General features: G+C 44.8%; 1 protein-coding gene across 1 annotated transcript; it reads left to right on the top strand.

The window, feature by feature from the left end:
• The first annotated feature begins 38,518 nt into the window (after positions 1–38,518).
• Positions 38,519–59,961, top strand: LOC137362346 (probable G-protein coupled receptor 139). Its single transcript, XM_068026756.1, has 2 exons — positions 38,519–38,699; positions 59,042–59,961. Exons 1-2 carry the CDS (start codon positions 38,519–38,521, stop codon positions 59,959–59,961), a joined length of 1,101 nt encoding a protein of 366 aa, XP_067882857.1.
• The last annotated feature ends 12,128 nt before the right edge of the window (positions 59,962–72,089 follow it).

Genomic DNA, 72,089 nt, shown 5'->3' with positions numbered 1-72,089 from the left:
AAAATTAGATTTATAAAGTACGACTACCGAACAGGCTAGTTCCACAGGGTGAAAATGTTCTTGGAACGTTGGTGGCGAGACACCTTGAGTACTGTTTCCAATTGTAGTCCTCTTACTTCAGGAGCAATATACACGCATTGAAGGCAGTTAGGAGAAGGTTTATTGGGCAGATTTCCAGGGTAAAGGGGCAGCTTTGTATGGACTGGTTGAGCTAGGATACTTTAAAGGTAAGATGTATTGAAACATATCACATTATGACTACTCCAGTTCAGTTCCTGGTCAATGGTAACCACCAGGATGTTGATCATGGGGGATTCAGCACTGGTAATGCCATTGAACGTCAAGCGTAGATTGCTAGATTCTCTCTTGTTGGAGATGGTCATTGCCTCCATCCAGTATTATTCTTGTTAACTTCTTAGCGGTTTTATACTACTTAGTGACTTGCCAGGCTATTTCAGAGTCAACTATACTGCCGTGTGTCTGGAGTCACATGTCAGCAGATTTCAATCCCTGAAGGCAACAAATGAACCAAATGGGCATTTATAGCAATCGATGATGGTTTCATGGCCATTATTAAATCAGCTTTCCATTCCAAATTTACTCTGTGAAATCAAATTCCACTTCCTCCTGAGGGGAGATTTGAACCTACGTCCCCAAAGCAGCAGCTCCTGGGTGCGTGGGTTACTAGTTTATCGACAAAAGCACTCCACCATCGCCTGCCCTACGCTGTGGTGCTGTCTCTATATTGGGTGACCGATTGGTTGATTGCTTTATGGAGCACTTCCGCTCATTCCAAAAACATGATGCTGAGGTTCTGGTCGCTTGCCATTTCAGCACCCCACACCGGCTCTCATACCCACATTTAGGTCCTTGGCCTGCTGCAGTGTTCCAGTTAACATCAATGCAAGCTCGAGGAGCAGCAACTGATCTTTTAGTTAGGCACTCTACAGCTTTGCGGGCTGAACACTGAGTTAAATAATTTTAGAGCATGTCTGGCCTTTGTTGCCTTTATATTTTTTAAATATTTTTTTATTGTATTGTATTTTTTAACCATGTGCCTGTTCGTCGTGCGGACAGAGTTGCTCATAACTTTGCTATCAACACTGTCTCTGGACGAATGCTTTGTCTTTCAATGGAAGCATTAACACCCTCTTCACTGTTGCCTCAGGACGACTTCTTATTTTATCTCTCCTGACCTCTGCCGTATCACACACATTCCCTTTTTATCGCTTCCGCACCAAGCCACCCCTGCTCCTTCTCTTGCTATAAAACCTAATTCCTTTCCAAGGCTTGCCAGTTCTCATGAAGGGTCACAGACCTGAAACGTTAATTCTGCTTCGATGTCTGCAGATGCTGCCTGACCTGTTGAGTATTTCCCAGCACTTCTGTTTTTATTTCATAGTAATTGAAATGCTTTCTGTTGTAACTTTGAAGTTCAGAGTTAGTCTGTGGGCTGGGTCAACAAAGAAACGCAACAACGCTGCGTTTCATAATCTGCAAATAACGAGAGGGGCTCTGGATCCCAACAAATACAATGCACAACAGAAAATGAACATTTTTACTATTAAATTGAAGTCAGGTGAAGTACATAAATTCATCCGCAGTGAATCAGAGAAGGAGATGATAAAGTGTCAGCAGCAAACTCTGTTCACCTGCCAGAACTTTGCAGCAGCATTCGGTTCACACAAAGAAATAATACAACAACAGTGATGACCAATAGAAATACTGAAATCCAAGTGAGACATGATGTTGGGGAAGGCAGAAACTACTGCCTCCTTGTAACACTGAGACTGCGAACTGTGTTATTATAAATCACCAAAATTATGTTTATGAAGTAATATTCCAAGACAGGTTTGTTCCACAAAGTGAAACTTTTAACAACTCCTGATAGTCTGGTAATTGTTCTTAAACATTGTTTGGACTACATCTATATTACTGTGTCTAGTTTTGGTCTCCTTAAGGAGAGTACGCATGCATTGAGGGCAGTTCAGAGAAGGATCACGATTCGACTCCTGGGGTTAAGGGGCTCTCTTGTTGGGAAAGGTTGAACAGGTTAGGCCGATGCTCTTTTGAGTTTAGAAGTATGAGAGAAGTATTGAAACATGCTAAAGTGTGAGGGAATTTGACTGGGGGATGGTAAGAGGAACATTTCCCTCGAGGGGGAATCCAGAACTAGGCGAAATAAGTCGAGCATTTCAGAAGGAGATGAGGAGGAATTTGTTTTCTAAAAGGGTGATGAATCGTTGGAATTCTCGAGCCCAGAGAGCGGTGGAGGCTGAGCCATTGATTCCATTCAGGCTATGATGGAGAGAATTTGAACTCTCGTGGATTCTGTGGTGATGACGAAGAAACAGGAAATAGAATTTGAGGCCAAGATCAGATCAGGAATGATCCTATAGAAAGGCGAAGAAACTCGAGGGGCCGAATGGCCTACGCCTTCTCCTATTGCTTATATTCTTGCATACATAATCCTTGCATCTGATTCCAGTACAATTAGTTTTGACATTAACCAAATAAAACTCTCGGGTTTGATTAACAAAATCATGACAGACATAAAGAAACTCATACAAGCCCGAACATCTAAAATCTGAGGATATTCCATCATCCAACAACACATCCAGTAAAGAGAATAAACCAGTAATAATGCAAGGAATTGACTAACAGTGATCAAAGTTATTATGCAGCTGCTACAGGACCAAATGAACAGAGACTTATGACAATCCGTCATTCAAATGATCAAAGTGAAAAGACGGCTGTGTCAAACATACAGCGAGAAAAGCACTTTCAGATACAGCAATCAAATAATGCTAATTTACGCCATTAACAACTGGAGAAAAAGTGGCTTACCGGAAACTCCAAAGGCTGAAAGAATGGGATAGTAAATATGTCTTATCTTATGCATTACTGGATATTTAGCTTATTTGCGAAGCATTGACCTGTGTTGGTCTGAGAATCAGAGCTCTGGCAGTCACTATGAACTGGTCCTTTCGAACAGACAGTGATTTATACAGGGGATAAGTCTCCAATGACATGGGCTAGACCCCTGATCATTGCTATTAGTGGCAGTCAATTGAACAAACATATTGCATCAGCAACTTTGACAGCATTGTAAATAAAATGGTGCATACAAACAAACATCTCAAAATCCAGCAAATTATCCTCACCAGACGTCTTCCGGGGATAAGACTGAAAACGGTAATCATACAAGATTGATTCCACAATAATGCACAGCAGAGTTTGCTGGTTTACAATAATTGCAATGATAATATTCATTTGTAACGATTCATTTATAAATGTCACCGATTTCTCCTCAGTACACACTGAATCCAAGGACATAAGCAGATAAAATGAGAAACTTTACAAGAAAACAGTTTAATCCATGTGTGAGATTGCAGCTGATAACTTAGTGCAGATGTCATTGGGAGAATAATACTCCTCTCTCTGTTATTTGTATTGCACATATTTAGCGGTTTGTTCTACTGTGGCTTCTGTAAAAATAGAACTGTGCCACTGCCGGACAATATCCCTCTGGTTCACTCCTGACTGGCAACAGGATCTAAAACTTCCTTCCTTCCAACACTGTGCTGTACAACTCCATCCCTCAACAAGTCCAGCTCGCCCAACACTGTCGCATTCACTGACCCTGATTAGATCTCAATCCGCCCAACAACTTACATTTGAAATTATTATTCCCAATTAAGATCCCGTCATGACCTAAGCCATCATCATCTCTACTCCTGTAAAACTGCATCAAAACTCACCCGTGATCGCTCCATACCTCCGACGTTGGCCGCTTATGGAAGGACTGCCCTTGCTTGGTTCGTAACTCACTGGCCTGATCATAGCCAGAGAATCTCCAGCAATGGCTATTCCTCCCACGACCAAAACTGTTCAATCACCAGCCCCTGAACTTACGGTTTTTGCATCCTCCTCTTCCACTTCTGCACTCTTTCCAACGGCAACAACAACGACAGACATGGGGACGGCAAAAACAACGACAGACATGGGGTCATCTTTTGCATGTGTGCTGACAACACACAGCTCCAGCTCTCCACCATCATTCTCGACCCTCCACTCCCTTTGTGTGATCAGACAACAACTGTCAGTTTTGTGTGAGCTGCAATTTTCTCCAGTTTGGTTTAGTTTAGTTTACAGATACAGAACTGAAACAGGCCCTTCAGCCCACCGAGTCTGTGCCGACCATCAACCACCCATTAAGACTAATCCTACACTAATTCCATATTCCTACCACATCCCTACCTGTCCCTATATTCCCCTACCACCTACCTATACTAGGGGCATTTTCTAATGGCCAATTTACCTGCAAGTCTTTAGCATGTGGGACGAAACCGAAGCACCCGGAGGAAACCCACGCAGACACAGGGAGAACTTGCAAACTCCACACAGGCATTATCCGGAATTGAACCCGGGTCGCTGGAGTTCTGAGGCTGCGGTGCTAACCACTGCGCCACTGCACCGCCCAACGTACATAACACCAAATCAATCATCTTTTGCCCTCCCACAAACTCCACCGACCTCATCCCCTTCGTAGTTGTTGTATCAGGCAGCAAATGATGTTTTGTAACATTTACCCTATTCGTCCTTCCGAGCTGAGCTTCCGATCTCAGATCTCTTCAAAAATAAAGGATGCCTACATCTGCCTCCCTAAAATGACGGTCTCGAGCCCTGTCTGAGCCCATCAGCCACTGATAAAACATATATTGGTCAACTCTACCTCCTCTCAGACAATCTGCCAGCTCCTCATTCCTCTGAAACTCGCCTCTCTGTGGGACTTCTTTCCTTATTTTCACAGTTATCTATCTGATCAGATACAGAATCTCCAGTAGTGGAACCTCCCCTCATCCCACATCAGCATTACCTTTGATGTTTCAATTCATCCTCAATGATAAATTTCCAGTGAGCATTTACCAGCAGGTGTGGGCCATGATATTACTTCTGCACTGATGACATCCATCTCTCTCGCTCAAAGCTGCCCCTACTGTCTCTGTGTTATCAGACTATTTATGCGACATACTGTTTTGGATGATCACAATTTTCTTCTATCAAACATCGACAGGACTAAATCCATCACCTTTCATCCCAGTCACAAACTGTCCATCCCAGTCACAAATTTCAATATACATGATGGCTTCTGGCTCCGAGTTCCACTCAGTGCACGAATTGTCCCCAAATTATGCTCCATACACATGTGTCCCTCCGTTAAAGAGATCACTTCCTTCCAACTCAGCAGCACCTGCGGCTCCACTTTTGTCTCAGCCCGACAGATATTGAAACACTCGTCTATGTCTTTGTCACATTCAGACTCGACTGTGCGAATGGACACCAGACTGACCTCCCATGCTCCACCTTCCTTTCACTTATTGATCCAAAACATTGTTGCCTTTTTCCTATGCCATACTAAGTTTCAGATCACTGGGAGACAACAATAATAATATCCTGACAATTTCAGCACATAGCCTTTGACACTAATCTGTTGCCTTACTCCAAGCCAATTTCCCAGCCCAGCCAACAGGTTGCCTCACCAATCATTGCTCTCTTTACTGATCTACATTTGATGGAGGACCCCGAAGCCTCGAGTTTATTTTTCTTCACAATGCATTTCAAAACGCGCACGACCTCCTCTAACCCTACTAATACAATTGGATACTGAGCCTCCGATAATGTGAATCTCAACGTTGTCAACCAGCCTTTTCAGAGAACAACAAAGAACAATGAATAATACAGCACAGCAACAGGCCATTCGGACTCCCAAGCCTGCGCCGATATTGATGTTTGCCTAAACTAAAACTTTCTGAACTTCCGGGGACCATATCTCTCTACTCCCATCCTATTCATGTATTTGTCAAGATGCCTCTTAAACGTCGCTATCGTAGCTGCCTCCACCACCTCCCCTGGCAGCAAGTTCCAGGCACTCACCACCCTCTGTGTAAAGAACTTGCCTCGCACATCCCCTCTAAACTTTGCCCCTCTCACGTTAAGAATATGTCCTCTAATAACTGACTCTTCCACCCTGGGAAAAAGCTTCTGACTATCCACTCTGTCCATGCCGCTCATAACTTTGTAAACCTCAATCATGTCGCCCCTCCACCCCCGTCGTTCCACTGAAAACAATCCGAGTTTATCCAACCTCTGCTCATAGCTAATGCCCTCCAGACCAGGCTACATCCTGGTAAACCTCTTCTGTACCCTCTGCAAAGCCTCCACGTCCTTCTGGTAGTGTGGCGACCAGAATTGCACGCAATATTCTAAGTGTAGCCTAAAAAAAGTTATGTACAGCCGCAGCATGCCTTGCCAATTTTTATACTCTATGCCCCGACCGATGAAGGCAAGCTTGCCATGTGCCTTCTTGACTACCTTATCCATCTGCGTTGCCACACCTGTGGACCTGTACGCCCAGATCTCTCTGCTTGTCAATACTCCTAAGGATACTGCCATTTACTGTATACTTCCCACCTGAATTAGACCGTCCAAAATGCATTACCTCACATTTGTCCGGATTATGCTTCATCTGCCAATGCTCCGCCCAAGTCTCCAACCGATCTATATCCTGCTGTATCCTCTGAGAATCCTCATCACCGTCTACAACTCCACCAACCTTTGTGGCGTCCGCAATCTTACTAATCAGTCCTGCTACATTGTCCTCCAAATCATTTCTACATACTACAAAGAGCAAAGGTCCCAGCACGGATTCCTGACCCTACTAGTCACATCCCTCCATTCAGAAAAGCACCCTTCCACTGCGACCCTCTGTCTTCTATGACCGAGCCAGTTCTGTATCCATCTTGCCAGCTCACCTCTGATCCCGTGTGACTTCACGTTTTGTATCAGTCTGCCACGAGGGACCTTGTCAAAGGCTTTACTGAAGTCCATATAGGTAACATCTACTGCCCTTTCTTCATCAACCATCTTTGTCACTTCCTCATAAAACGCAATCAAATTAGTGAGATACGACCTCCCCTTCACAAAACCATGCTGTCTCTCGCTAATAAGTTCGTTTGTTTCCAAATGGGAGTAAATCCTGTCCCGAAGAATCCTCTCTAATAATTTCCCTACCACTGACGTAAGGCTCACCGGCCTATAATTTCCTGGATTATCCTTGCTACCCTTCTTAAACAAAGGAATAACATTGGCTATTCTCCAGTCCTCTGGGACCTCACCTGTCGCCAATGAGGATGCAAAGACTTCTGTCAAGGCCCTAGCAATTTCTTCCCTTGCCTCCCTCAGTATTCTGGGGTAAATCCCATCAGGCTCTGGGGAGTTATCAACCTTAATGCTTTTCAATACACCCAACACCTCCTCCTTTTCGATAATGAGATGACTGAGACTATCTACACTCCCCTCCCCACGCTCATCATTCACCAAGTCCTTCTCTTTGGTGAATACTGATGCAAAGTACTCATTTAGTACTTCACCCATTACCTCTGGCTCCTCACTTAGATTCCCTTCTCTGTCCTTGAGTGTGCCAACCCTTTTCCTAGTTACCCTCTTGCTCTTTATATCCGAATAAAAATCCTTGGGATTTTCCTTAATCCTGTTTGCCAATGAATTTTCATGACCTCTATTAGCCCATCTCACTCTTTGCTTAAGCTCCTTCCTACTGTCTTTATATTTCTCAAGGGATTCTTCTGTTTCTAGCCTTCCAGCCCTTATGAATGCTTCCTTTTTCTTTTTGACCAGGCTCACAATATCCCGCGTTATCCAAGGTTCCCGAAACTTGCCAAACTTATCCTTCTTCCTCACTGGAACATGCTGGTCCTGAATTCTAATCAACTGACATTTGAAAGACTCCCACATGTCAGATGTTGGTTTACCCTCAAACAGCCGTGGGCACCCTGTTAAACGAGGGCTGCTGTGACACGGATTCCCTCGGATCCATGGTGTGCAGCAGAAATCTCAAAACCCTGGAGAGGTCGGCTGCGTTTGCTGAAAACGTAAAGACTAGGTGACGCAGTACTTGCACATGGGCAAATTCTGTCTCTTCAGCTGGAACGTCTGCTTCTGAGACGTTCAGGCAGTTGCCCGGATGAAAGATGGTGCTGCTCAATTTATCACAGAAAATGCTTATAGCTAGATAGTTCTAACAAACTAACCTTACATTAAGTTGGATGGAAGCCCAGTAATATGTTACTATGTAGTTATAGGATACTAAGTATAAACCTCAGATACATATAATATTCCAGTAACCCTATTAAGCAAAAAATATCATGATTGAATTTACATGTTCTGATACTTTAGGGAGATAGTGAATTGGCACCCCGATCGATGGAGAAGAAAATCGGACCGAGTATAAACTCTGCTGCCAATTCGTTATTGTGATTCGATTTTATGACTGACCAGGATTTGATTTCACCCAATTGCAGCGAATAGTTAGCCGCTCTCCTCCTCTGCAACTCGCTTTCTCCCCTCCTGCATACAAGCCTCTTCCATCCCCCACGCCCTCAGCCGTTCGCTCCTTCACTCCCCTGCCCGATTGCTCCTCGCTTCTCGCCACCCCGCTTCCCATGACCCCCGTTACTGCCGCTAGCTGTAGGCCACACAGCTTCTTTCTTCTCGGCCACTAGGCCTCAGGTTTGCTGGTTCACCACACGCCACCCGAAGAAGAAAAGCAGGCCGTGAAGTGATACGGGGCGAATTAGGAGCGAGCGGCCGAGAGGAGGAAGTGTTGAGGCCAGAAGGGACTTGCCAGGGAGGGAGGAGAGCGGCTAGTGGGGATGGAACGAGTGACGGGGATCGAAGTCCAGCCTCAAAGTCTCCAATTCAGCCGCTCCCTCCAGCCGAATTGGGGGACTGGAGAACCAATGACACGTTACTACGCATGCGCGACGGCCAGGCGCATGCTCGAGAATAGCCCAGGTGCCGATATCTGATTATAATAAATTAAATAATAGAAAAATACTGCAGATACTTGAAATATGATATAAACCAATAAATGCTGGAAGTGCTCAGTCGGTCTGGCAGTATCTCTGGAGCAAGCAGCACAGTTAACGTCTCAGGTAAGTGACCCTTCATCAGTGGATCCGAAATGACATCATTTGCACCACTTGGTCCTGGCCCTTGCAAGACGTTTGTTGTGCATTTGCGAGGCTTGGAGCATCTGATGACCTTTGCAGATTTCTGCGTTGTCAGGAGTCAGCTTGGGAGAGATATCACCAGTGTGCTGGCACAAGCTCCTGCAAATTCAGTGACAGGACAGCCGCTCCAATATCAGTGCCCTCTCTCAGGCCAACGTCCCCAGTGTCCAGACACTGTTCATAGTCACTCAGTTATGTTGGGCGGGCCACAAATATAACAGGCCTGACACAGGACTCCCAAAACAAGCTTTCTACTCTGCGCTTTGGCACAGCAAGAGGCTATCAGGAGAGCAGAGGAAATGCAACAATGACTTTAAAGCCTCCGTGACAAAATATTAACTCTGCACTGTTACGTGGAAATATCTTGCCCCAGCCTGCCCAAAATGGAGAGGAAGCATCCGTGAAGGTGCCAGCCAGTTCGAAAAACGTTGACATACTCAGACAGTGACCAGGTGCAAACAGCGGAAGGAACATTTGGAAATTCGAGCATCTCATTCACTCACCTCACCAAACACAACCTGTCCCAGCTGGAGTGGAAGAAAGTCATCCTCATTCCCGAGAGACTGCCTAAGTCTTTGCTAAACACTTTCTTGAAATCCACAGCAGCAACCTCCATTGCATTCTCATCATCAACATTCCCTTTTACCTCATCTAGCAATTTAATTAAATACTTAATTGAGGTGGGCATGTTTGAATGAGTTTAAAGTTGGGTATTTAAAGCCGAGATTATTCTTTCATGGGATTTGGGCATCACTGGTAGGGCCAGCATTTGTTGCCCAAGCATAATTTCCCTGAACAACCAAGGGTTTACTAGGCCGTTCCACAGGGAAGATAAGAGTCAACCACGTTTCTGTGGGTCTGGAGTGACATGCATGCCAGACCTTGTAAGGACGGCAGATTTCCTTCCCTAAAGGACATTAGATGGGTTATTACTACAGTTAATGATAGTTTCATGGCACCATTACTGACACCAGCTTTCAATTCCAGATTTTACTTTTAGTTTGGATTTTTGTATTGATTAATTGAATGTAAATTCCACCAGCTGTCGTGGTGGATTTTGAACTTGTGTCCCCAAGGTATTATCCTGGAAATCTCGATTACTAGCTCAGTGCCATCACTACTCCGCCACCAAGCAGTGAGAAAAATTAGCTATGCATGAACTAGTCAAAAACGATGGGAGGGACTCAAAGAAGTATTGAGCACAATACGTATTGAATACTTGGATCCTGTTCCGACTCTTTGGAAAATGAACTCAATTAATATCCATGCTCCGTTCCTTACTGTTACCCTGAAATTTATTTCCCTTACGGTATTTATGCAATTCTCTTTTGAATGTTAATATTCAATCTGAAATTAACAGCCTTTATCTGGTGCCATCAACCCACAACAACACGCTGATAAAAATTGTTTCCCCATGAAGCTCCTCAATGCGCATTTTGGATTCGGAAAGGAACATGTGTGACTTTAAAAGAGAGAACTTCTGAGATGAATGGGTAGCCTTAACGTTTCAGGCAGCGTACACTGCCCGTCGTCAAGAGAAATGACTCGTCCAGAAAGAAGAAATAGCTTTATATCTGAAGGAGCATGGAAATGTGCGCAGGACGATATTGCTAATCGGATATTACGTGTTCTCGTTCTTGCTGCTATTGGTAGGCGTATTGTGTTTCGTGGTATGTCGGTTTTGCTCTTCCTTCCACAATCAATGTTCACCTTTTGCATTCCTCATTCCATTTCTTGCCTGCAACATTGCCTTATCTTATATTCATTTGCAACACATACTCCATTAAATTTACTCTGCTTGCCCGCTGTTCCGGGGGGGGGTGATGGAGCATACCTCCCATTCACACCAATACACATTTTTGCTGTGATTTCAGTTGAGAAATTTAAATCTGCCAGACGGTTTACATAAGAACATAAGAAATAGGAGCAGTATCAGGCCATTCATCACCTAAAGCCTGCACGCCATTCAATAAGATCATGGATGAGCTTCCCCAGGTCCCAACTCTTCTTTTCAGTCAGCTCCGCATACCCCTCCACTCCACGAGATTTCAAAAATCTATCTACGTCCTCCTTAAATATATTTAGTGGCCTAGCCTCCACAACTCTCTGAGGTGCAGAATCCCAGAAAATCACAACCCTCTAAGAGAAGAAATTCCTTTGCATCTCTGTTTTTAATTTGTGCCCCCTTATTCTGTAATTATGACCCCGAGTTCGAGATTCCCCCACAAGTGGAGATATAGTCTGAACATCTATCCTGTAAAGCCCCCTCAAAATCTTATATGTTTCAAAAAGGTCACCTTTTATTCTTCTAAACTCCAATAAATGAAGCCCGAACATGTTTAGCCGTTCATGATAAGACAATCACTTCATCCCAGGAATGAGCCTGGTGAACCTTTTCTGAACAGTCTCCAATGCTAGTATATCCTTCATTAAATATGGGGACCAAAATAGTACACAGTACTCCAGATGTGGCCACACCAATACCCTGGAACAAGACTTCCCTATTTTAAACTCTAAGCCCCTGGCAATAAAGGCCAACATTCCATTTGCCTTTCGAATTACTTGCTGCAGCTGCATGCAAACATTTTGTGTTTAATGTACAAGAGGACCCAGATCCCTCTGTACTGCAGTATTTTGTAGCCTTCACCATCTAAATAATAATCTGTCTTATTTTCATCCCACCAAAGTGGAACACCTCACACTTTCCCACATTGAATTCCATCTGCCAAGTTTTCTTTTCTCCCCCCACTCACTTGACCTATCTATATCCCTTTGCAGATTCTGTGTCCTCATCACAACATGCCTTCCCACCTATTTTTGAATCATCAGCAAATTTAGATACACAACACTCTGTCCCTTCCTCCAAGTCATTGATATAGGTAGTAAATAGTTGATGCCCTCGGACCGCTCCTTGTGGCACCCGATTAGTTACGGCTTTCCAATCTGAAAAAGACCCATTGATCACAATGCACTGCCTTCTGTGCTGTGTGACACACAAGCAAAGCTAGGCCTACGTGCGAAATGACAGCGAATGGATTGTTCACGAAATGTTCCTGAGGAACCTTCTGCCACAGATGAATTGCTGATAATTGGCGCTTCTGTATAATATTTTGATGTGTATGAGTGACGGACGACAGAGTTGCGAATGAAGATTGAAATGTACCGTTTTGGCAAGTTGGTTCAGCGCAACAAGATCCAAACTGTTCCTCCTTTATCATAAAAACTCATTTATAACGTGGCCTTGAATCAATTGGAAGGCAAATGAACAGAACCCTGGAGGTGAAGAATTATTCTAATTCCAATGAAAAAAGGGCTAATCTATTTAGCTGTTCTTGATAAAGACAAGGCTTCATCCCAGGAAACAGCCTAGTAATTATTTTATGAGCTGCCTCTAATGCTGGCATATCATTCCTGAAATATGAGAACCAACACTGTGTGCAGTACTCCAGGTGTGGCATTACCAACCTCCTGCACAGTTGTGACAAGACTTCCATACTTTTAAACTCTGACCCCCTAGCACTAAAGGCCAAAATTCCACTTACCTTCCTAATTACACGCTGATAACCTGCATGATAACAGTTTTGTGTTTAATGTACAAGATCACCCAGATCCCTCTGTACTGCAGTATTTTGTAGTCTTTCTCCATCTAAATAATAATCTGCCTTTTTACTGTTCCTACCAAATTGGATGACCTCACACTTTCCCACAATGAACACCATCTGCCAATTTTTTGTCCACTAACTGAACATATCTATATCCCTTTGCAGCTTATTTCTGTCATCATCACAGCATGCCTTCTCACCTAAATTTGTATCGTCAGCAAATTTGGCTGCACTACACTCTGTCCCTTCCTCCAAGTTATTAATATAGATAGTAAATAGTTGAGGCCCCAGGACCGATGCTTGGGGCATCCCACTAGTTATGGCTTTCCAACCAGAAGAAGACACATTAATCCTGACTCTCTGCATTCCATGTGCTAGACAATCCTCGATCCATGCTAACACATTACCCCCAATACCCTCAGCAATAACCTTTTATGCGGCACCTTTTTGAAAGCCTTCTGAAAATCCAAATACACAACATCTACCGGTTCCCCTTTATCCACTCTGCTGGTTATATCCTCAAAGAACTTTAACAAATTAGTCGAACATGATTTGCCTTTCATAAAACTATTTTGACTATGTGTGTTTGCATTATGTATTTCTAAATGACCTGCTATTTCTTCCTTAATAATGGACTCGAATATTTTCCCATGTTAAGCTAACTGGTCGATATATTTGTGCTTTCTGTGTCCCTCCTTTATTGAATCGGGGCGTCACATTAGCGGTTTTCCAAATCGCTGGTACCTTACACAATCCAGTGAGTTTTGGTATGTTATGACCAATGCATTTACTATCTCTGCAGCCACTTCTTTAAAAACCTTTGGATGCAGTCCATCAAGTGCTGGCGACGTGACTGCCTTTATTCCCATAAGTTTGTCAAGAACCTTTTCCCTCGTGATAGAGATTGTTACAAGTTCCTCCCTCCCATTTACACGTTGCTCATCTATTATTGTTGGGATGTTCACAGTGTCCTCCACCGTAAAGGCCAATACAAAATATTGATTTAACTTAGCTGCCATTTCCCTGTTCCCTGTTATTAATTCCCCAGTTTCATCCACAAAGGGTCCCACACTTACTTTAGCTACTCTCTTTCCTTTTTAGACAACCGGAGAAGCTCTTTGTGCTTGTTTTCATATTTCTTGCCAATTTACTCTTACTCAATGTTCCCCCTCTTCATTAGTCTTTAAGTCATCTGCTGATTTATAAAAAAAAAATCCCAATCCTCTGCCCTGCCACTAACTTTCGCCACTTTGTACGCCTTTGTTTTTGAATTGATACTCTCCTTAACGTCCTTTTAGTTATCCACGGGTGGTCCATCGTTTTCATTGTGTCCTTCCTCCTGACCAGAATAAATGTTTGCTGCGTGTTATGAAATATCTGCTTAAAAGTCTGCCACTGTTCATCTGCTGTCTTTCCTTTTAGTCTATGTTACCAGTCCGCATTAGACAACTCTTTCTTCATACCTCTGTAAATGTCCTTGCTTAAGTTGAAGACACTGGTTTGAGACCCGAGTTGCTCACCCTCCAACTGCATTTGAAATTGTACCATGTTATGAACACATCCCCCGAGACGAATTTTAGCTACGAGATATCTTCTTTATCCTACCTCATTGCACATTACTAATCTAAAATAGTCTGTTCCCTGGTAGATTCTGCAATGTGTAGTTCTCAGAAACAATCCCTGATGCATTCTACAAATTCGTCTTCCTTGCCAATTTGATTTGTCCAGTCGAAATGCAGATTAAAATCACCCATGATAATTGGAGTGCTTTTCCCACACGCCTCCATCATTTCCTGATTAATACTTTGTCCGACAGAGAGGCAAATCATTGGAGACCTACAAACGACTGCCACCCGTGATTTCTTTCCTTGCTGTTCCTTATTTCTACCCAAACTGTTTCTACATCACGATCTACTGCACCTATATCCTTACTCAAAACTGCACTGATCACTTCCTTTAATAGCAAAGCTACCCCACCTACTTTTACTTTCTACGTATTCTTCCAGACTGCCGAATATCCTTCAACATTGAGGTTTCGGTCTTGGTTATCCTGCCACCACATCTCTGTGATAGCTATCAAATCATATTCATTTAATTTCTATTTGTGCCATCAGCTCATCCATCTTGTCACAAATGTTACATGCATTCAGATAAAGAGCCTGAAGCTTTGAATTTTTTAAAAAACCATTTTTACGTACTCTGGTTCTAATTTCTGCTGTACTCTTATGCTTGTATTCTGTGTCCCTTCCTGTCACATTCCGATTAATGTATGCCCTTTCACTACCCTGCACCTCTGCTGTCTCGTTACGTTTCGACGTTTTAAATTTCCCTTCTATTGGACCCTCCCCCCACTATTTACTTTGAAGTCTTTTCTAGAAACCTACTTGTACGATTCTCCAGGATACTGGTCCCAGCATGGTTCAAGTGAAGCCCATCCCAATGGAACAGCTCTCTCTTTCCCCAGTAATGGTGCCAGTGTCCCATAATCGGGGCCCATTTCTCCCACACCATTCTTTGAGCCATACATCTACCTCTCTAATCTTATTTCCCCAATGCCAACTTGCACGTGGCTCAAGTAGCAATCTGGAACCTTTGTGGTTCTGCTTTCTAATTTAGCCCTGAGCTGCTCATAGTCCCTCAGGAGAACCTCCTTCCTATGTTGTTGATAGCTATGTGGACCATGACACCTGGATCCTTCACTTGCACTCCACGTTCTTCTCTAGCCCAGAAGAGATGTCCTTAACCTTGGCACCAGGCAGGTAACACAGCCTTTGGAATTTTCTATTTTGCTGCAGAGAATTGCAACTATTCCCCTAACTATGCTATCCCCTATTACAGCTACATTTCTTTGTTCTCCTCCTGCTTGAATGGCGCACTGAACCAGAGGTGGCGGACAGTGGTACACAGTAGGGAGGGAGTTTCCCTGGGAGTCCTCAACATCGACTGCGGACCCCATGAATTCTCATGGCATCAGATCAAACATGGGCAAGGTAACCTCCAACTGATTACCACCTACTGCCCTCCCTCAGCTGATGGCTCAGCACTCCACCATGTTGGACACCAGTTGGAGGTAGCACTTAAGGTGGCAAGGGCGAAAAATGTACTCTGGGTGGGGGATTTCAATGTCCATCACCAAGCGTGGCTCGGCAGCACCACTGCTGACAGATCTGGATGAGTCGTTAAGGACATAACTGCTAGACTGGATCTGCGGCAGGTGGTGGGGGAACCAACACGAGGGAAACACATGCTTGACCTTGTCCTCACCAATCTGCCTGCGGCAGATGCTTCTGTCCATGTTTGTATTGGTCGGAGTGACCACAGCACAGTCCTGATGGAGACGAAGTCACGCCTTCACATTGAGGAGACCGTCCATCGTGTTGTGTGGCACTATCACCGTGCTAAATGGGATAGATTTCCAATAGATCTAACAATGCAAAACTGGGCATCAATGAGGCGCTGTGGGCCATCAGCAGCAGCACAATCTGTAACCTCATGGCCCGGCATAGCCCCCACTCTACCATTACCATCAAGCCAGGAGACCAACCCTGAATCAATGAAGCGTGCAGGAGGGCATGGCAGGAGCAGCACCAGGCATACTTCAAAATGAGGTGTCAAACTGGTGAAGTTACAACACAGGAATATCTGCATGTCAAACTGCATACGCAGCATGTGATAGACAGAGCTAAGCGATCCCATAACCAACGGATTAGATCTAAGCTCTGCAGTCCTGTCACATCCAGCCGTGAATGGAGTTGGACAATTAAACAACTAACTTGAGGAGGTGGCTCCACAAATATCCCCATCCTCAATGATGGGGGAGCCCAGTACATCAGTGTGGAAGATAAGGCTGAAGCATTTGCAACAATCTTCAGCCAGAAGTGCCGAGCTGATGATCGATTTCGGCCTCCTCCTGAAGTCCCCAACATCACAGATTCCATACTTCAGCCTATTCGATTCACTCTTCGTGATATCAAGAAATGACTGAAGGCACTGGATATTGCAAAAGCTATGGGCCCTGAGAATATTCCGGCAACAGGACGGAAAACCTGTGCTTCAGAACTTGCTGCACACCTAGCCAAGCTGTTCCAGTGCAGCTACAACACAGGCATCGACCCTGCAATGTGGAAAACTGCCCTGGTCTGCCCTGTACACAAACAGCATGACAAGTCCAACCCGGCCAATTACCGCCCCATCAGCCTACTCTCAATCATCAGTAAAGTGATGGAAGGTGTCATCAACAGCACGTGCTAGGCAATAACCTGCTCAGTGACGCTCAGTTTGGGTTCCGCCAAGGTCACTCAGCTCCTTACCTCATTACAGCCTTTGTTCAGACATAGACAAAAGAGCTGAACTCAAGAGGTGAGGTGGGAGTGACTGCCATTGACATCAAGACAGCATTTGAGCGAGTATGGCATCAAGGATCCCTGGCAAAACTGCGGTCAATTGGGAATCAGGGGGAAATCCCTCCGGTGGCTGGAGTCATACCGAGTGCAAAGGAAGATGGTTGTGATTGTTGGAGGTCAATCATCTCAGCTCCCTCTGCTCAGCTCACTGCAAAGTTCCTCAGGGTAGTGGCCTCGGCCCAACCATCTTCAGCTGCTTCATCAATGACCTTCCTTCAATCATAAGATCAGAAGTGGGGATGTTCGCTGATGATTGCACAATGTTCAGCACCATTCGTGACTCCTCAGATACTGAAGCAGTCCGTGTAGAAATGCAGCAAGACCGGGACAATATCCAGTCTTGGGCTGATAAGTAGCAAGTAACATTCGCGCCACACAAGTGCCAGACAAGGACCATCTCCAACAAGAGAGAATATAACCATCTCCCCTTGACATTCAATGGCATTACCATCGCTGAATCCCCCACTATCAACATCCAAGGGGCTATCATTGACCAGAAACTGAACTGGACTAGCCATACTCCGTGGCTACAAGAGCAGGTCAGAGGCTTGGAATCATCATGCGAGTAACTCACCTCCTGACTCCCCAAAGCCTTTCCACCATCGACAATGCACAAGTCAGGAGTGTGATGGAATACTCTCCACTTGCCTGGATGGGTGCAGCTCCAACAACACTCAAGAAGCTCAACACCATCCAGGACGAAGCAGTCCGCTTGATAGGCACCCCATCGACAAACATTCACTCCCTCCACTACCGACGCAAACTGGCAGCAGTGCGTACCATCTTCAAAATGCACTGCAGCAATGCACCAAGGCTCCTTCGACAGCACCTTCCAAGCACACGACCTCTACCAACTAGAAGGACAAGGGCAGCAAATACATGGGAACACCACCACCTGCAAGTCCCCCTCCAAGTCACACACTATCTTGATTGGAACTATATCGCCGTTCCTTCATTCACGCAGTCAAAATCCTGGAACTCCATTCCTAACAGCACTGTGGGTCTACCTGCACCAAATGGACTGCAGCGGTTCAAGAAGGCAGCTCACCACCACCTTCTCAAGGGAAATTGGGGATGGGCAATAAATGCTGGCGTGACCAGCGTCGCCCACATCCCATGAATGAATAAAAAAAAGACTGGCTGAGGCTCCTCCAAAGATAAGTTGTGGATCTCCATACCTGCGTCACTCGCAGTCACACACTCCTGTCCCTGCCGACGGTCTAATTTTGATGTAATTAATCTAATTGGTGTGACTGTCTCCTGAAAACAGTGTCCAGGTAACTCCCCCCCATTTCTGATGTGTCGCAGTGTCCGCAGCTGGGACTCCAGCTTATCAGCTCTGAGCCGAAGGCCCTCGAGCGGCCAACACTTGCTGCAGATGTGATCACCGTGGATCGCACCGGCGTCCACCAGATCCCACATACTGCAGCTGCAACACATAATCTGCCCAGCCATCTCTATTCTATTTAATTAATTTATTTGGATCATAGTATTTAAAAAAATAATTATTTAAGTGAACACTCAACGTGTAATGATTTAAAACAAAAATAGAGACACGGAGGAAATACCCACCCGTCAATTACCAGCTCTCCTGTGGCGTCCCATTCGATTCTTTTGGTCAAGCAGGTCCACAGTACAGAGCCACTGTTTCTTTTTTTTTATCCCCGTGTCCTCGCCCCTGTTGCCGCTCTCGCTGACGCCGCTCTGGTCTTGCTTATCGGGTCTCTGAATTTAAACATTAGCCTGTAATCATTGGAAAAGAAAAACTTCCTTCTCATTTACCACTTTAATGTTACAAGGGTTTATCAAGCTGGAAAATGGACATTTAACACAAATTTTATTCACAATCTTCCACTTTTCTCCTCACTTTTTAAGCTCAGCGATAACGACCTTCACATTGGGGCAAAGAGTTTTTACTGCTGCAAGAAAGTGTCACTAGTTTCCATTTGCTTCCTGACTGTTTCTTTCCTCAGCTCTCCTGGGGGATTCAGAGGGATTTTTGTTCATCGCTTGTCCAAATTCAGGAGGTTCCAGCTCCTCTGCAGCTGCTGTCCTGGAGAAATCAACTGTATTTAAAATGTTTCACTCTGTTTGGAGAGATGAGGAAAAACTGTTTACACAACAGAGGGGAGAAACTAATAGGCAGGGCGTTGTTATGTTCTGGAATTCACTATCTGATGGGTTTCTCAAAGCAGATTCAATATTAATTTTCAAAAGCCAACAGGATAAAAACTTCAATTACTTTTAGATATAGTAGAAAAGATACCAGCATGGAAAGATAGGTGAGAGAGATCGATGGCATAACTTTAGCGATGAAGAACTCAACACAACCTATTTAGAGAGTGTTTATGTGTGAATGATTGCATGAGTTTTATTTAATGATGTTGCTTTATTTATACATTACCTTTAATCAATCAAAATAATTTTACAAACATCAGCCAGTTTAATGTTACAAGTGTTTACATAGTGGGAAAATAGCCATTTAACGTAAATTGTATTGCAATTCTTTTATTCAGCATCTCAGGTTTAAATGAAGTAAATACCTCAAACAAGTGGAAACTTCCAAACTCATGAACACAGAATTTCCCATCAGCAATTGCTCAGCATCTCCATCCGCTGGCGACCCTGCCTCAGTGCACTTACTGTCTTTCTCACCATCCACGTCTGCTGGAGTACCTGCCTCACTGCAGTTTCTGTCCCACTCTCACCATCTCCATCTACTGGTGTCCCTGTCTCACTGCAACTTCTGTTCCTTTCATCATCTCACAATCACTGTGATTTGTCGCTATGTCCATTTTGCTCTTCGTCCAGGCTGGCTTTGGTTGAATCCAGCTGAGATTTTCAGTGATGCCTTTGTGTGAAGTCCCACCTAAATATGTCAGTTTATTGATAAAATATAATCTCAGAATCATATTTAAATCATTTCAGGGCTCATTGCTGTGAATATAAAATATGCTTTTGGTCATGTGTGGAGGGTAGGGAATGGAATATGAATGGGATTTAGTTCCAATCTTCGAAACCTTCAGCTCTTTCTATGATTTCACTAATTTAACAATGAGATTGAGAATGTAATTCACTGCGTTCTTCAGCCCCTGTCTGAATTTAATCTGGGTTGCTGCGTAAATACATGTGTTGGTTCAGGAACTGACAATCTGCAGCATCATTGATGTTTTATTTGTGATAAAGTGAGGGTCAATATTGGAGAAAAAGTACTGAATATCTGCAATTCGGCTGTAAATGATAAACACAACCAGTGTGATTCAAAGCATTATAAAACTGCCAGGTCTACTGAAGAGTAAAATAATTGTTTTTCTGCGATTCTCCATTTCTGGGCCCTTGTGATTCTTTCTTCCCATTAGCTCCTTGCTTATCCGATATCTGTGGGATTCTTATAGTGTCCTCCAACGTGAAGACCGATGCAAAATATTGGTTTAAATTATCTGCCATTTCCCTGTTCTCTGTTATCAACTCTCCAGTCGCATCCTCCAAGTGTCCCACACACACTTTAGCTACTCTCTTTCTTTTTATATAACCGTGGAAGCTCTTGCTGTTTGTTTTTATATTTCCTGCCAATTTGTTTTCATAATGGATTTTCTGCTTCTTTATCAGATTCTTAGTCATCCACTGCTTGTTGCTAAAATATTCCAAATCCTCCGGCCTATCATTAGTTTTTGCTGCTTTGTATGCCTTCGTTTTTGATTGGCTGCTCTCCTTGACCACCTTTGTTGACCACCGGCCGTTCATCCTTCTCATCAAGTCCTTCTTTTTGACCTGGATATTTTTTTATGCTGAGCATTATGAAATATCTGTTTAAATGTCTGCCACTGCACATCCACTGACCTTCCCCTTAGTCTTTTTTGTTCCAGCCCTCTTTAGACAACTCTTTCTTCATACCTCCATAATTGTCTTTGTTTAAGTTGAGGTCACTAGTTTGAAACCCGAGTTGCTCTCTCTCAAACTGATTTTGAGATTCTTCCATGTTGTGCTCATTCCCCCCGGATGATCCTTAACTATGATATCTCTTATTAATGCTACCTCATTACACATTATTAGATTTAAATAGCCTATTCCCAGGTAAGTTCTGCAACGTATTGCTCTCAGTAGCAATCCCTGATGCACTCTATAAATTCGTCCTCCATCTTACCTCTGCCAATCTGATTTGTCCAGTCAGTCTGCAGATTAAAATCACCCATGACAATTGTAGCGCCCTTCTTACACGCCTCCATTGTGTCCGATTTAAAATTTATCCTCCAGTGAGGCATCTCTTCAGGGGCCTACAGACGACCCCCCACGCGTGACGTCTTACCCTTGCTAGTCCTTATTTCCACCCAAAATTGCATCTATATCACTGCTCACCACCGTACTATTAGCTTCTTTTTTTAACAAAGCTACTCCACCTCCTTTTCCATTTTGCCGATTTTTCCAGAACGTCAAATACTCTTGAATATTGAGCTCCTAGTCTTGGTCACCCTACAACCACGTCTCTATAATAGCTATCAAGTAATATTCATTTATTTCTATATGTGCCATAAAATCGTCTATCTTTATATAAATGCTGTTTGCATTGAGATAAAAAGCCTTAAGCTTTGACTTTTTACCATTATTATTCATCCTGGTTCTAATTTTAGCTTAACGCTTCAGCTTATATTTTCTGTCCCTTCCTGTCACACTTTGATTACTTATCGCTTCCTCATGACCCTGCAGCTCTTCTCTCTCGCTTCTTCCTTGACTTATTTAAACTTCCCTTCAATTGAACCCGACCACTACCCTCCCCGCCCTACACCTCCACCCCCACTCCGCCCCCCAACTAATAATTTTAAAGTCCGATCTACAATCCGAGTTATACGATTCGCCAGGACACTGGTCCCAGATTGGTTCAAATTAAGCCTATCCTAACGGAACACGTCTCACCTTACCAGTACTGGTGCCATTGTCACATGAATCAGAACCTATTTCTCCCACAGCAATCTTGGAGCCACGTGTTTACCTCTTTAATCTTATTTTCAAAATACCAATGTGCATGTGGCTCAGGTAGTAATCCGGGTACCTTTGTGGTTCTGTTTCTTAATTTAGCCCCGAGCTGCACATAGTTCATTAGCAGAACCTCTTTCCTCGGCCTACATATGTCGGCGGTACCTAAATGGATTACAACAACTGGATCCTTCCCCTCCCACTCTAAGTTCCTCTCTAGCCCAGAAGAGATGTCCTTAACATTGGAACCAGGTAGACAACACCGCCTTCAGGACTCATTGTCTTTGCTGCAGAGAACCATATCTATTACCCTAACAATGCTACCCCCTATTACTACTATATTTCTCTTCTCACCCCTCACTTGAATGGCGCTCTGAACAACTGTGATGTGCTCAGTTCATTCATCCTCCCTGCAGTCTGTGCCCTCGTCCACACTGGGAACAAGAACCTCGTACCTATTGACTCAGCGGACTGGCGAAGTCTCCTCCAAAGCTAAACTCGGGATCACCATACCTTCCTCATTCGCAGTCACACCCTCATGTCCCTGACCACGGTCCAAGTTTGATTTAATTAATCTAAGAGTGTGACTGTCTCCTGAAATACTGTGTCCAGGTAACTCTGTCCCTCCCTGATGGGTCGCACTGTCCGCAGCTCGGACTCCAGCTCATCAGATCTGAGTCGGAAGTACCTCGAGCAGCCAACACTTGCTGCAGATATGGTCACCGTGGATCGCACCAGCGTCCACCAACTCCCACATACTACAGCTGCAACAGCAACACATTGCCTTCCCAGCCTTTTCTATTCTATTTAATTAATTAACTTGGATGTTAAATATTATAAAAGTGAATTTCTTACCTGTACTCTTCAGCTGTAATAATTTCTTGATTTAAACCACTTGACTAATCAAAAGAGACACCGTCAAGATACCCACCAATCACCTACCTGTTTTCCTGAGATGTCACACCTCGGCTCTGACAGGTGGAGAGAGGCAGAAGGGATTCTCTGCCGCCGCTTTTTATCTCCCACCGCCGCTGCCCTTCTCACACAGGTCCGCTCTCCATGTCGTTCTCCCGACTGAGTAATGATTATGCTGTGCTGATGAATAACTGAAATATTTAGAATTAAAGTGCAAAAACACTTTAATTTCTGATCAGATTCTCCTGCTCTCCCAACATACTCCGGAATCCACAGGGATAGTGTGGCACAGTAAAACAACAATATATTGTATCGAGGAATTGGTGCACATTTAGTACTTGAAATACAATATAGGCATTAATATTGACAAAGGCACAAATTCCAGCTAAAACATTGAATAAATGTGTTATTATTATTTTACGTTATTTCCATTGTACATCAACACATACTTTATATACTGCAGCAATTTGTCCACATTAACTATATGGCAGTGGCGGAAGCAGTTACAAGAAATGTAAAGAGACAGATTTGTTATTGGTCACCCGATGTATTCTAAACCTTCTTTAATAGGAGATGAAAATGTGAGGCGGTTACAAAAGGACCTTTGCATAAACTCTTCATTAATAAACAATGGTTTTAATCTCTGTAACAGTGTTGGTAATTGCATGTGGAGTAATATATCTCAGTATTTGTATCGACAGAGAAATGGTCCGAAATCAATTCTGTTTGGAATTTTAATTAAACAGAAAACACACATTGTCAGACAAAATATAGAGAAAAAACAAATCTAATTATTTCAAAGCAAAGTAAAATGACGGTTGATTAAAACAAAGTGATGTTTATATAGTAAAGCAAATCACATTCATCATGTTCACACTGTTGGGAAAGTTCATGCCATTCTCTCAGGTTTAACACGGAATATTTTCCACCAGTCTGTGATCCACCGCCTGAAAACATCATATGCAGGATTTGAGACTGAATTTTAACTTAAAAGAAAAAGAAAATTACTTGAAAGTTTTACAGCAATGCTAACCATCAAACAAACACATCAAATGCAGTGTATGATTTCCTCAGAATATTCCTGCTTCAATCAGCCTCCTATTTCCTCAATAAATACAGCAAATGTTCTCTCTGATATTTTGGAATCAATGACCGTTGAAAACACCATTAATTATCATACTAATATCGGTCACAGCCGGGACTGCACATTGTCAGCACAAATACATGTAACAAATAATGAAGCATTGGTCTTACCTGGCTGATGGAGATGTAAGATATTGACCGATACAGTCACTGTCCATCGTTGGTGGAATGTCTGCTGTTGTGAACGTGTCACAGTGAACTTCCTCATTGTTTTCAGGAATGGAGGGAACCAGTGTTTACCGGGATCAGTGCGGGTCTGAGAGCTGTATACTGTGGAGAGAAAGTTTATGGATTAATGATTGGACTGAAAGTGGGTTCAGTGCGGGTCTGAGAGCTGTGTATTGTGGAGAGAGAAAAAATAAGAATTAATGATTGGACTGAAAGCGGATTAGTTGCGTGTCTGAGAGCTGTGCACTGTGGAGAGAACAAAATATGGATTAATGATTGGACTGAAAGCGGGTTCAGCGCGGGTCTTCGATATATGTGTCAGTCACATAAAGGGGACTGGAATTTGTTGGCCTTTGAATGTTTTCAAGCTTCATTCACCGTGTTGTTATATTTCCACTGGGTGATAGCAGATGAAGTGGATCTGCTTTGATTGAATCAGGGTGTTCAGTGTGAGCACTTGAAGGATTTGCAGTGGGAGTGTTAAGAAGAGAGATATCACACACAGAATAGCATCAGAATGTATTTTCTAAAATAAGTCAAGCTTTGTTTATTCTAATTTCCTTTAATCACAACATGAATTTAAATCAAGCAGCGGTCAGTGAGATCGCCGATTGGAATGAAATTCAAAGTAGTGACAGAGAGCTGGTGACTGTGGGAGTTTAACTCACCGAGCGTGGAGAGATCACTGCCGGCACTTGTCAGTGTGAAGAGATCATCAGGACCACTGTCCAGCAACAAGTGACCATCCGGAGTGTCAGTGGCTCCAGTCTCAATATCATCATAATCACCCGGAACCAGACCTGAGAGGAAATAATGATTTTCACAGAAATCAAATGGTAACACTGAATACTTAGAATGCTATTATTAAATGTTAATCTATTTGGGCCGGCCTGGGTAGATTGTGATCTTCAGCTGCAGCAAGATTAGATGAGAGCGAATGGTAGGACCATGTCATGTGGCGGTAGTTGAGTCTTCCTAGGCCATTGACGTGTTTAAAAGACAGCCAGCAATCGATTGAACGGCAGGAGCTCTGAAGGACATTGTGTGGGAGGACTGACAACTGGTGTGCTTGGCAGATGGCAGCAGCCAGATCAAGGGTGGCGCCCAGGTTTTCTCCTGCCACGCTGCAACTGCTCATCCAGGCAGGAAAGGCAAGGAGGGAAGCGCTTTGCGCTTGGGACAGGTGGAGGAGACCAGCTAGGCAGGCAGGGAGGGCATGGCAGGAGATTGAGCAGGAGGTGAGCAGCCGTGAGGTGGTCCCATGTAAGAGGCTTCAGTGCAGGAACAGGATCAATGCCATGATGTACTCAGGCAAGGTGAGTGAGGTATTGAACAAATTACTGGCAGCCTTAAATGCCAGAGAAAAATGAAAATGAAACTGGAGAAGGGGTCTCCCCACTGAGTCTGCAACAATAACCAGGCAGCAGCATTGGCTGCCAGAGGTATATTAACCTCTATGTGCAGGACACTGGACAGTCACAGCTGAGCCCTGCACCTCCAACACTGAATGGCTGCATGCAGCAGGCATCGTTGTTGTGCCATGATGGACAGTGAGGCTTCCACTAACAAAGGTATGGTGCGTGTCTATGACGAGTAAATGCCAATGTTAATCTGTGTGCTTGGAGGGGAACTGAGTTCGTAATGTGCACGAAAGAAGAAGGACTGGAGGTGGCGTTCCATACCTCATCGTCCTGATGCCAATGGAGGAAGAGGCTGTGGAGCGACGAGGCCTGGAGGCAGAGCAGCCTATGGCACAGATGTTGAGCTGCATGCGGAAACACCAGGTAGTGTGTGCCCTAATGGATGAGGGAAAAACAAATGCTGGTGAGCAATAAGCATAGCGTTGATGTGGTCATCATTGGCCTCCAGCAGCTCCAGAGAATGAGTAGTCAAAGAATGTATGCAGCACCCTCTCACCATTCCTCTCGCCCTCTCTCTCTCACAGATCAAATCGAAGCAGAGGCAGCCTTATGGACTGCTCAAATATCATTGGAATTGTTGCATGACAGCTGTTGCAACTCTCCTTTGCATTTGCGCTGGGACTTTGCGCAGGCATATGAGGCATGTCTTCAGTGGGTAGCCCTTCACACCCATTAACCAACCTTGAATTCTCATGGGAGGGCTGAAATTCTCGTGCACCTCAGACTGCCTTAGAATGAATGCATCGTGACAGCTTCCAGGGAACTTTACACAGACACATAAGAAGAACTTACAATGTTCCCAAACCTTGCGCACAGAGGGTAGAAGCTCATCCTATTGCTGCCTGGACTATGGAAGTCTTGATGGCCACATGCATGAATCGATGGCACCCTGCATGTAACGATTTCCCCAAATACCACAACAATTTCACTCTGGCTGTCCAGATTAGTGTGAAAGTGCATGTATTGGCTCGCCTTCTTGAACATGGCATTTGTGGCCATCTTGATGCACTGATGTGCCACAGACAGGGAAATCCCGCAAATGTTTCTCGAGGATCTCTGTGATGATCCTGAGGTGTAATAATTCAGTGCCACTGTGAGTATCAGTGTCGCAGGAAATGGGTGCCTACCACTTCTCATTGGGTTCAGATCCTCGTCCAGCATAGGACGCACCTCAGTGGCCGCCTCTCTGGAGAGGCACAACATTCACTGACACTGCTGCTCTGACTTGTGCAGGAAGCAGAACCTCTAATGGTAAACCCTCTCTGGTCGGCAGCATCTTCCTCACTCAAGACACTGGCTGTGTGCTATATGCGCCCTGGTCATCCACACACTCTTGCAGCCACAAGATCATTTTCCCTCTCTGGTTGCTGCAGCCGAATTCCTGGGGACTGCAGCTCTCTCCATCTCGGATCTTCCTCCACAATGGAAGGCCTCAAAACTGGAGTCGATGAGACCTATTGTAAATTGTTGCCCTCATTTCGCAAGTCCTCTATTCTTTTTACTCTTTATACTTAAGTTGCAAGCCGGAGTGGAATCTCAACCTGAATATCTCCGATGTGCTCGCCAAGATTGGACAGCCTCCAGATAGTCCATACCGCGATTCAGTATCTCTCACCCTACCCATGCTGCCACGATGATTCTTACATCGAAAACTGACCTTCCACTGAGCTTCCCCCTCCTTACAGATGACCAGGCTCTGAAACGCCATTTTCTTCGCGCGAATTTCACTAAATTGTGAATAGCTTGGAAAATTACCTTGCATTTCCTGTTCTACAGGCTCAGTTACCAGCCCGTCGTCTTAGAGTGCGGCCTTGACCCACCAGCTCGGGCGACTCTGGGAATATCACCCAGCAGCAAAAAACGTTGGGATTCCTTCACACTGCTATCCACCAGCATTTTGCCTCCCAGACTGTCGCCACGGTGTGACAACATTCTGCCCTCCGTTTTAAAGTCACATGCATCCCATTGTATCACCCATCCAACATGCACACAAATTTCACATTTCACCGCCCAGACAAGTGTCAGAAAACATAATAATTGAATATTTCATTCCGTTATAGTACTGGGTGCAATCAGGATGATGTTTTAGAAATCCTAATTATTTCTCCATTTTTAAAAGCAAAAATCACTCTGAAAATCTCCATGTTTTCAGCAGCATCATTTTAAGTTCTGATATATTTAGTTGCTGATTTTAGATAGCAGACAGTGTGATGGATTAAAAAAAGTGATGGTATTAAGTACAGATGTACCCACCCTGAATACTGGAAGAGTTCCCTTCAGGATTCTCTGATCCAGGATCCGTGTCACTCAAACTGTGACTGGTGTAATATTCAATCTGACTGAGGGACTCAATGGAATCAGTAACTGTTAAACACAAGCATGGATGGTTATTGGAGAGATTGAAAAGGACGTTCGAGCAAATTGCATAATACCGACATCATAGAAACATAGACACATAGAAAATAGGAGCAGGAGGAGGACATTCGGCCCTGTTCCGCCATTCATTCTGAACATGGCTGATCATCCAACTCAGTAACCTGTTCCCGCTATTGCCCCATATCCTTTGAACCCTTTCGCTATATCAATCTCCTTCTTGAAAACATGCAATGCTTTGGCCTCAACTGCTTTCTACGGTAGCGAATTCCACAGACTCATAACTCTGTGGGTGAAGTAATTTCTCCTCCTCTCAGTCCTGAAAAGTTTACCCCGTATCCTTCGACTATGACGCCTGGTTCTAGACTCCCCCACCATCGGGAACATCCTTCCTGCATCTACCCTGGCAAGTCCTGTGAGAATTGTATGAGATCGCCCCTCACTCTTCTGAACTCCAGCGAACATAATCCTAACCGACCCAATCTCTTTTCATACGCCCGTCTCGCCATTCCAGGAATCAGTCTGGTAAATTTTCGCTGCACCCCCTCGAAAGCAAAAACATCCTTCCTCTGGTAAAGAGACCAAAACTGCGCATAATATTCCAGGTGTGGTCTCACCAAGGCCCTGTATACTTGCAGAAAGACATCCCTGCTCCTGTACTCGAACCCTCTCACTATGAAGGCCAACATGCCATTTGCCTTTTACCTCCTGTTTCACCTGCATACTTATTTTCAGTGACTTGTATAGGTCCCGTTGCATATTCACCTCTCTCAGTTTATAGCCATTTAGTTAATAATCTGCCTGCCCGTTTTTTCGACCAAAGTGGATATCCTCACATTTATCCTCCCCTTGTCCATGAATATGCTCCCCAACGTAACCTTTCACCTTATCTCGTGCTTGGTATCGTCTGTAAACTTCCACTAGGCATTTGTCCAGTGAGGATACTAGGATCCATCTTATCAGCTTAAAGAATGTATTATTTCAGAGCCTGTGCTGGTTCTATCGTTGGCAGAGATAAAAGGCCTATGTTCGTTTGTGTTACAGCACTGAATCAGGCCCTGCGACCCACCGAGTCTGTGCCGACCATCAACCACCCATTTGTACTAATCCCATATTCCTACCACATCCCCACCTGTCCCGATATTTCACTACCACCTACACTAAGGGCAATTTTATATTGGCCAATTTACCTATCAACCTGCAAGTCTTGGGCATGTGGAATGAAACCGCATCACCTGGAGGAAACCCACGCAGACACAGGGAGAACTTGCAAACTCCACGCAGGCAGCACCCAGAATTCAACCCGGGTTGCGAGAGCTGTGAGGCTGCGGTGCTAACCACTGCGCCACTGTGCTGCCACTAGTCCTAGCTATATATATATATTATTAGAGGTGTCAATTATTAAGAGTCCCATTTCTTGTAATAATTCGGGAGTGAGTTGGATGGGTGAAATATGAGCAGAAGCTTTGTTTTGGAATGTGGAAACCGATTAGACAGTTCGAGAATGGATGGCCATACATAGAATCTGAATGGCTCGAATTATAACCAATGGATGAAGGAAGATAATATTTTAAATGTCGGAATTTACGAATTCCAGAGCACATTGAATAGAGCAAATCAGCAAAAACGATTACGATTTATTTCTAATAAGGCCACTTGACATTCCTTGCTAAGCTGCAGTGAACTACAGTCTTGCAAGGATATGCCACAATATCTGGGATCCTGTGTTGGTTCTGCGGTAAGGTATAAGGCTCACCTCTTCTGAATGACTTTTCCTGTATAACCACCATCAGTGAGATCAACTCACAGACCAGCAGGACTCCGAAGCAGACCGCAACTAGGATGGAAGTAGTTTTATATCCCTGTTCTTAATGCAAACAATACAGAAAGGTTTAACAGAGACACAATCCGTCTTGCATGATAACATATTTGCCATAAGTATTTAATAATTATATACACTGCTTCAGAACAATGAGTCAAGCTGAACATTCCCTAGTATGTGTGGTGCACATTGCACCAGAGGAACGTGTGAGCCGGTCTATATTACAGAGACAGTGCCCCCATGTTTCTGCTGATTACAGGACAGTTCAGGTACAGCCATAAACTGGGGTTAATGGAACTCCAACCAGACGCTTGGAAATATGCAGTGAGGAATATGTTCTCCAGTCAGTCAGTGAGAACGTGTATCATATTATCTTCCGAAAATGGCAAATATACTTAATAAATTAATACAAACCTTAACGCTAGCTGGAATACTAATAATGGTAAGTACCTGCAGATGTGGACGGGAAAGCAATTGGAGGCACATCGAACCTTGTGGACGATATTGTGCAAAAAGTTCAGGAAGATGAAATTTCAGCACTTTACATTAAAAGGATAAATACTGTTCTTAATGTCCCGAACGAGTCAATTTAACAAAACAAAGAACCCTAACCCGGCTCTCCAAATCCTGCCACCCTCACCGGAACAAATCACACTGGCCTCTTCCTTGCGATCGCAGTCAGATTGACCCAGCGAGGAGGAAGGACAGTCGGCCAGAGAAGATTCGCTTCCGGTGCACTTCACCTGATCCAACCATATAACCCTGGAAAAAGTAACACCTCCTGGGGCTAGTAGAGCGTGGACACAACCCAGCTGTCTGCAGACAACATTGGCATCAGCCATATCCCAGGAGTAATCACACACCGCGCCTCAGCTGTTATTGCACGATATCTCCACTCTCCCAGAGCAGTTGTTGTTACCTCCAAACAGGCGCAACCATTGTTCCGAATCTGTCAAAGGGAATTAATGATTATTATTGATGTAGTATAAGACAGGAGTACATGTCAGATAGTTCCTGAAAGCACTGTGGGTGTACCTATATCACCTGGACTGCAGCCGTTCAAGAAGGCATCTCACTACCACCTTCTCAAGCGCAATTCGGGATGGGAAATAAATGCTGGACTAGCCAGCAACGTCCACATGTCAGGAATGAATAGAAAAAATGTTTGTACAATAAAGAGGATGTAGTACCTGTTGAAAGTGCACGTTTACAACCATATTCTATAATGTGGTCCTTTGATCTGTGGGTCTGCTCCACAGTTACTTTTGCTTGTGTGGAGAAAAGAAACATGCTGACTGTATCAGACATCAATGTTTGGAATGACACTCGCACATTGACAGATTTATTGTGATACCTGCACAAACCTGGAAAATAAGAGTGAGAATGATATATAGGAGCAAAGAGATCTAGGGATACGGAGAAACTAATTGCTTATAACGTGTCAGAGACCAGCGCCAGAGGTCATAACTAGAAGAGAGTCATCAAAAAACTAAATCCGAAATTTTGCAGAATCGTTTTATACAGAGGGTGTGAATCGAATGTGGAACTTGGACGGCATGCAATAGTTGAGGCGAATTGCACAGATGTGTTTAAAGTGAAGGTTGATAAGGACATGAGGGACAAAGAAATTGGAGGACATGCAAAGAGGGTTGGATGCAGTAATTTGGGGTGACACTCGTGTGCAGCACAAATACCACATAGGCCAGTTGTGCCGAATGTCCTGATTCTGTGCTGTACATTTATTGTGGCCACGACCGGAACAACGCACTTTAATTCAGTCCCCTCAGTCCACAGGTTGCAACATATTATTATGCTTTAACACCCAATTGGATAACAGCGAAATTAAACAAACTGGTAACCCCAGAAATGCAACAGGCCAAACCAGGTATCTTTAGACAACAACAAATTAACTATTTATGAAGAAATAAATTTTAAACACCATGAAGACAAACCTGTGTCTAAAGACAATATAACTCCAAATTTCATTCTAACTCCCCATGCACACGCATACATTCAAAAATAACTGTAGTTAATTGGTTTTAATAGTCATGTTGTTAAAAATTAGTTGCTTCTTAAGAATAAATGAAATAAGCAAGTCTTTGTGCGTTACGTTCCTGATGGATGAGGTATTCGAATGGGGAATTAGTCAAAGACTACTACAAGTCTTCACAAGGAATTGATGCAGTAGTCCATTCTTAATAGGCAACAACAGTTCTGTCAGCAATACAAACGGTTTATTGGGAAAAAAGGAGGCTTTTCTTCTTTAGGCCCGTAGTTCCCTCTTGAATCTTTGCTGAGAGAGAATAAACAGCTTCTTTCTCGTCAGAGTGCCTCGCTGGAGAGTTTGGTTTCAAGCCAGATTTGCCAACTTTACACAATTAACTAGAAACATCATACCATGTAAACTTTATCTCCTGATGTTGCCTTTGTAACGAAAATGCAATTGCTGGCACACAATTCCAGAACTTTCTATCCCTATGGCACTATTTTCTACAGAGACATAAAGGCGCACACTGTTGTTAATCCGACGTAAAAACAACACCTTCCCGTATGGTGAAATGAAATGTCATTCCTGCAATGCATTCATTACAATGCAAAAACTAAAAGATATTCGAAACTGGGATAAAAGTAACATTTTCTGCCGTATTGAAACACAATTAATTCTACTGATAACTTACAGAATTCTCTTTTTACCATCGCAATCCATATAATTTAATATGGTCAAATTGGGGACAAGGTGTCAACGATAGCATTATTTTTCCTCGATATATGTAAAATGTTTAGATGATTAGGCTGTAATAACAAACTCCATCGAAATATTCTAACATTTCGTTTTTGTTTACACGAATGTTAATGTGTTATGGACATTAGAATTAGAATTAGAATTAGAATATTACAGCGCAGTACAGGCTCTTCGGCCCTCGATGTTGCGCTAACCTGTGAAACCATCTGACCTGCACTATTCCATTTTCATCCATATGTCTATCCAATGACCACTTAAATGCCCTTAATGTTGTCGGGTCTACTACTGCTGCAGGCAGGGCGTTCTACGCCCCTACTACTCTCTGAGTAAAGAAACTACCTCTGACATCTGTCCTATATCTATCACCCCTCAACTTAAAGCTATGGCCCCTCGTGTTTGCCATCACCATCCGAGGAAAAAGACTCTCACTATCCACCCTATCTAACGCTCTGATTTTCTTAAATATCTCTATTAAGTCACCTCTCATCCTCCTTCTCTCCACCGAAAACAACCTCAAGTCCCTCAGCCTTTCCTCGTAAGACCTTCCCTCCATACCAGGCAACATCCTAGTAAATCTCCTCTGCACCCTTTCCATAACTTCCACATCCTTCCTATAATGCGGTGACCAGAACTGCATGCAATACTCCAGGTGCAGTCTCACCAGAGTTTTGGACAGCTGCAGCATGACCTCGTGGCTACGAAACTCGATCCCCCTACTAATAAAAGCTAAAACACCATATGCCTTCTTAACAGCCCTATTAACCTGGGTAGCAACCTTCAGGGATTTATGAACCTGGACACCAAGATCTCTCTGTTCATCTACACTACCAAGAATCTTCTCATTAGCCCAGTACTCTGCATTCCTGTTACTCCTTCCAAAGTGAATCACCTCGCACTTTTCCGCATAAAACTCCATTTGCCATCTCTCAGCCCAGCTCTGCAGCCTATCTATGTCCCTCTGTACCCAACAACATCCTTCGGCACTATCCACAGCTCCACCGACCTTAGTGTCATCCGCAAATTTACTAACCCACCCTTCTACACCCCCTTCCAGGTCATATATAAAGATATTACATATTAGTATTTATTTATAGTCTTAGCAGACATATATTTCAAAATGTTTGAGAGCCAGCAAAAGTCTTAATGTTTCTTCTTCCACAGTGGAATACATTCTTTGATGACAATTTAGTTTTCTTGAAAAGTACCCTATTGGCTTCTCTGTGCCTGATTCGTCATCCTGTAATAGTACTGCAGCAGCCCCCATGTCGCTAGCAACAATTAATATTTTAAAGGGATAAGCAGAATTCGGAGCAGCTAACACTGGCTCTATGTCAAGATTTCCTTCAGCTTTTCAAAAGCTGTCTGGCATTCATTTGAGCATACTACATTGTTTTACCTTTTTTGCAGTAAATTTGTTAATGGAGCAGCCACAGTACTAAGAGACTGGATATTTTCTGTAAAAACGGCACATCCCTAAAAACCTCATTATTTCCCGCCTAGATTTCGCGATAGATAGCTCGAATAAGGCTTGTACCTTTGCCGTATCGGCAATAACTGTCCTTGCCCCACTATGTGTCTGAGTTAAGTTACTCTTATTTTTCCCAGTTCGATTTTTACCAGATGTATCACTTGGTCCATGGCTTGTAACTTTTGAAACATAATTTCTGGATGGTTTAAGTGCTGTTGCCAAGTGTTGCTGTATATTCGTACATCATTGAGATACACTACATAGTCGGGAACACCTGAATCATTAAATATTGAAAAGTGGCTGAGGAGTTCGTTTCGCCTGAATGACATCAAGTGGCCTGATAAAGACCGTCAGGTGTCAGAAAAGCTGATAGCTCTGTCTCGAGGAGAGAAATAAACTTGATCGTATTCTTTTAACATGTCGATCTTGGGAGTACATCTAGTACTGCCGACCCTTTCAATACAGTCTTCTGAACGCGGAATTGGGTAGGAGTCTGCCATCATTACCTCATTGATTTTTCTGCAGTCCATACAAAATTGGGTTCACCCTTCAGGTATAGATACTCGCCCAAAATGAAACCAAAATACTGCTAAATGCTAGAAACCTGAAATAAAAACAAAAAGTGCTGGAAATAATCAGCAAGTCTGGCAGCACTATCAGTTTCGTCCCGTCACTCCACAGGTCGCAGCCCATTATTAAGCTTTCACACCCAATTGGAAAACAGCCAAAATAAACACCCTGGTAACCCCTGAATAAAAGAGACCAAGCCAAATACCTTTAGACACCAACAAATTAACTATTTATTTTTTAAAAATCTTAAGCACTATTAACATAAACCTATGACTAAAGACCTTTTTATTTTAAACTCACTCCCCACATTAGCACAAAAGCATTCTAAACGAGCAGGAGTTAACTAGTTTTACAATTAGTGCGTTTGAAATGCAGCTGCTTCTCAAGTAGGAATGAAATAAGGAAGCCTGTGGATTACATTCCTGGTGGATGAGGCATTATTATGTGGAAATAGTTAAAGGCCATTCGAAGCCTTCATGAGGATTGGATGCAGTGGTTTATTCTTAACAGGCGTTAAACTTTTCGGCTGCGGTCGGCAACAACAGTTCCTTCAGCAATACAATTTCTTGAAAAAAGAAGGCATTTCTTCTTTAGGCAATTAATTCGGCTGGAGCTCTCTATTGAATTTTTGCCGAGACAGAATAAACTGCTCTTTTCTCTTCAGTACGTTTCGCTGGTGAGTCTGCTTTCAGCCGCTTTTTTTCAGTTTTACACACAGTTAAGTAGCAACATTATACCATGTGACCTTTCTCTCCTGTTGCCGCCCAGGTAACAAGAATGCAATATAAGCTGGGGATGTTGGCCGCCTCGAGGACTTCTGTGTTGGAGATATGGTCCTGCCACCTGATGCCAAGTATTCTCCGCAGGCAGCGAAGATGGAATGAATTGAGACATCGCTCTTGGCTGTCCCTATACCCTCTTTAAAATGGTACCTTTTAGTTTCTATTTCCTCCCCTCATTCTTCCTCTGAAATGTATCCCTCAAACTTCACCAATTTACATTTCAGCTGCCACGTGCCTGCTCATGACATCATCTCTCTATGTCTCCCTGAAGTTTGCTGCTATTCTCCTCACTGTTATATTTCGACTTGTGTGTCATCTGAAAACTTTGAAATGAAGCCCTTTATAACTTGACATTCAACGGCATGATGATCGATTAATCCTCCACTATCAACATCCTGGAGGTTGCCATTGACCAGAAACAGAACTGGAGTCGCCATATAAATATCATCGCTACAAAAGCAGCTCAGAGGCTAGGAATCCTGTGGTGAGTGACTCACCTCCTGACTCCTCATAACCTGTACACTATCTAAAGGTACATTTCAGGTGTGTGGTGGAATCCTCTCCACTTGCCTGGATGGGTCCAACTCCAACAACACTCAAGAAGCTCGGCACCATCCAGGACAAAGCAGCCCGCTTGATTGGCACCCTATATACAAACTTACACGCTCTCGACCATCGACACACAGTGGCAGCAGCGTTTGCCATCTGCAAGACACATTGCAGCAACTCACCAAAGCTCCTTTGACAGCATCTGTCAAACCGGCGACCTCCGCCACATAGAAGGACAAAGGCAGCAGATGCATGGGAAGATCACAACTTGCAAGCTTCCCTCCAAGTCACACAACATCCTGGCTTGGAGTTTATTCGACGTTCCTTCACTGTCGCTGGGTCAAAATCCTGGAACTGCTTTCCTAACAGCACTGAGGGTACACCTACCCCACATAGACAGCAGCAGTTCAAGAAGATGGCTCACCATCACCTTCTCGACGGCAATTAAGGATGAGCAACAAATGCTGTCAAACCAGCGATGCCCACATCTCATGAACTAATAAAAGAAAACTGTATTTCAAAAGATCAGTGGCCCTTATACTGAAGCCTGTGGAACACGACTTCATACTTTCAATCTGAAGAACAATTGCCCCCACTTCTCTTTGCACTCTCTTCCTTAGCAAACATCATAACCAAAATGTCATTGACCCTTTACTCCATCGGTTTCATTTTACCAGACACGTTTCGTAAATGTTACTTCATCAAACACCTTTAGAAAGTCCATCTACATGACATCAACCTTGGGTTGTTCCTCAACCCTACCTGCTACTTCATCAAAGAACTTGATGAATCTGTTTATCATCGAATCATACAACAGCTCCAGCAGAGGGGCAGGCATTTATACCATTTTGTCCGTGCCAGCTCTTTGCAAGTACCACTCACCTAGTCCCACTCCTCTGGCTTTTCTCCGCAGCCCTGTTTATTTTTCTGCATAATTGCCCAATTCTCTTTTGAAAACCACGATTGAATCAGCCTGCAGCAGCCTCTCAGACGTTTATTACAGAACCTAATCACTCGCTATGCAAAGGTTTTCTCTCATGTTGCAGTCATTTCTTTTGTCAATCACCTTAAAACGGTGCCCTCTCGTTCTCGATCCTTCCAAGAATGAGAACAGTCTCTCCCTATCTACTCTGCCCAGACAACTCTTAATTTTGAACACCTCTATAAAATCATCTCTCAAATTTCACTTCTCTAAGGAGAGCAGAACCAACTTTTCCAATCAATTCACATAACGGCATTCCCTCATTCCTATAACTATTCTATTGAATCTTCTCTGCACCCGCTCTAATGCATTCAAATGCTTCTTAAAGTGCGTTGCCCAGAACTGGGCACAATACTTCAATTGAGGGGAACCAGTTTCTCATGCAGGTTTATCATCACTTCCTTGCTTTTCTACTTTATGCCCCAATTTATAAAGCTCGGGAGCTCGTATGCTTCCTTGAACATTTTCTCAGCCTGCCCTTTGAACTTCACTGACTTGTGCACATATAACCCCAGGTCCCTCTGCTCCTGCAGCCCCTTTAGAATTGTACCCTTCATTTTATATTACATGTTCTCGTTCTTCCTACCAAAATAAACCACTTCACATTTCTCTGCATTAAGTCCATCCATTTTATATATATATATATATATATATATATATATATATAAATTATATATATATATATATATATATATATATATATATATATATATATATATATATATATAAAAGAAGGGCTGCTATCACTGACTCCTGAAGATCTCCACTGTATACTTTCCTACAGTCTGCACTGCTTTACGTTTCCTGTCACTCATCCAATTTCATATCCATTCCGCTGCTGCAATTTTTACAAATGTGTTCTAACTCCACCAACAAGCCTGTTATATGGCTCATTATCAAATGTTTTTTGGAAGTCCATGTATAGCACATAACCCCCATCAAACCTCTCTGTTACCCCATCAAAAGACTCAAGCATTTATTATGCCATGATTTCCCAACCAGCCAATATGTCTTCCTGGAATATGGTCTCTGAAATTTCCCCCATCACTGACATTCTGCAGACTGACCTGTAGTTACAGGGTTTATCCCCCTCCTTTTTATTCTACAGTTTTTCATTTACAACCCTCCAGTCCACTGGCAATACTCCCATATCCAAGGAGGATCGAAGGATTCTGGCCAATGCTGCTGCTTTTTCCACATTTCCTTCCCTCAGCAACGCTCAAACATCTCCTCCAGACTGGGTAAATAGTCTACTTTATCGTTGTACAAACAGTGTTGAATTGAAAAGAGTTAACTGAACCTGCTTTTTCTGTCTATAATTAACATCAGTCTCCATGGACCCTAATTTTTCCACTGGAGAGTTTCCCTTTTCTATTAATAAGGCACTCTTATCAATGTGTTATCCCACAGTGTCAGCGGAGACATCACACCTGGCAGTAACAGGGATCAGCGGCCCTGGAGACAGGGAGAGGACAGAACAGAATCTGAGAACAACAGATTGAAGTGTTAGAAAAATGGGTCCGAATCTGAGAACAAGAGATTGGAATGTTACAACAATGGTCAGGAGTTTCTCCTGGGCCTTTGACTTTCTTTCTGCGTTTTCTTATTGGCTATCATTGGATCGCCGAATCTATTTCGTCCTTTTAACGATGCAAACGATTTATTATCCCGCCCTTGCTATTGTTGGTGTCCCTGGTAAGTGCCTTTCACAAGTAATTGATTCTATAAATTAAGCTTAACTTCAGTACTGTTCTTGTCATTTACTCCATCTTGCTTGTTGATATAATTGTTCCTGGCAACTCTCAGTATCCAGCTGTTAGATCTTTATATTTGGTTTAACTGTATTGGTTTCTTGGCACTTACATTTTGGGAAGACTACATGTATTGTCATCGATTTCCATCACAAATTCTGTTCCCGATCCATCCACTCCATCTCGCGCCCTGACCAAAGTCTGAGAATGAACCAGACTGTTAAAAACCTCAATGACCCTTTGTTCGAATCGCATAGCCTCTGTATCAGCAAACCTGCCAACTGCCACCTTCATAACATTGCACGTCTCCACCTTTCCGTCAGCTCATCTGCTGCATAAAACCTCATACTTGCCTTTGTCAAATCCAGTCGAATATTCCTCTGTTTTCTGACCACCATCACAATTAAAAGCGTCCTTAAATGTCAGCTCATCCAGAACAATGCTGCCTAAATCACACCAGGTACAGTTCACCCATCACCCCCATGCTCACTAACCTATCCTGGCTCCAGGTCGGGCAATGTTACAATCTGAATATACTCATTCTTGGGTGAAAATCTCTCAATGGCCTCCACCCTCCGATTAGGCCGATTCCCTTGCACATTTCCCATATTCCAGCAACTTCTTGTATTTTGATTATTTATCATTCCCTTTTTAAAGTGAATTTCCTTCCGTGTGGATCTCTCTCTGGCCATGATTTTGGCCTCAGTAGAGTCACTGGTATCGGTGCTGTGGAATCCACGCTGGTGGTCATTTCTGTTGTGGCCTGCACGCTACCCATGATGGAGAGGGTGCTAGTCCCTGAGTAGCCTGCATGGACCTGCAGCAGGAACATGGTCTGAATTTGGCATCAATCAGGCGTTCTGGCAGCTTTCTAACTTGGTCTGCACTGACCACCTGTGTTCGTCACTCTCAGCTCAACAGACTATAGTTACAGTGTATCTCTGTCTGCAACATGACAAACAAATGGAGCACAGGCTGCAGTGAGGGGCTGATAAAAGTGGGAGGAGGGTGGGGGGGTGCTCTGCCCTGCCCAGCCGGGTTTCCCGAGATTACTTTTCCTACCTACACATAACCCAGGAGCAGTGTGTGAGGTGACTCTGATTCAATCAGGAGGTGGTTACAGAGCTGTGCCACCTGCTACATTACGACCTGAAGCCTCACACCAGGGTGAGGACAGAGCTGCCAGTGGCCATTACGTTCACATTTTCATTGAACTTATGTGAATCTGGATCTTTCCAGGGAGGAGCAGGCGGCATATTCAACATCTCCTAATATGTCATCCCTCGATGTACCCGGAAGGTGATGGAGGCATCCCATATGGTTTTTCAACTCAGTTGGGAGAAGCAGGATGAGAAGACCTGTAGTTTTAACAGGATGCCAGCATTCCCGCTGGGGTATGTGGCTCTGTGCAGCCTCCAAGTCAACAGGGAGAGGTACATAAACTGACATACTCTCAGTGCATGAATGTGCTGTTGGTGTGTGAACATGCCCAGTGCATCATGTTTGTGAATATCCACTAGCCTGGCAGCAGCCACAATTCCTTCATTGTGAAGTAGTCAGCCCTTCCCAGCGTCTTCAGCTCTCCTTGTAAAAGGAGAAATTGTCTGCTCGGAGACAAATCCCTCTATACACGGTTCATTTTCCTCCCACCCACCATTGCCCCCACCCCATCACTCAAAATGCAAGGACATCAAGTATATAACGAGAGCAAAGCAGTCACTAAAAACATCATGGAGAAGACCATCGGCTTCCAATGCCTGAACCGTTCAGGGGAAGCCCTCCAGTACACATTGAAGCAGGTGCCCAAGTTCATTATACACATAAATGATTTGGAGGAAAGTGTAGGTGGTCTGATTAGCAAGTTTGCAGACGGCACTAAGATTGGTGGAGTAGCAGATAGTGAAGGGGACTGTCAGAGAATACAGCAGAAGATAGATAGATTGGAGAGTTGGGCAGAGAAATGGCAGATGGAGTTCAATCAGGGCAAATGCGAGGTGATGCATTTTGGAAGATCCAATTCAAGAGTGAACGAGACAGTAAATGGAAAAGTCCGGGGGAAAACTGATGTACAGAGATATTTGGGTGTTCAGGTCCATTGTTCCCTGAAGGTGGCAACGCAGGTCAATAGAGTGGTCAAAAAGGCATACGGCATGCTTTCCTTCATCGGACGGGGTATTGAGTAGAAGGGTTGGCAGGTCATGTTCCATTTGTATAAGACTTTGGTTCGGCCATATTTGGAATACTGCGTGCAATTCTGGTCACCACATTACCAAAAGGATGTAGATGCTTTGGAGAGGGTGCAGAGGAGGTTCACCAGGATGTTGTCTGGTATGGAGGGCGCTAGCTATGAAGAGAGGTTGAAAAGATTAGGATTATTTTCATTAGAAAGACGGAGGTTGAGGTAGACCTGATTGAGGTGTACAAAATCATGAGAGGTATAGACAGGGTGGATAGCAAGAAGCTTTTTTTCCAGAGTGGGGGATTCAATTACTAGGGGTGACGAGTTCAAAGTGAGAGGGGAAAAGTTTAGGTGCGATATGCGTGGAAAGTTCTTTCCGCAGAGGGTGGCGGGTGCCTGGAACGCGTTGCCAGCGGAGGTGGTAGACGCGGGCATGATAACGTCTTTTAAGATGTATCTAGACAGATACATGAATGGGCAGGAAGCAAAGAGATACAGACCCTTACAAAATAGGCGACATGTTTAGATAGAGGATATGGATCTTCGCAGGCTTGGCGGGCCGAAGGGCCTGTTCCTGTGATGTAATTTTCTTTGTTCTTTGTTCTTTGTTCATGGTGTTCTGCTGCACCATTCATATCATTGCCATCATGAGAATACAAGTATTGCCACCAGGAATTCAGAGGGCACCTCAGAAAGAGGAGGCAGAGAGGATTTTTTTCTGGAGACCTTCCACCCGAACTGTCTATCAGAGAATTCCTGATAAGATTCTGGTTCCAAAAGGATCATGCATCCATATAACCATACAAATTAGGAGCAGAAGTCGGCTATTCAGCCCATATAGCTTGCTCTGCCATTTAATGCTATTGTATCTGATTTGTTTTCTGTCTTAAATTCCACATTCCCATTTATCCCCGATAATCTTTCGTTCCCTTTCCAAACAAGAATCTATCTTCCTCAGCTTTAAACATATTCAATTACCCCACCCCCACCACCTTCTGAGGAAGAACATTCCAAAGTCACACGACCCTCTGAGAGAAAAAACATTCTCCTCGTCTCTGTCCTAAATGGGCGGCACTTAATTTTCATCAGTGCATGCTAGTTCTGGACTCACCCACAAGAGGAAACATCCCCTCCACATTCACCCTGTCAAAACCGTTCAGGAGCTTATATACTTCAGTCAAGTCTCTCCTCACTCTTCTAAGTTCCAATGAAAACATGCCCGACCTGTCCAACATTTCCACATCAAACAACCCACTCATTCCAGGTATCAATCTAGTAAATATCCTCTGAACAGCCTCCAATGCATATGCATCCTTCCTTAAATAAGGAGACAAAAACTGTACGCAGTATTCTAACTGTTGTCTCACCAACGCCCTGCATAACGGAAGCATAACATTCTTACTTTTATTTCCTCCCGTAATAAAAGGTCGCATTCTATTAGCCTTCTTTATTAATTGCTAAAACTGCATATTAACCTTTTGTGACTCATGCACTAGAACACCTGGATCCCTCTGCACCTCGGAATTCTGCAATCACTCCCCCTTTAAGAAATACTCTGTTTTTTTTATTCTTCCTGCCAAAGTGAACAACTTCGCATTTTCACACATTATAATTCATCTGCCACATTTCTACCCACTCACTCAACCGATCTCTAACAGTCTGCAACCTCCTTATGTCGCTTCCCACCATGTATCCCCCAATTCACCACCATTACACCCATCTGAGATGCACCATCACAGCGTCTCCTTGGTCATAATCGCGCAATAATAAACCCCCACAAAACCCTTTATATTGAAATATTTATCCAACAACATTTTCAATTATACAAACAAAACTGAACTATTTACTCTTGTGTCTTCCCTCAGTGCCTGTTTTGCGGGTTCCCTCGACTTGCCGAGTGCTGCTACACAGTGCTTACCTAGTGGCTGCAGCATGGCTGGTGGAAGACAGACGACTTGCACTGTGGTAGACAGCAGATGGACTTGCAGGACGCTCTCGAGCAACTCTGGGCTTTGAGGGCTCGAATTCAGACTGCCCCACCTCGGCATGTGAAGCAGCAGCCTGGACTGGCTGATGGGAAACAGCAAGAACACTGGTGGAATAGCAGTGAAGGGAGAATAAATACTGACATCCTCAGAGAGGACAGCAGGTTTATGCTCCACGAAGCCACTGCCAGTAACATGGGGCAACACAACAGCAGACCTAGTAATCTACTTGGTAACAGATTTCTCGACTGCTGTGAGAGCCTGCAAAAACCTTTGAGCACTGAGATCCACAGCCATGATGGCAGCAGTCTGATCCTGCATGGCAGCAAGCATGGATCTCATGACCTCAGTCTGAGCTTCCACTGTCGCACTGAAACGTTGGGTGTCTGCCGCCTGTGCTGCAGTGGAAGCTGAGACGATGGTTACCAGACGCTGTATCATGGCTGGGTTCGTGAGTGCTGTCATCGAGTTAGTGACCAATTCCAAAGCAGAAAGAATGGGCTTCATGAGCCACATCCTCAGCGACATTGGAATTGGAATCCTCCATATTCCTTGATGGTGACAACAGACAGTTTGACAGGCCTGTCAATGGATAAAGTGTCTCAGTGCACAAGTCCATCAGCATTCTCCTGTCTGATGCTCCAACAATATTCTCAGCTGAGTCCTGTGTATTATAACTCGTTCGCGACCTTGCCCTCCTGTGAGTTGACACACGAGCTATCATTTAACCTGGCCTGGCTGCAGCCCACGCGTGTTTTGGTGACACACCAGGTGCAGATTCCGACTCAAGACCAGCCTCTAAGATAAACGCAGTGTCAGCATTTGAATTGGTAGCTGTGAGCAACAGTCCAAGTGATGGGGTGTCACCATCAGTGCTGTGCTGATTCTCTCTCTCGGTCTCCTGGAGCTGATGTGACTGGGAAGCTGGCAGTTTTGGGTTATCATTGGGAAGTATAAAATCAGAAGGGGATGGTTGGGGTGAGGAATTGGGGTGGGATGGAATGCTGAACGTCCATGGGCCCACTATCTGCGACCTGTCCATCATCTCAGAGGGCAGGATGAGGGAGAGGTTGTGAGACCATAGCATCATCCTGAATGCTCTCATTAATGTCGGATGCTGGATGCTCTATCACAGCTGGTCACATGATGTGGAGAACCATCTCCTCCATCAGGCTCCGGGGATGAAGGTAAGCCGAGATAGTGTTGCACTGTGTTTGCGATGATTTGCCTGCCATAGCTGAATAGCTAGAAGTATGTGGGTGCCGTGAAAGGTGTGTGCCCTTTAGTTAAGCAAATCTGCTGTCCGAACCTGGTCTGGCCTTCATGTGACTCCAGATGCACAGCAATGTGCTTGACTCTTAACTGTCCTGCGAAATGGCCGAGCAAGGCATTGAATTGTCAAGTGAAAGCAGGGATTGGCAACAAATGCTGGCTTCGACAACGACACCCATATCCTATGAATTTCATTTACAAAGGTCTGGGAATAGTGTTTCAGAGTTTTTCACAAGGGTCGTTGTCTCGAAGACATTCCTGGTCATGATAATGTGCAGCTGCATGTTCACATATTTAAAGAACTGTTACTTATAAATTGTAATCTTCTACCCTTGACTGGTTTATTCTATGGTTCGAACATAAGAATGGTGAGAAATAAGGAGACAACACTCAAAGGTCAATTTCAATGCCAATGACTTTACTAGATTCGGCAGGTATACAAATGTTAAAAACAAAACAAAACATTAGTCAGCAATACACCTGTTGACAAGACACCCATTCGTCACAAATAGGTTGCAGCGAGTCATACATAGATGAGCAACCAGTAGGCGGTCACTTCCCTGCTGATTGTTCAGTAGCTGACCAAACTATGTCCATGTTTGGAACAAGGTTGGAACGAGTTCAGGAGCTGAGTGGCCCTGACGGAAGCTAAACTGAGCATCAGCGAGCAGATAATTGCTAAGCAAGTGCTGCTTGATAGCACTGTTGACGACCCCTTCCATCACTTACTGATGACTGAGAGTCGACAGATAGAACATTAACCTGGGCCTCTAGGTTACTAGTCTAGTGACATTACCGCGATGCCACTGCCTGCGCTGCATTTTCCAGTGCACGTGAAGTTTGTCAAAAGTTCTAACTTGACATCAAAGTGAAACATAACTTTAAAGTCAGTCTTTATTGGTAATTTTCATTGCAGCAGCTTTTTCGGGAGCAGAGTGTGAGCGAGTGAGCAGCTGGGAAGGTCAGTTTGAAAGTAAATTTAATTTCCTTTTGTTTTTCGGCGGAGGCCAGGGGGCTGCTGGGTAAGTAAAACACTATATATTTGGGCGGTTTAAAATAACTTTCCTTTCATTGCAGCAGCTTTTTCGGGAGCAGAGTGTGAGCGAGTGAGCAGCTGGGAAGGTCAGTTTGAAAGTAAATTTAATTTCCTTTTGTTTTTCGGTGGAGGCCAGGGGGCTGCTGGGTAAGTAAAACACTATATATTTGGGCGGTTTCTGAACCCGAGACACCACACTTGTCGTGTCTCCCACCCGCCCTCCTCCTCTAACCAAAAAAAAAAGGACTCGGTGGGGTGTTTATAAGGTAAGGCTTTTTCTATTTCTCTGGTTTTATTGTGATTGGTAAAAACTTTTCGTTCCTTTTTCATTTAACTAAGTTAAGCTTAAGATTAAAAATGGCAGGAGATCTCAGACCCGTGTCATGCTCCTCTTGCTCAATGTGGGAGCTCAGGGACATGGCTGATGTCCCTGACTCCTTCACGTGCAGGAAGTGTGTCCAACTGCAGCTCTTATTAGACCGCATGACGGCTCTCGAGCTGCGGATGGACTCACTTTGGAGCATGCGCGATGCTGAGGAGGTCGTGGATAGCACGTTTAGTGAATTGGTCACACTGCAGATTAGGATTGCTGAGGGAGAAAGGGAATGGGTGACCAAAAGGCAGAGAAAGAGCAGGAAGGCAGCGCAGGAGTCCCCTGCGGTCATCTCCCTCCAAAACAAGTATACCGTTTTGGATACTGTTGAGGGAGATGGCTCACCAGGGGAAGGCAGCAGTAGCCAGGTCCATGGCACCGTGGCTGGCTCTGCTGTTCAGAAGGGCGGGAAAAAGAGTGGAAGGGCTATAGTCGTAGGGGATTCGATTGTAAGGGGAGTAGATAGGCGGTTCTGTGGTCGAAAACGAGGCTCCCGAATGGTATGTTGCCTCCCAGGTGCACGGGTCAGGGATGTCTCTGATCGGCTGCAGAACATTCTAAAGGGGGAGGGTGAACAGCCAGTTGTCATTGTGCACATAGGCACTAATGATATAGGTAAAAAACGGGATGAGGTCCTACAAGCAGAGTTTAGGGAGTTAGGAGCCAAGTTAAAAAGTAGGACCTCAGAGGTAGTAATCTCAGGGTTACTACCAGTGCCACGTGATAGTCAGAGTAAAAATGAAAGAATAGTCAGGATGAATGCGTGGCTTGAGAGATGGTGCAGGAAGGAGGGGTTCAGATTTTTGGGACATTGGGACCGGTTCTGGGGGAGGTGGGACTATTACAAATTGGACGGTCTACACCTGGGCCGGACTGGAACCAATGTCCTTGGAGGTGCTTTTGCTAACGCTGTTGGGGAGGGTTTAAACTAATGTGGCAGGGGGATGGGAACCAATTGAGGTCAGTTGACAGTAAGGAGGTAGTAACAAAAGCCTGTAAGGAACCAGATAATGAAGTCAGTGTGACTAAGGGGAAGAGCAGGCAGGGAGCAGATGATGAATATAAAGGGACTGGTGGTCTGAGGTGCATTTGTTTTAATGCAAGAAGTGTAGTAGGTAAGGCAGATGAACTTAGGGCTTGGATTAGTACCTGGGAGTATGATGTTATTGCTATTACTGAGACTTGGTTGAGGGAAGGGCATGATTGGCAACTAAATATCCCAGGATATCGATGCTTCAGGCGGGATAGAGAGGGAGGTAAAAGGGGTGGAGGAGTTGCATTACTGGTCAAAGAGGATATCACAGCTGTGCTGAAGGAGGGCACTACGGAGGACTCGAGCAGTGAGGCAATACGGACAGAACTCAGAAATAGGAAGTGTGCGGTAACAATGTTGGGGCTGTACTACAGGCCTCCCAACAGCGAGCGTGAGATAGAGGTACAAATATGTAACCAGATTATGGAAAGATGTAGGAGCAACAGGGTGGTGGTGATAGGAGATTTTAATTTTCCCAACATTGACTGGGATTCGCTTAGTGTTAGAGATCCAGATGGAGCAGAATTTGTAAGGAGCATCCAGGAGGGTTTTCTAGAGCAGTATGTAAATAGTCCAACTCGGGAAGGGGCCATACTGGACCTGGTGTTGGGGAATGAGCCCGGCCAGGTTGTTGAAGTTTCAGAAGGGGACTACTTTGGGAATAGTGATCACAATTCCGTAAGCTTTAAAATACTCATGGACAAAGACGAGAGTGGTCCTAAAGGAAGAGTGCTAAATTGGGGGAAGGCCAACTATACCAAAATTCGGCAGGAGCTGGTGAATGTAGATTGGGAGCAGCTGTTTGAAGGTAAATCCACATGTGATATGTGGGAGGCTTTTAAAGAGAGGTTGATTAGCGTGCAGGAGAGACATGTTCCGGTGAAAATGAGGGATAGAAATGGCAAGATTAGGGAACCATGGATGACAGGTGAAATTGTGAGACTAGCTAAGAGGAAAAAGGAAGCATACATAAGGTCTAGGCGGCTGATGAAAGACGAAGCTTTGAAAGAATATGGGGAATGTAGGACCAATCTGAAACGAGGAATTAAGAGGGCTAAAAGGGGTCATGAAATATCTTTAGCAAACAGGGTTAAGGAAAATCCCAAAGCCTTTTATTCATATATAAGGAGAAAGAGGGTATCTAGAGAAAGGATTGGCCCACTAAAGGACAAAGGAGGAATGTTATGCTTGGACTCAGAGAAAATGGGTGAGATTCTAAACGAGTACTTTGCATCGGTATTCACCGAGGAGAGGGACATGACGGATGTTGAGGTTAGGAACAGATGCTTGATTACTCTAGGTCAAGTCGGCATAAGGAGGGAGGAATTGTTGGGTATTCTAAAGGGCATTAAGGTGGACAAGTCCCCAGGTCCGGATGGGATCGATCCCAGGTTACTGAGGGAAGCGAGAGAGGAAATAGCTGGGGCCTTAACAGATATCTTTGCAGCATCCTTAAACACGGGTGAGGTCCCGGAGGACTGGAGAATTGCTAATGTTGTCCCCTTGTTTAAGAAGGATAGCAGGGATAATCCAGGTAATTATAGACCGGTGAGCCTGACGTCAGTGGCAGGGAAGCTGCTGGAGAAGATACTGAGGGACAGGATCTATTCCCATTTGGAAGAAAATGGGCTCATCAGTGATAGGCAACATGGTTTTGTGCAGGGAAGGTCATGTCTTACCAACTTAATAGAATTCTTTGAGGAAGTGACAAAGTTGATTGATGAGGGAAGGGCTGTAGATGTCATATACATGGACTTCAGTAAGGCGTTTGATAAGGTTCCCCATGGCAGGCTGATGGAGAAAGTGAAGGCGCTTGGGGTCCAAGGTGTACTAGCTTGATGGATAAAGAACTGGCTGGGCAACAGGAGACAGAGAGTAGCAGTAGAATGGAGTTTCTCAAAATGGAGACGTGTGACCAGTGGTGTTCCACAGGGATCCGTGCTGGGACCACTGTTGTTTGTGATATACATTAATGATTTGGAGGAAAGTATAGGTGGACTGATTAGCAAATTTGCAGACGACACTAAGATTGGTGGAGTAGCAGATAGTGAAGGGGACTGTCAGAGAATACAGCAGAATATAGATAGATTGGAGAGTTGGGCAGAGAAATGGCAGATGGAGTTCAATCAGGGCAAATGCGAGGTGATGCATTTTGGAAGATCCAATTCAAGAGTGAACTATACAGTAAATGGAAAAGTCCTGGGGAAAATTGATGTCCAGAGAGATTTGGGTGTTCAGGTCCACTGTTCCCTGAAGGTGGCAACGCAGGTAAATAGAGTGGTCAAGAAGGCATACGGCATGCTTTCCTTCATCGGACGGGGCATTGAGTACAAGAGTTGGCAGGTCATGTTACAGTTGTATAGGACTTTGGTTCGGCCACATTTGGAATACTGCGTACAGTTCTGGTCGCCACATTATCAAAAGGATGTGGATGCTTTGGAGAGGGTGCAGAGGAGGTTCACCAGGATGTTGCCTGGTTTGGAGGGCGCTAGCTATGAAGAGAGGTTGAGTAGATTAGGATTATTTTCATTAGAAAGACGGAGGTTGAGGGGGGACCTGATTGAGGTGTACAAAATCATGAGAGGTATAGACAGGGTGGATAGCAAGAAGCTTTTTCCCAGAGTGGGGGTTTCAATTACTAGAGGACACGAGTTCAAAGTGAAAGGGGAAAAGTTTAGGGGGGATATGCGTGGAAAGTTCTTTACGCAGAGGGTGGTGGGCACCTGGAACGCATTGCCAGCGGAGGTGGTAGATGCGGGCACGATGGAGTCTTTTAAGATGTATCTAGACAGATACATGAATGGGCAGGAAGAAAAGAGATTCAGAAGCTTGGAAAATAGGCGACATGTTTAGAGAGAGGATCTGGATCGGCGCAGGCTTGGAGGGCCGAAGGGCCTGTTCCTGTGCTGTAATTATCTTTGTTCTTTGTTCTTTGTTCTCTGCAATCTTTCAGCATTTAGATAATATGGTTCTTTGACATTCTTCCTACCAAAGTGGACATTTTTGCACTTTCCCATATTATACTCCATTTGCCAGTTCTGTGCCCACTCATTAACCTATCTATGTCTCTTTGCAGCCACCTTGTGTCTTTTCCACAATGTACTTTACTCCCTATCTTTGTGTCATCTGCAAATTTAACAACCATACCTTTGGCCCCTTCATCTGAGTAATTTATATAAATCGTAAAAAGTTGATGCCCCAGCACAGACCCCCATGGCACACCACTCGTTATATCTTTCCAACCAGAAAATGACCTATTTATGCCTACTCTCTTTTAACTGTTAGCTACCCAAAATTCTATCCATGGCAATATGTTACCCCCTGCAACATGACCTTTTCCCCCCATGCAGTAGCATTTGATGTGGCACCTTTTCAAATGCGTTCTGGAAAGCTGAGGACAATACATCACAGGTTCCACTTTATCCACAGCACATGTAACACTCAGCTTTCACAAAACCATGTTGAGTCTGCCTGATAAGCTTGAATTTTCCTAAATACCCTTCGCTTACTTATTTAATAATACCTTCTGACATTTTCCCTAAGGAAGATGTTAAGCTACCTGGCCTTTAGGTTCCTGCTTTCTGCCTCCATCCCTTTTTGAATAAAGGAGCTACATTCACTATTTTCCAATCTAAAGGAACCTTCCCCGAATATAAGTAATTTTGGAAAATTAAAACCAACGCATAAATCATTCTCCCCTGACACAGACCAGGCAGCAGAGTCCAGGTCATTCCATCCATTCAATCCGGGGACAGAAAACGCATTCTCACCTGTTTCAGTTCAGACAGCAGATACCAGGCCATTCCATCCATCAGATCCTGTATAGAAGACCATTCTCACCTGTCACAGGTCAGAAAGCAGAGACCAGACCACTGACTCCTGACTTGTGCCTTGCTGATGGTGGACACGATTTGGGGAGTCAGGAGGTGAGTTACTCGCCACAGTATTCCTTGCGTCTGACTTGCTCGTGTAGCCAAAGTATTTAATGGCTACTCCAGTTCAGTTTCTGGTTAAGGGTAACCCCCAGGATCTTGATAGTGGGGGATTCAGCGATAGTAATGCCTTTGAATGTCAAGGGGACATGGTTAGATTCTCTCTTGCTGGAGTTGCTCATTGCCTGGTACTTTTGTGGTGCGAATATTACTGGACAGTTATCAAACAAACCTGCATATTGTACAGGTCTTGTTGCATTTCTACACGGACTGATGAAGCAGCAGAGGATGGTTGAGCCCAGGGTACTACCCTGAGGAACTCCTGCAGCGATGTCCTGGAGCTGAGATGATTGAACTGCAACAACCACAAACATCTTTCTTTGTGCTCGGACCGACACAAACCGTTGCAGAGTTTTCCCCTTGATTCCCATTGACTCCAGTTTTGCTCGGGCTCCTTCATGCCGTACTCAGTCCCAACAGTAACCCCTAGGGAACTCCAAGAAAAACCTTACCATAGGCCGCAAAAGATCCATTAACCAATACTTTTTGTTTCCTGTCAGTTTTCCAATCCCTTTTATTCCATGAGCTATATCTTTGTTCACATGTCTGTTGTGTGGCACTGTATCAAATGCCTTTTGGAAGTCCAGGTACACCACATCAACTGCATTGCCTTCATAAACCCACTCTCTTTCCTCCTAAAAAAAAACTCTTGCAAGTTACTTAAAATGGTTTTCCCTAAAGAATTCCATACTGTCTTTCCTTAGGTATCTCTCATTTGTCCATGCGACTATTCATTTTTTCACAAATTATTGTTTCAATAAATTTCCCCTCTACCAATGTTAAACTGACTGACTGCAGTTCCTGGGCTTATCTTGTTACGACTGACCGCTCAAGTATATATATATCCAATCAAATTAGACTGTTCTCATTGCGTGAGCAATACACTGTTAAATCATTCCCGGCGTTCTGCAGATCACCTAACATATCACTTTAAACTTTCTAAATTAAAGACATCTAAAGCCGAATTGAACTATCTGGCAAACTCCGAATGAGGCAAATCAAACCAGATATCTTTAGACCAACAAATTAACTGTTTATCAGAAAAACTAAACTCTTAAACACTACTAACATATAAACAGCATTAGAAAACAGCTTTCTTTGTGATTTGCACTTCCCGATTATTAATTCTCTGATTAAAGTCCACTTGCAGTATTCCAGGTTCCAATGAGGAAAGAAAAATGACCAACATCCAAAACTTCAACTCCTCCTTCATCCAGCGAGGACATCTACAGATTAACAAATTGCAAATACTTTGATGAATTAATTTTGCTTTCGAATATTGAGGGGTGAAAAAGTGATCAGTCTAAAATTCACCTTCCTTCAGTTTAAATTATCAGTGATCTCTGTTCCTTTCATGCTCATGCTGTCTGTCTCTGTGTCTCTCAAAAGCTGTTTTTTCAGCTAGTTTCAAAAATTAATCGTCATATATTATCTCGATTCTACAGTCTCTGAATGGCTGTTGCAAAACCTACTCGGAAACAGGCTATTTTAGATCTAGTAATATGCAATGTGGTAGGATTAATAAGAAATATCATAATTATCGTCCTCCAGGGGGTAGCAGTCACAACATGGTAGAAATTCTAATGCAGTTTGAGGACGAGCAATTTGGGTTTCAGACCAGTGTCCCCAACTTAAACAAGAGCAATTACAGAGGTATGAAGAAAGATTTGTCTAAAACAGGCTGGGAAAATAGACTAAGGGAAAGATAAGTGGATGAGAAGTGGCAGACATTTTACCAGATATGTCATAACGCTCAGCAAAAAATAATCAAGGTCAAAAAGAAGACTCGATGAGAAGGATGAACCACCCGTGGTTAACAAAGGCGGTCAAGGAGAGTATCCCATCAAAAACTAAGGCATACAAAGTGGCAACAACTAGTGGTACGCAAGAGGATTGGGAATCTTTTAAAGAACCAGCAGCGGATGCCTAAAAAGCTAATTAAGACGGAGAAAATTGATTATGAAAGCAAATTGGCAATAAATATAAAAAAACAAACAACAAGAGCTTCTATATAAGAAGAAAGGGAGTCGCTAAAGTGAGCGTGGGACCCTTGGAGGATGTGACTGGTGAATTGATAATGGGGAACAGGGAAATGGCAGAATATTTAAACCAATATTTTGCATTGGAATTGACGATGGGGGACACTACAAACACCCCACAGATATCAGATAAGCAAACAGCTAATGGGAGTAAAGATATTATAACAGTCTCTTTCACGACGGCAAAGTATTTAACTAACTAATTGGACTAAAGGCAAACAAGTCGCCAGGACCTGATGTGCTTCATCCAAGGGTTTTAAAGGAAGGAACTGCAATGAAAGAGGAGGCAGTGGTCGAAATATTCCAGAACTCACTGGATTCCAGGAGGGTCCCAGTGGATTGGAAAACCGCTAATGTGACGCGCCTGTTCAAGAAGGGAGGGAGACAAAAAGCAGGAAACTATAGGCCAGTCAGCCTAACATCGGTCATTGGGAAAATGCTAGAGTTCATTATTAAGGAAGAAATTGCAGACATTTAGAAAAGCTTAAAGCAATCAAACAGAGTCAACATGGTTTGAGAAAGGGAAATCATGTTTGACACTTTTGTTAGAGTGGTTTGAGGATATAACAAGCAGAATTTATAAAGGGAACCAGGAGATGTAGTGTATTTGGATTTGCAGAAGGCATCCGATAATGTGCCACAGAAAAGATTATTGCACAAGAGAGGAACTCACGGTATTGGGCGTCATATATTAGCATGAACTGAGGATTTGTTAACGCACAGTAGACAGAGAGTGGGGATTAATGGGTCTTTTTCAAGTTGGAAAGACGTAAGTAGTGGAGGGCAGCAAGGATCAGTCCTAAGGTCTCAATTATTCACTATTTGTATTAATGACTTGGAGGAGGGGTCAGAGTGTAATACATCCAAATTTGCTGATGATACAAAAACAGGTGGGAGGGCATCTTGTGATGCAGACATAAGGAATTTGCAAGGGGATATAGTTAGGTAGAGTGAGTGGGCAAAAACTTGGCAGATGCTTTAGAAAGCTTTCCAGAACATACTCGAGGAACTCCTTCCCCTTTCTGACCTCTACACTACTGCTCCTCCAGTCTACATTCGGATAATTAAAGTCTTCCTTGATAACTACTCCATAATCCCTGCATCTCTCTGTAAAACAGACACAACAAATATCTTTTCATGAACACTTTTATTCAACGACACGTTGAATTCACACTTGTGTATTCCATAGTGCCTGTATTAAGGGTTCCCTCAAATTGCCTAGTGCTCCTGCACGGTGCTACCCCAGTGGCTGCAGAATGGTTGGTGTAAGGCTGCTGACTTTCACTGAGGGAGGTTGTAGATGGTCTTGCATGACTCCCTCGAGCAGCTCTGGGTCTTGACGTCTCGCATTCGGACGACATTAGTTCCCCATGGTCAGCAGCAGCCTGAGCTGGTTTATGGGTATCAGCAAAAACACTGGTGGAGTATCAGTGAAGGAAGACAAATTCTGCCAGCCTAAGAGTGGACAGCAGGTTCGTGCTCCACGGAGCCACTGCCTGTCGCACGGAGCGATACCTCAGAAATCCGATTAATCCTCTGGATCTCTGAGTGCTGGACTGCGGTGAGAGCCTTAAAACCCCTTTGACAACTGAGATCCACTGCCATAATGGAAGCAGTAAGATCCTGCATGGCAGCAAGCATGGATCTTATGACCTCGGTCTGACATTCCACTGCAACACCGAGACGTTGAGTGTCTGCCACCTGTGCTGCAGTGGAAACTGCGACAATAATCACCAGACGCTGTATCAAGGCTGGGCCCGCTAGTGCTGTCATGGACTTAGTGACAACTTCCACTAGGGAAAGAATGGGCTTCAAGCTCTGTGCAATGTCCTGTGCCCTGTTGGAGTCGGACTCCTCTAAGTTCCTAGACAGTGACAACAGACTGTCTGACAGGACTGTCAATGGACAAAGTATCTCAGTGGACATGTCTATCAGCATTTTCCTGTCTGTTGCCCCATTAAATTTCTCATCTTAAGTGAGCTGGCACATGCAATCACCACGTGCAGGTCCCGACTCTATTCCAGCCTCGATGGTACACGCAGTGTAAATATTTTAGCAGGTGGTTGTGAGTCCCGGACCTGCTAATGGATATTCACCATCAGTGCTGTACTGCTGCTCTCTCTTTCCCTCTCTCTCTCTGTCCCTGAGAGCTGCTGTGACTGGGAAGCTGGCAGTTTTAGGTTATTATTGGGAAGTATATCATCAGAAGGGGAGGATTGGGGTGAGGTTTTGGGGATTTGATGGAAAGCAGGAGATCCAGGTACCGCCAACTGCAGCTTGTACATCATATCAGACAGCAAGATGAGGGGGAGCTAGGAGTTAAGAGACGTCATAAGGAAAGAACGTTGCATCACCCTTGAAGCTACCAGCCAGCTTCACACACAGTTAGGATCCTGTTAAGCTTACAGTCACCCAGCTTACAGTGCGGGTCACCCTGGGCGGCATGTATAATTCATGGCAATGAGGAGGCAGCAGGAAGTTTTGTGTGTCACCAGGAACAGGCACGGGCAGATCATGAATCACAAACCCTAGGCCTGAAAAGAAGGACAAATCTGATTTTTCCTGTTTCTCACCTTTTTCATTGTTTTCCATTTTCTCTTTCACCCTGTCTCACACTCTCACCTTTTCAGTTTCGGTCTGGCTCATAGGATCAGAGACAATGCAGCATAGAAGGAGGCTATTCGGCCCATTGTGTCAGTGTTGTCGCTTGGAAATATTATCTAATCAATTCTGCTCCCCTGCTCTTTCCCCAGACTCCTGCATTTTTATCCTTTTCAAGTTTTTGCCAAATTCACTTTTGCAAGATATGTTTGAATCTGTTTCCACCATATAGCCTGACAATGAATTCCAAACCCAATAACTCAGCGTAAGAACATTTTCCTCATTTCCCCTCAGTTTCTTTGCCAATTAACATCAAACTGTGTCTTAATATTGCACTTTCTGACACTGGAAACCTCTTCACCTTAATTACACAATCAAGACTCTTCGTGATTTTGAATTTCTATATTTAATCTCCCTTTATCCTTCACTGCTCCACAGAGGACAAAGAATAAAACAACAGAAAATGTCGGAAATAGTACTGATGATAGGTCACATATCTGAAACAATAACTCTGTTTAAGTCACCACAGATGCTGCCAGAACTGCTGAGTATTTCCAGCACTTTCTGTTTTACCTTATGTATTTTCTGTGCGAATTAAAATTTTAGAAGATTGAAGCCATTGTTTTCAGTCCCCATTGCACACACCATTAACAGCTACCGACTTTATCCCTCTCCCTGACTACTGTGTGAGACTAAAGCAGACTGTTTACAAACTTGGTGTCATATTTGACCCCAAGATGATCTTCCGACCACGTATATGCACTTTCACTAAAATGGCCTATCCCCACCTCAGTTACATCGCCTGACTTTGTTTCTCTCGCAGCTCCTCTGCTTAAAACCCTCATTCAAGTATTCGTTACCACCAAGACGTCTGCAGTACTGAAAGTGACCACCTCTCCTGGTGCTAGTGCCAATACTGATGAGCTGCCAGTTCTCTGATTGGCCAGCAGCTGTTGGAGGTGGGATCCTCTTCTTGAAAGGGACTTGGATCCCAGCAAAAGACATTTAGACAAAAAAACCGCACGATCGCTTTGGGGCGAGGTGGGGGTGGGTGGCACGAAAAGGCCGAGGTTCTGTTAACCCCGCCTGTCTGGCCCGCTGCTAAGAGCCACGCCTGCTACACATGTCCAGCCCCATATCACGGAAATAGCCTCCTGTCCCACAACACACTAACATACCTATGTTAATCCTATATTGGCCTCTTGTGCATCCCTGATTTTAATCTCGTCACCACTGGTGGTAGTACCTTCAGTTGTATGGGCCCTAAGCTCTGTAATACCATCTCCGCGCCTCTCCAGCTAACTTTATGTCTTTAAAACACTCCTTGAAGCATATTTCTTTGATCCAGCTTTTGGTCATCTTATCTACAATCTCCTTATGTAACTCGGTATCTTATTTTGTTATATAATGCGCCTATGAAACATCTTGGGACTTTTGACGACATTAAAGGTGCTAAAAAAAACAAAGAACAAAGATAATTACAGCACAGGAACAGGCCCTTCGGCCCTCCAAGTCTGCGCCGATCCAGATCCTCTCTCTAAACATGTCGCCTATTTTCTAAGGTTCTGTATCTCTTTTCTTCCTGCCCATTCATGTATCTGTCTAGATACATCTTAAAAGACTCCATCGTGCCCGTGTCTACCACCTCCGCTGGCAACGCATTCCAGGTGCCCACCACCCTCTGCGTAAAGAACTTTCCACGCATATCCCCCCTAAACATTTCCCCTTTCACTTTGAACTCGTGTCCTCTAGTAATTGAAACCCCCACTCTGGGAAAAAGCCTCTTGCTGTCCACCCTGTCTACACCTCTCATGATTTTGTACACCTCAATCAGGTCCCCCCTCCACCTCCGTCTTTCTAATGAAAATAATCCTAATCTACTCAACCTCTCTTCATAGCTAGCGCCCTCCATACCAGGCAACATCCAGGTGAACCTCCCCTGCACCCTCTCCAAAGCATCCACATCCTTTTGATAATGTGGCGACCAGAACTGTACGCAGTATTCCAAATGTGGCCGAACCAAAGTCCTATACAACTGTAACATGACCTGCCAACTCTTGTACTCAATGCCCCGTCCGATGAAGGAAAGCATGCCGTATGCCTTCTTGACCACTCTATTTACCTGCGTTGCCACCTTCAGGGAACAGTGGACCTGAACACCCAAATCTTTCTGGACATCAATTTTCCCCAGGACTTTTCCATTTACTGTGTAGTTCACTCTCGAATTGGATCTTCCAAAATGCATCACCTCGCAGTAGTGCTGTAGAAATACAATTTGTGGTTATTGTTTCTGCCCAGTCCATCACCCTGTTTGTGCCCTCATGAATTCTATTACTATCTTGCTCGCTCATCACTAGACTTCCACACTTCATGAGTTCTGAAAATTGCAACATTGTGAACTATAGCCTGCTCCCTCGGTAACCTGAGGCCCATGGATGGGCCCTGGCAGCAAAGATGATTCTCCCTGAAACACGCCCAAGCTAAGCGAGTACCATCACCCATTTTCCAAGGGTTACCACACTGGCACTGGCAATACCAGCCAACTCACCTGGGGTATGGGACTCCAAGGCTGCTCCTGTCCCAGGTCTGGTGTAATAGCAACAGTAGTCCCTGCTCCCTGGCTATCCCCTGCTGCAACACTTGATTTACGTCGGGTCCGGGACTCTAACAATGGGCCTGGTCCCAGACCTGTTGTGTTACCGGCACTGGCTCCGGTCAGCTGACTGTGCATGGTGTCATCGCCAGACTTACCTATGTGTCTCGGGCACTATGGGTCAAGGGTGTAATACTGGCAGTTCCACTGCTCTCAGTGGCGTTGCCGATACTAGTGAGCAGCTGGCCATGATTGTTCAGCAGCTTTGGCAGATGGGATTCCCATCCTTTAAGGGATGTGGACCACGATACCAGGCAGTTAATTGCTGAAGAGCCACACGGAGTGTAGGCTCTGAATTTCTATGACAGGGTACGCTCATATTTTCTGCCCGCCGTCAGGAACCCCACTGGCTCCACTAAATTCAGCTCCCTGTCTCCAGCAGCAATTCCTGTCACTGGGAAGATAATTCACTGCATACTGAATACAACAACAAATTTGCAATTGTCATCCTAAACTCCTTGAAACTGCTGTTTTCACTCCCAACCTGGAGTAAAATATCCTGACAAATTCCCTTGTTTAGCTTTATCTTCGTGACGATCGAGATTATTTGTTTCATTGATTTTTCAGTCGACACATTCCCAATTATTGCTTTGAAATAATTGAATTCCGTGCTGCCCGCCACAGTTGAGGGAATCTCTCAGGCAGTCCAACATTTAATTTCCTGCTCAAGAGCGATGTGCAACAGACGTTGCAAATCTGAAATAAAAACCGAAAATGCTGGATATATTCATCAGGTCTGGCAGCACCTGTGGAGAGAGAAACACAGTTAATGTTTCAGGTCAATGACCCTTCATCAGAACTGGGAGAGAATAGAAATGGATCAGATTTTAAACCAGACAGGGACGTGAGGGAGGGGAAGGATTATGATTAACATTGATTTTAACATTTCAGTCTCATCCGGAACAGTTTCAGTTCCTGTATTACATCCCCGTGTGTAATTTTCATTTAATCTCTCCTGCCTTCCACCCTATTACAACACTTCTCTTGTTCTTTCAGCTTCGATCATTTCAGTACATCACTGGATACAGGAACATACTTTAAATCTCAATAAGGCCTCAAGCAAACTGGTAACTTTGCTCCTAGACTGATGTATAATTTCTCTATTTATTCCCCTACCTTACAGTTAACTTGCTGACGATTGGGATCTTATCTCGGGGAAAATGCGGGCTCTCCAAATGTGTCACTCGCTACCTGGTAGCCTTGGCAGCGGCGGATCTACTGGTCATTTTCCTGGATGTGATATTGAGACACATTCCCATTGTTTATCCGGAACAGTTTCAGTTCCTGTATTCCATCCCCGTGTGTAATATTCACGCCATCCTGCTTTACGCAGCCACAGACTGTTCTGTCTGGTTCACCGTCACTTTCACCTTTGATCGATTTGTGGCGATTTGTTGCCAGAAGCTGAAAAGGAAATATTGCAGCGAGAAAACGGCGGCTGTGGTTCTGGGAACAGTGATTGTGCTGAGCTGTTTAAAGAACATCTTCTGGTATTTTATGTTCACAGGTCGGTATTTGCTGTGGAACATCCCATGGTTTTGTGATGCAGCAGAGCATGCTCGGAATTCTCGTATCTGGGGAACAATCGAGTTCCTCCATTACATTCTAACACCGTTTGTCCCATTTATGGTGATTCTACTGCTCAATGCTGTCACCGTCAGACACATTTTAGTGAGCAGTAGAGGACGCAGGAGACTCCGGGATCATAGCAGTGGGGAGAGACGCAAAGACCCAGAGATGGATAGCCGAAGAAAATCCATCATTTTACTGTTAATTATCTCGGCAAATTTCATTCTGTTATGGGCAGTGTTAATGGTGTTTTCGATATGGAGCCGGATGTGGTATTTAGGTTATCAGTCTATATTTCTACCGGCGTTTCTGCGGGAATTGGGCTTCATGCTACAGCTGCTGAGCTGCTGCACAAACACTGCGTTTTATGTCGTGACCCAGACTCAGTTCAGAGTGCAGTTGAAGAATGTGCTGAAATATCCCTTTACTCCAATTTTTAAATTCATTCAATGTTGTGATGAGCGCATGAGATAGAGACAGACCCGTTGTCGGTTCGAGAGAGAAATACAGGGTGTGTGTGAGAGAGAATCGGGCAGGGAGTGGGTGAGAGAGAGACAGACAGGGAGCGTGTGCGAAAGAGACAGACAGAGAGTTTGTGAGAGAGACCGTTTGGGAATGTGTGTGAGAGAGACAGACAGACAGGGATGCAGTGTGAGGGAGAAAGACAAGGTGTGTGTGTGAGAGAGACAGACAGGGAGTGTAGGTGAGCGAGACAGTCGGGGAGTGTGTGAGAAATAGACAGCCAGGAAGTGAGTTTGAAGGAGAAAGACAGGGTGTGTGTGAGAAAGAGATAGTCAGACAGGGAGTAGTGTGAGAGTGACAGAGAGGGAGTAACTGTGAATAAGAAAGACAGGGTGTGTCTGTGAGAGAGACAGACAGAGACACTAGGTGAGGGAGACAGACAGTGAGTGTTTGTGTGTGAGAGAGAGAGACAGACAGGGAGTGTGTGTGAGAGGCAGAGACAGACAGGGAGAGTGTGAGAGAGACAGATAGGAAGTGTGTGAGAGAGGGAAACAGACAGGGAGTGCGTGAGAGACTGATAGTGAGAGTGTGGGAGAGACAGACAGGGACTGTGCGTGTGAGAGTGAGGTACAGTGTGTGTGAGAGAGACTGACATGTTTTGTGTGTGAGAGAGAGGCTGTGAGGCAGTGTGTGTGAGAGACAGACAGGGTGTGTGTGTGACAGATGCAGACAGGCAGTAATTGAGACAGAGGCAGGCAGGCATTGTATGTGGGAGAGACAGAGGTTGTGTGTGTGTGTGATAGAGGCAGTCAGGCCGTGAGTGAGAGACAGACAGTACACGTGAGAGATTTAGGCAAGGAGTGTGTGTGACTGAGGCAGAGGTGTGTGTGAGAGAGAGACAGACAGGGTGTGTGTGTGACAGATGCAGACAGGCAGTAATTGAGACAGAGGCAGACAGGCATTGTATGTGGGAGAGACAGAGGTTGTGTGTGTGTGTGTGATAGAGGCAGTCAGGCCGTGCGTGAGAGACAGACAGTACATGTGAGAGATTTAGGCAAGGAGTGTGTGTGACTGAGGCAGAGGTGTGTGTGAGAGAGAGACAGACAGGCAGTGTGTTTAAGAAAACAGGCAGGTCGTGTTTATGAGCGCGACAGGCATGGAGTGTGGGACACACAGGGATTGTCTGTGAGAGAGAAAAGGAGGAAGTCTGCGCAAGTAAGGCAGACAAGGAGTGTATTTGAGATGCAGACAGGAAGGGTGCATGAGAGACAGTCAGCGATTTAGTATGAGAGATACGGACACACAGTACGTGCGCCAGAGAGAGCGACAGGGTGTGTGTGTGTGTGTGTGTGTGTGTGTGTGTGTGTGTGTGTGTGTGTGTGTGTGTGTGTGTGTGTGTGTGTGTGTGTGTGTGTGTGTGTGTGTGTGCGTATGTGCCAGACAAAGCATGAGATAGAGAGAAAGAGAGAGAAAACAGGGACTGGGCTAGAGAGGGAGACAGAGAGGGACTGAGGGAGATGAGAACATGGAGTGAGAGAGTGACTGGGAATGGGAGAGAGAGAGACAGGGATTTTAAATGAGAGAGAGAGGGAGTGTAGAGAAATGTAGGTAAACAGGGAGTTAGATGGGGCGGAGTGTGAGAGAGACTGAGACAGAGAGAGAATGAAAGACAAAGAGAGTGACAGGAGTGAGGGAACGAGACAGAGCGGGACCAGTCGTGGGAAGGGGAGACACGGAGTCGAGAGAGTGAGTGTTTGAGACAGGCAAGGAGTGACAGAGAAAGAGATGGGATTGAGGGACTGATAAAAGGAGTGGCAGAAAGTGAGAGACAGACATGAAGTGTGAGATATAAAGGGAAACGGAGTGGTGGCACAGTGGTGCAGTGGCTGGCACCACAGCCTCATAGCTCCACGAACCCGCGTTCGATTTTCGGTACTGTCTGTGTGGAGTTTGCAAGTTCTGCCTGTGGCCCCGTGGGCTTTCGCCAGGTGCTCCGGTTCCCTCCCACAGCCAAAGACTTGCAAAGGTTGAAAGGAAAATTGGCCAACTGAAATTGCTCCTAGTGTAGGTAGGAAATGTGAGATTACTGCAGGGTCAGTATAAATGGGTGGTTGCTGGTCGGCACTGGCTCAGTGGACCAAAGGGCCTGTATCAGTGTTGCATCTCGAAACAAATAAAAATGAGAGTCAGAGGGAAATAAACAGTAATAGAGTGAGAGGGGAGTCGAATACTGAGAGATAGGGACAAAGAGATCGTGACAGGGATTGGGAGAAACAAACAGACAGATTGTCTGTGGGTCGGTCACACAGACAGTGTAAGAGAGAATTACAGGGAGTTGGCGACTAAAAGTGATGCTTAATATTCTCAGCCCTCACGATCCGCTGACCACTCGGAGAAGTGGACGCTGTTGAGGCTCCAGAGCTGCTGGCCTTCTGATCTAACAGCAGCGGGAACATGCTCTGTGCCCTTCATTGGACAGGGAGCTCAGAGCGGAAATTTAGGAAGCTATGTACCGGAAATGTTGTTCTACCAATCTCATTGCTGGGGAGAGCAGTCTCAGGTTCCCCCCATGTGGTCCTGACATCAGGTTTCTGAAACCGCAAGAAGATCCAATGCAGAAGTGCAGACATGGAGAAAGGGAACGACAGACGGAACATACTGCGTTTAACATTAAGTATGAGCTGTATGTGGAATTGACCAGTGTCACTGGTTCATTTCCCAGTCCCGGTGTGGGGTCTGTGAATGGAATCAGATATTTGAAAATTGCAGTAATATTTCCGACAAGGACTTGGAGTTAAAGATATCAAATCAATAAAACAGATCTCCTGATCATAATAATAAAAGCAAAATACTGCGGATGCTGGAAATCTGAAATAACAGCAAGAAATGCTGGAAATACTCAGCAGGTCTGGCAGCATCTGTGGAGAAAGAAGCAGAGATAACGTTTCAGGTCAGTGACCCTTCTTCAGAACGAGCAAATATTCGAAATGTAAAAGGTTAGAAGCAAGTAAGGCGGGGGTGGACAAGAGATAACAAAGGTGAAGGTGTAAATAGGAAAAGGTCACAGAAAAGCTGACCAGAAGGTCGGTGAGCAAAGGCAAACAATATGTTAATGGTGTGTTGAAAGACAAAGCATTAGTACAGATCGGGTGTTGACAGACTGAAAATTGAACAGCCGCAAGTGCAAACATGAAAAAACAGTGGGCAAGCAAAATGAACAAACTAGGATGAAATAATAGAAACACGAAAAAATATTTGAAAAAGGAAAAAAGAAAATGTAACTGAAAATAAAAGTAAAATGGAGCCTGTCATCTTCTGAAATTGTTCAACTCAATGTTCAGTCCGGCAGGCTGTAGTGTGCTTAATCAATAAATGAGATGCTGTTCCTCGAGCTTGCGTTGATGTTCACTGGAACCTGCAGAAATCCCAGGACAGAGATGCGAGCATGAGAGCATGGGGGAGTGTTGAATTGGCAAGCAACCAGAAGCTCAGGGTCCAGCTTGCGGACTGAGCGGAGGTGTTCCGCAAAGCGTTCACCTAGTTTGCGTTTTTTAAAATTCATTCATGGGATGTGGGCGTCACTGGTTATGCCAGCATTTATTGCCCATCCCTAATTGCCCTTGAGAACGTGGTGGTGAGCTACCTTCTTGAACCGCTGCAGTCCATTTGGCGTAGGTAGACCCACATTGCTGTTACAAAGGGAGTACCTGGCTTTTGACCCAGCGATATTGAAGTTCCAAGTCAGGATGGTGTGTGTCTTGGAGGGGAACTTACAGGTGGGGATCTTACCATGTATTTGCTGCCCTTGTCCTTTCTAGCTGGTAGAGGTCGCGGGTTTGGAAGGTGCTGTCTAAGGAGCCTTGGTGCATTGCTGCAGTGCATCTTGTAGATGGTACACACTGCTGCCACTGTGCGTCGGTGGTGGAGGGAGCGAATGTTTGGAGATGGTGTGCCAATCAAGCGGGCTGCTTTGTCCTGGATGGTGTCGAGCTTCGATTGGGTTGTTGGAGCTGCACCCATCCAGGCAAGTGGAGAGTATTCCATCACACTCCTGACTTGTGCTTTGCAGATGGTGGACAGGCTTTGGCGAGTCAGGAGGTGAGTTACTCGCCTCGGGATTCCTGGCCTCTAAACTGTTGTTGTAGCCACGGTATTTATATGGCTACACCAGTTCAGTTTCTGGTCAATGGTAGCCCCTAGGATGTTGATAGTGCGGGATTCAGCGATGGTAATGCCGTTGAATGTCACGTTGAGATGGTTAGATTCTCTCTTGTTGGAGATGGTCATTGCCTGGCACTTGTGTGGCGCGAATGTTACTTGCCACTTAACAGCCCAAGCCTGAATATTGTCCAGGCCTTGCTGCATTTCTACACGGACTGATTCAGTATCTGAGGAGTCACGAACGGTGCTGAACATTGTGCAATCATCAGCGAACATCCCCACTTCTGACCTTATGATTGAAGGAAGGTAATTGATGAAGCAGCTGAAGATGGTCGGGCCGAGGACACTACCCTAAGGAACTCCTGCATTGATGTCGTGGAGCTCAGATGATTGACCTCCAACAACCACAACCATCTTCCTTTGTGCCAGGTATGACTCCAGCCAGCGGAGGGTTATCCTCCTGATTCCCATTGTCCTCAGTTTTGCTAGGGCTCCTTGATGCCATACTCGGTGAAATGCTGCCTCGATGTCAAGGGCAGTCACTCCCACCTCACTCTCACCTCACATCATGAGTTCAGCTCTTTTGTCCATGTTTGAGCCAAGGCTGTCATGAGGTCAGGAGCTGAGTGGCCCTGACGGAACCAAAACTGAGCGTCACTGAGCAGGTTATTGCTAATCAAGTGCCGCTTGATGGCACTGTTGATGACACCTTCCATCATTTTACTGATGATTGAGAGTAGGCTGAAGGGGTGGTAATTTTCCACATTGCAGGGTAGATGCCAGTGTTGTAGCTGTACTGGAAGAGCTTGTCTGGGGGTGCGGCAAGTTCTGGAGTACAGGTCTTCGGTACTATGGCCGGAATATTGTCAGGACCCATAGCTTTTGCAGTATCCAGTGCCTTCAGTCATTTCTTGATATCACGTGGAGTGAATCGAATTGGCTACACTCTGGCATCTGTGATGCTGGGGACTTCAGGAGGAGGCCGAGATGGATCATCAACTCGGCACTTCAGGTTAAAGATTGTTGCAAATGCTTCAACCTTATGTTAATGCTTCAACCATTGGTCTTCCCAATGTAGAGGACACCACATTGTGAGCAGCGAACTCCATCTGCAAAATTGAAAGAAGTACAAGTAATTCGCTGCTTCACCTGAAAGTGGCGTTTGGGGCCAGGAATAGTGATGAGAGAAGAGGTAAATCGGCAGGTATTACACCTCCTGCGATTGCAGGGGAATGTGCCATGGGAAGGGGACGAGGTGTTGCGGGCAATGGAGGAGTGGACCAGGATGTCACGGAGAGAAAGATCCCTTCGGAATGCTGACATGGGAAGGGAGGGGAAGATGCATTTGGTACTGGCATCAAGCTGGAGGTGGCGAAAATGGTGGAGGATGATCCTTTGGATATGGAGGCTGATGGGATGCAAAATGAGGACAAGGGGACACCTGTCGCGGTTCTGGGAGGGAGGGGAAGGGGTGATGGTAGAGGTGCGGGAAATGGGCCAAACACGGTTGAGGGCCCTGTCAACCACAGTGGTGGGTCAGGGGTGGGGGGGCGACACTCGGTTAAGGAAAAAGAAAGACATATCAGAAGCGCTGTCATGGAGGTTAGCATCATCGGAGAATATGCGTCGGAGATGGAGAAAGTGTGAGAATGGAACGGAGTCCTTACAGGAGGCAGCGTGTGAAGAAGTGCAGTCGAGGTAGTTGTGGGAGTCAGGGGGCTTATCATGGATATTAGTAGACAGCCTATCCCCAGAGATGGAGATAGAGAAGTCGAAGAGGGGAAGGGAAGTGTCGGAGATGGACCATGTGAAGGTGAGAGAAGGTTGGAAATTAGAAATAAAGTTGATAAAGTTTTCCAGTTCGGGCAGGAGCAAACAACTGCACCGATACAGTCATCAGTGTACCAGAAAAAAGATTTGGGGGAGGGGGACTGAGGAGGACTGGAACAAGGAATGTTGGACATCTCCGACAAAAAGACAGGCATAACTAGGACCCATGCGGGTACCCACAGCGGCACCTTTAACTTGAAGGAATTGCGTGGAGTTGAAGGAGCAGTTGTTCAATGTGAGAACAAGTTCAGCCAAGCAGTAGAGGATGGTGGTGGATGAGGACTGGTTGGGCCTCTGTTCAAGGAAGAAGCGAAGAGCCACAACCCGTCATGGTGGGGGATGGAGGTGTAGAGGGATTGGACGTCCATAGTGAAGAGGGGGCGGTTCGGAACAGGAAACTGGAAATTGTCAAATGAGGTCGGGCGCCTGAAGTATCACGGATGTAGGTGGGAAGAGACTGGACCAGAGGAGAAAAGATAGAGTCAAGATTGGACGAAATAATTTCAGTGGGGCAGGAACAGGCTAACACAATGGGTCTGCCGGGACAGTCCAGTTTGTGGATTTTGGGAAGGAGAAGATGTAATCAGTCAAGCAAGTTCTATCCTGTGTCAATGGACAGGACACAAAGGGAACAGATTGCGAGACATCGTAACATGTTACACTCAGAGGGTGGACGCAAACTGCTTACCTGATGTTTTTCTAGGTGGGAAGGGAGCCAGTCCCAATCCCAAACCCTCTCCCCTCCATATCTGCCGGGGAATGGACATCTCTCTCAGTCTGGCGTTTGTGGGTTGTGTGTTCTCAGTATCCCTCTGTTTCAATCTTGATCACTTTCAATCCTCTGTTTTCGAAGCGGCATTTGTTTGTCATGGGATGTTTCTGAGAATGTCGGTGTAACTGAGACAGGAAGCTCTGGAATCTTTCTATATCTCTTCTTAAGAAACTCTTGTTTTGATTCATCCAATTTTCGTTTTCCCTTGCCTCCTGGGAACATTTGTTCTTACTTCGAAAAATGTCATGACAAGATGGAAAGAGAGGGAGAGCTTTGGGATGAGGAATTTTGTTGGACAGTATCTTTCTCTTCCTTGGACAGAGGCCTTCATTCTGAAGCAGCATCGTATGGGTCTCTATGCGTTTGTGTCTGTTTATTACACTGAGAGTGAATTTCCTCTCCAGGAGCTCAACTTTGGTGCCACGGTTAAACGTGTTCCTGTTGGATTTCGGCACTTGAGTTGTGAAACTGGTTTAACCCTTTGGTTAATTAACGAACTGGCCTTTCAATGTGACACAAACAGGTTAATTCACGATGCAGAATAGGGAGTGCCCACCCCTACAGAGAAAATGTTGAATCCATCAAGTAGACCCTATGCGAAAATTTCTTATGAGTCCAGAATAATGCTTCTGTTTCCGGGCAGTGGAATTTAATCAATGGTTAGGTGATATGCACGACAGCCATTTTAAAATAAGAGCACATCGTGGTGGTCATTTGAAGTATTAACTTTCGGTGGCAGTGATTTTAACTGACATGCAGTGCTGCCATTTCAAGTGAAGTGCAGTGACCATTTAAGTGTTATGCACTGTGACCATTTTAAGTTACAGGCAGTGTGGCATTCTTAATATGAATGTGTGCAACCATTTTATGTGACAGGCAGTGCGACCATTTTACGTGATATGACAGGTCAGAGGCTAGGAATTCTGCGGTGACTAACCCACATCCATTCTCCCCAATGTCTGTCCGCTATCGACAAGGCAAATGTCAGGAGTGTGTTGGAATACTCCCTACTTGCCTGGATGGGTGCAGCTCCAACAACACAGAAGAAGCTCGACACCATCCAGGACAAAGCAGCCCACTTGATTGTCACCCCATAGGCAAACATACACTCCCTCCATCACCGACCCACAATGTCAACAAAGTATCCCATCTGCAAGAGGCACTGCAACCAAGGCTCCTTAGACAGCACCTTCGAAACGGTGAATACTTCCACCTAGTAGAACAAGGGCAGCAGATGCATGGAAGCACCAGCACCTGTAAGTTCCCCTCCAAGTCACACACCATCCTGACTTGGAACTATATCGCCGTTCCTTCACTGTCGCTGTGCCAACATCCTGGAACTCCCTTCCTCACAACATTCTGGGTGCCCCAGCACCCCACACGGACTGCAGCAGTTCAAGATGGCAGCTCACCGCCACCTTTTCAAGGGTAATTTGGGATGGGCAATAATTGCTGGTCTATCCAGCGATGACCACATCCCAAGAATAAATAACAAGAAGACAACTTAAGTGACACTCATTGTGGTCATTTTAACTGACATTTGTTATTGCCATTTTAAATGATGTGCACTATGGCATATTTAAGTGATGCGCATACGACCATTTTAAGTGACATGCACTGCGGCCGTATTAAGTGATATGTAATGCGACCATTTAAAGTGATATATAGTGCAACCATTTAAGTGAAGTGCAGTGTGGCCATTTTGAAGGATATTCAGTGCGACAGTTTTCACTGATATGCAGCGCGATCATTGTATGCCATTTGCGATGCGACCACTTTAAAAGATCTGCAGTTTGACTATTGCAGGTGATATGTGGTGCAACCATTTTAAGTGATATTTGTTGTAACAATTTTAAATGATGTGCACTGTGGCGCTTTTAAGTGGTATGCATGCAGCCATTCAAGTGAGATGCAGTGCGGCAATTTGAAATGACTTGCCCTGCAGCCATCTTAAATGATATGAATTGCGACCATTTTAGGTGACATGCTGTGCAGCAATTTTAAGTGACATGCACTGCAGCCATTTTAAGTGAAATGAAGTGCGACCATTTGAAGTGATATGCACTGCGGCCGTTTCAAAGGATATGCACCGCGATAATTTTAAGTGACATGCCATGTGGCCATTTCAATAGATATGCAGTGCAACCATTTTAAGCGAGCTGCAGAGTGACCATTTTAAATGGCATGTACTGCCGCCATTTTGCGTGATATGCATTACCGCCATTTTGAGTGATATGCACTGCGACCATTAATGTGGCATGCAGTGTGACTATTTTAACTGGCGTTCATTGCAGCCATTTTAAGTGACACGCATTGTGGCCATTTTAAGTGGAATGCAGTGAGACTATTTGAAGTGATATGCCCGCTGGCTCTTGTAAATGACATGCACGGGAGCCATTTTGAGTGACATGCTCTGCCAGCATTTGCAATGCCATGCGCTTCCGCCATTTTAAATGATTTGCACTATGGCCATTTTAAGTGATATGCTCTGTGGCTATTTCATTGTCATACACTGCGACCATTATAAAACGAGAGCATTCCACGGCGATCATTTTCAGGGTTTTCTGTCCACGGCAGTGAATAAATGAGATGTCGCTGGTTGTAAATTAGTATAATGGTTCATACAGGGTAATAAACGGTTAGCAAGGGTTATAAAGGATTATAAACAGTTACGAACGATTATACACGGTAATATACAACCGTAAACGATTATAAAGTGCTATAAATAATTAAAAAGGATTATGAACGGTTAAAAAGCTTATGGAAGATTCTACAAGTTACAAGGGATTATATAGTGCTACAAAGGATTAAACTAAGTTACAAATCGTCATAGCGTATTATAAAGGGTTTAAATGGGTGTAACGGTTTAGAATGATTATAAATGGTAATTAAAAATTGTAAAGGGTTCTGAGTAATATAAAGAGATTTTCAAGATTACAAATGATGATGCAAAATTCCGACTGTCGTTTCCCTGTCACCAGGAGAACAGACCCGGCCCCCATACACTCTTCACCAAGGGAACAGGCTCCACCCCCATTCTCCCGTCGCAATGGGTAACGAGCTCCGCCTTCATTTCCCCGCCACCATGGGAGACAGGTATCGCTCCCACTCCCCCGTCATCATGGGGCAGAGAACCTGCCCCCACTCTTTCTTCACCTTGGCTTCAGGCCCCAGCCTTCGGCTGTCACCATAGCGACAGACCCTGCCCCCGTTCAGTGAACACAGCGACAGGCTGAGCCACACCCCCTCCATCCCCGCTCTTTCACGGTACCGAGATCCGTGCCCTCCACTTTGCCACCATCACATAAGGCACCGCCACCCTGCCCTGTCACCATAGCGACAAGCCCCACCCCCGCTTTGTCACCATAGCTTCAGCTCCCTCCCCCGCTCAGTCAGCATAGTGACAGGCCCCACCCCGCTCTGTCTCCATATCGGCAGAACCGTCCCCGCTATGTCACCACAGCGACAGTTCCGACATCCGCTCTGTCTCGACAGACAATCCCGTCCCCCGCTCAGTCAGCATAGTGTCAGGCCCCGCCCCTGATCTGTATCCATAGTGATAGGCCCCGCCCCCCCAGCTGCTGGAAATAGTGATTCAGTGCTTCTCATCTTTGAATGAGTTTACCAATTGCAGTAAGGGAATATTTCAGCATATTCTTCAACTGCTCTCTGAACTGAGTCTGGGTCACGGCGCAAATCGCAGTGTTTGTGCAGCAACTCAGGAGCTGCAACATGAAGCCCGATTCCTGTAGAAACACAGCTAGATTAGCAGACACAGACCCCAAATGCTCCATCCGGTTCCATATCGAGTTCACCATTAACAGGGTCCATATCAGAATGATTCCCCGAGATAACTAACAGTAAAATTATGGATTTCCTTCGACTCTCCATCTCTGGGTCTCTGCGACTCTCCCCACTGCTGTGAGCCCGGAATCTTCTGCGTCCTCTGCGGTTCACTAACATTTGCCTGACTGTGAGAGCGTTGAGCAGCAGATTCACCACAAATGGGAGCCCCGGGGTTAGAAAGTAATGGAGGAACTCGATTGTTCCCCAGACACGAGATTCCGCAACATCCTCAGTTACATTACAAACCCAGGGGAGGTTCCCCAGCCGATACTGACTTGTTAATATAAAATACCAGCAGATGTTATTTAAACAACTTATCACAGTCACTGTTCCCAGCACCACAGCAGCCGTTTTCTCGCTGCAATATTTACTTTTCAAATTCTGGCAATGAATGGCCACAAATCGATCAAAGGTGAAAGTGACGGTGCACAAAACAGAACAGTCTGTGGCTGCATTAAGCAGGATGGTGTGGATATTACACACGGGAATGAACAACAGGAACTGAAACAGTTCCCAAAGAAGAATGGGAATGTGTCTCAATATCAGGTGGAGGATAATGACCAGTAGATCCGCCACTGACATGGCCACCAGGTAGCGTGTGACACATTTGGTGAGGCCAGGCTGTTTAAAAACCGTTCCTTCGCTCATCTCTCCCAGTTCTGATGAAGGGTCACTGACCTGAAACATTAACTCTGTTTCTCTCTCCACAGATGCTGCCAGACCTGCTGAATATTTCCAGAATTTTCTGATGTTATTTCAGATTTCCAGCATCTGCAGCACTTTGCTCTTGTATGGAAAGTTAAATGTTGGACTGATTGAGAGATTCCCTCACCGGTGACAGGCAGTACGGAATTCAAATATTTAAAAGCAATAATTGGGAATGAGTCCACTGAAAAATCAATTAAACAAATTATCTCAATCGTCACTAGGTTAACTGTAAACAAGGGAAATTATCAGGAAATTATGCATCAGTTAGGAGTAAAAAAACACAGCTTGAAGGATTTCAGGTGAGTTTTATACATTTGTTACCACGTTCTGTATGTCTATAAGTATTGCACCAGTGACAGGGATTTCTGCTCGAAACAGAGAGTTAAGATTGGCGGAGCCAGCAGAGTTTGTAACAGCGGACTGAAAATAAGAGGTGAGCCCGACTTGGCAATTTGGAGCTCACACAGTGCAATTCAGTGGCGCCCAGGAAGTTAACTGCCTGGTGCCCTTGTCCGCATCACTTTTAGGATGGGGATCCCACCTGCCAAAGTTACTGAACAATCAGAGGGCCAGCAGCTCAGTGGTATTGGCAACACCACCAGGAGCAGTGAAACTGCTAGCACTATACAAGGCCAGTGTTCACGACCATCACTGGGGACCTAGACCCCAGGCAAATGTGGCGAGGACCCCAGGGCCAGTCAGATAGTCGGGGCCACTGCCAGTAATATACCAGGCAGAGGACTAGGAGCATGTCTGGAGAGCCTGGACCCCATATAAGTGTTTATGGTCCTCTGGGTCTGGTCAGGGAGTGGGTGTCACTGCC

The sequence above is a fragment of the Heterodontus francisci genome, unplaced genomic scaffold (genome assembly GCF_036365525.1).
Source record: "Heterodontus francisci isolate sHetFra1 unplaced genomic scaffold, sHetFra1.hap1 HAP1_SCAFFOLD_236, whole genome shotgun sequence".
Taxonomy (NCBI): domain Eukaryota; kingdom Metazoa; phylum Chordata; class Chondrichthyes; order Heterodontiformes; family Heterodontidae; genus Heterodontus; species Heterodontus francisci.
This window is presented reverse-complemented; position numbering and strand designations above follow the sequence as displayed.

What these genes read in the sequence shown, in the direction of transcription:
- LOC137362346 (XM_068026756.1), top strand. Translation starts at nt 38,519, where the DNA reads ATGGGTCCGAATCTGAGAACAAGAGATTGGAATGTTACAACAATGGTC. An exon ending in TGCTATTGTTGGTGTCCCTG is followed by an intron (nt 38,700 to 59,041) that starts GTAAGTGCCTTT and finishes CCTACCTTACAG; the next exon opens with TTAACTTGCTGACGATTGGG.